Source organism: Monodelphis domestica, chromosome 5, assembly GCF_027887165.1.
Source record: "Monodelphis domestica isolate mMonDom1 chromosome 5, mMonDom1.pri, whole genome shotgun sequence".
Taxonomy (NCBI): Eukaryota; Metazoa; Chordata; class Mammalia; order Didelphimorphia; family Didelphidae; genus Monodelphis; species Monodelphis domestica.
The window spans coordinates 37,784,596-37,856,684 of NC_077231.1; the positions used below are offsets into that span (position 1 = coordinate 37,784,596).

The window sequence follows — 72,089 nt, forward strand, 5'->3', positions numbered from 1 at the left end:
AAACAAGCTAACGAGGTTCTTTAAATCTTTTATAAGTATAAAGAAAAGCATTTCAGTTTTTGAAACACTAAATGACAGAAAATCTTGTACACTGGACCAAAACGTAACTAAAATTGAAGCTTCAAGAAAATGAAATATTCACAAAAGGTTATCCTATGGAGCAATTGTATCCTTTGCTCTCTTCCACTGTCTTTAAATTTTCCTGTTTTCTTCTACATTACTTGATTATTAAACGATTACTATTGAGAGAAAAAAAAAGAAAGAACTTGTTCTTACACTGTGGTACAATAGAATGTAATGGACTGCTCCATTAGTAGCAAAGCATTGATCCTGAACAACTTGGAGGGATCTATGAGAAAGAACACTATCCACATTCAGAGGAAAAACTATGGGAGTCGAAACACAGAAGAAAAACAACTGCTTGATCACATGGGTTGAGGGGGATATGATTGGGGATGTAAACTCTAAATGAACATCCTAGCACAAATACCAACAATATGGAAATGGGTTCGGATCAAGGACACATGTAATAATCAGTGGAATTGCATGTTGGCTATGGGAACGGGGGGCAGGGAGTAATAGAATATGATTTTTGTAACCAAGGTATAATATTTGAAATTGACCAAATTTAAAAAAAAGAAATTTTTAGTTCCAAAATCTTTCCCATCCTCCAGCTCCTTCACATCCATTAAGAAGGCAAAACATCTTTTACCAATTTTATGCCAACAAATATGGCAATCTAAATAGATGAATATTTACAAAAATATTAATTGCTTAGATTAGCAGAACAGGAAATAGGATGCTTAAACAAATCCTATCATAGAAAAACAAGTTGAACAATGAACTCCCTAAGGAAAAGGGCCTAAGAAATACTTAAAGAATAATTAATCCCATACAATACAAACTATTTTTAAAAATAGCTGAAGAAGGCATTCTACCAAATTCCTTTTACAATACAAATGTGGTACTGATACCTAAACCAGGAAGAACTAAAGCAGAGAAAGAGAATATAGACCAATCTCATTAATGAATATTGATGTAAAAAAAAAAGAATTAGGCAATGAAAAAATAAAACTTTCACTCTTTGCCGACAATATGATGATAAAGTTTAAGAAAATCCTAAAGACTCAACTAAAAAGCTAGTTGAAAAAATTAGCAACTTTATTTATTTTAGCATTTGGAAAAGTAATTTCTCTTAATTTATTTCTCAAAAAAGTATTTCAAAAATTAGTTTATGGCTTAGTGAAAAGACTTTTTTAGCTTCCTTACTTAACCTAATTAACTACTTTAGCAAAGTTGCAGAATATAAAATAAATCCACAAAAATCACCACCATTTCTTTATATTACCAACAAAGTCCAGCAACAAGAGATAGAAAAAAATCGACTTCAATGAACTGTAGATAATATATAAAATACTTGAGTGTCTACATGCCAAGACAAACCCAGAAATTAAGTGAACACAATTACAAAACACTTTTCACAAAAGTAAAGTCAGATGTAAACAATTGAAAAAAATATTAATTGCTCACGGGTTGGTGGAGCTGATGTAATAAAAATGACAACCCTACCTAAATTAATCTACTTACTCAGTGCTGTATCAGTTGAATTGCCCAGTTCATCATGTTCTCTCTTGGATAGCATTTTTCATCATGAGTCCTTTGGAATTGTCTTGAATCATTGTATTGATAACAATAGCTAAGACTTAGAGTTGATTATTATTACAATATTGACATTACTATGTCGTGTTCTTGCTCTGCTCACTTCACTTTACATCAGTTCATATAAGTTTTCCAGGTTTTTCTGACCCCAGCCTCCTCATAATTTCACAGTAATATTTCATGAAAATCATATATTACAACTTGTTCAACCATTCCCCAAATGGCTACTTATGACTTGTGTATCTAATTTCTTCTTCTAATCTACTGCTCTATTTCTTAGTCAATACCAGATTGTTTTGATGATTACTATTTGTAATATAGTTTCAAATCTGGTACCAGCAAGCTATCTTCCTTCACATTCTTTTCACTTGATTCCCTTGATATTCTTGACCTTTTGTTCTCCCAGGAGATTTTTTTCCCTACCTTTATAATTATTTAGTAGTTTTATTGGTATGACATTGAATAGGTTAGTTTCTATAAAATTGTCAATATTATATTGGCTTGGCCTGCAACTTTATCTTAAAGAAACAGAGTTAAACTTTGGAGTGGATACACACTCTCCAGAGAAGGGAAAAAAGAATGTCCCCATTTGTAATTCGAGACAGATGAGGACAATTAAAGAAGCTTTAAAAAAATTTTTTTTATCTGCTCCAGGTGATCTCTTTCAACCCTGATTGTAGGAATGGCAGCAGAAGCCACAATAATAGTAACAATGCTGCTTTCTTTCATGTCTTTTTAGGTCTCAACTCATAAAAGTTGATGGCCACTTAGTCTTGAGTTGCTCCCATGGTTACTCAGTCAGCAGGCAATTATTGTTTATTTACTATGTGCCAATTACTATGCTACACATTGGAGATAAAAAGAAAAGGCAAAAACAAAACCTATCCTCACAAAGGAGACATTTAAGTAAGTGGGCATATAGAAAATATAGTAGGTAAAAGATAATCTGAGAGGGAAAGCTATTATTAGGTGGAGGGTTCCTGAAAGGCTTATGAAGAAGATAGGCTTCCAGCTAAGTCCTAAAGGATTGCTAGGGGAATTCCAGGCATGGAGGATAGCCAGCGTAAAGGCACATAGTGGGAGATGGAGTGTTCTGTTCCAGGAACTGCAAAAGTAAGCCAGTATTGTTGGATTTGGAATATAGAGAAGGGAATAAAGTGAAGAACAATGAAAAGGTAGGAAGGGTCAGATAGATTATGAAGAGATTAAATGCTAACTCTCTTCAGCCACAATAAGAAAGTGGTAGTGGTGGCAACATTCTCATTGAATAAATTCATTTTGGCAGTAGAATTTGTTCTCAGGTCTTTGACTACCTTCTTAGCATCCATAAAAACACTTCTTACTTTTCAAAAGATTTCAGCTCCCCTGCCTTTCACCTCCCCCCAGCTACTTTAACATGGAAGATTAAAAGGATGGAGGAAGAGTGGCTTTTTTTTTTTTTAAGCAGACCCACATCCCACAGGCTTTTGTAGAGAGGCAAAAGGGACTTTACATTTGCTAGCTGCCAGTGAGCTCTAAGGAAGGCCCAACTAGATTTCTCCCTAGGGTCAGATGTTTTGCAGTCCTTTATCACAACAGCAAAATGCATAGAATTATGGATTTAGAGACAGAAAAGACTTTCATTTACAAATGAAGAAACTGAGGTATAGAGAGGTTAAGGCTATGCAATTTTTAAGTGTCTGAGGTGGGATTAGAAGCCAGGTCTTCCTGAATTTAGTTCTAGGGCCTTATCTATTATATCCCACTGCATCTCCCCTTTTGGACATCTCAAATGGAATGTCCTGTGGGCATCTCAAACTCCACATGTCCACAACAGGGCTCCATTATCTTTCCCCAAGAAACTTCTCTTCTTCCCAACTTTTCTATTATTATCATCACAGGCACTATGATCTTCCTAATGACCCAGGCCAATGGCCTCAATATGATCCCTGACCCTTCAGACTTGTGCTCTATATTTAATCTGTTAGCAAATCTTGTCATTGCTGCTTTTATGACATCTCTTGTATAGGCTGCCTTCTATCCACTAATACAGCTACTACCTTGCTAGTACAGACTGTCATCACCTCTCACATGGACTATTGAAATAGTCTTCTTATTAGTCTCTATACCTCAAGTCGCTCTTCCCATTCCATTCTATTTTCTATTCAGTTGCCAAAGATATTTTCTAAAAGCATAGGTATGATCTCTGTCAATAAACACTAGTGGCTCTCTATTACCTCCGTTATCAAATAAAAATCCTCCGTTTGGTATTTAAAGCCCTTCAAAGCCTGGCCTCTTCCTAGCTTTTTACTATTTCTTTTTTCTTCTTGTGATTTATCATTTCTCTTATTTGTGTAAAATATGGATTGATGATTCCCTAGCTGAGAAAAGTTATTGTTTGGGGTCTGACCATGTCTTTCTGTCCTAATGCATCTATTTTAAAGGTTTGGGTCTAGCAGCCTTAGCCCTAAGGGCCTTTGCACAGTTTGGTTTCCTTTGGGACTGTAGGTTGGCTGACTTCAAGTCTTGGTGTGGAAGGTTTAGGGTCAGAGAACATAGAAGCCTTGGCTACCTCAGATTTGGATTTAGTGACCTTTGGATCTCAGAGCGTCAGTTGCACAAATAGACACGAACAATACATGTGATAGACATAATATGGTGCAAAACGTCACTTGAATAGCTGCTTCAGCATGCATGTGAAGACACACTCCTCTACCAGGAATGGGAAGATGAGAACATTTGTTCCAATGTTCATGAAAGCTGCTTTTAAAGCAGATGCTGTGGATGGGCTTAGACTTTGGTTAGACATTGAAGAAACCAAGGTCATCCACTACATCTCAGGTCATTATCTCTTGATTGTTGTCTTGCCACTGGATTTTGATGACTTTGGAAGAGGGAGTGAAGCTGATGACTTTGTGCATCACTGCCTCACCTAATTCCAACTCATGTAAGTTAAGACATCACTGTCATAATGCCATTGGTCCTCTTCTAAGTGTAAGATATGGCCTTCAGGACAGGGGATCTCTATCCACGTTAGTCTTCCCTGACTGGTCACTGCTGTTAGTCTCTAGTAAGCAACATCTAATTTGGCATCAGTTAACATATGATAGTGGATTATTGTCGGTTCATATTTTCACCTTTGTTCTATATACCTTGTCTTTGTACTTTCTAGGGACTGTCTATTTCCAATCCAAGAATGTAAGCTTGTTGTAAGATACCATGTTTTGTTGTTTTTTAAGGTGTGTTAATAAGCATTATTGGTTTTGGTGACTTGATTAGCTTACTGGTACTTCTCCAAACATTGGGCAAAAGGTTTATTTGGAATTATATAACTGATTCAGCACTTTCATCAGACTCTCCTTAAGTTTTTCTATGGTCTTCCCAAAGGAGGCTATCAGGCTGATATAGGCTTAAAAATTGCACATTTCACATGTAACATTTACTTAAAATATTCTGCTCCAAAGGGACAATATTTGACAATATGAAAATTAATTAATCGTAGAGTCATACTTCAAAAGATGGTACAGAGCAGAAGAACTCTAATTCTAAGGAGCATAGATTTATACCTTAGAAGTCTAACTCCCTCATTTTATAGATGACAAGCTGAGAAGTGAATTTCCTAGAGCAGTGATGGCAAACCTTTTAGAGATGGAGTGCTGGGTCCCAACCCCACCCTACCTCCCAGACCAAGTGTCCTGCCCTGCCCCCCACCTTGCTCCCTGATCCCCCTCCTTACTCCAGATAGGGGAGGGAGAAAGCACTCCCATTGGGCTGCTGGGCAGAAGGACAGGTGAAATGAGGAATGTCCTCAGGTGCATGGTGAGGGGGAGGGGAACAGCTCCATCCCAAGACTCTCTGGCTTTCTAGTAATGGCTCTGTGTGTTCTTTTTGGCATGTGTGCCACAGGTTTACCCTCACTGTCCTAGAGTTATCCAACTAGTAGATGTCTGAGGCAGGCTTCTCAATTGAGACACAGAATATATATGCAAATTAACAAGAAGGACATTAAGAGAATTTATTTGGAAGTGGACATGCAACTAAGTATCACTTAAGTTTTACAGTTAAGGACCATTAAATAGCAGACTTGCACTGCATATGCAACATATAGAATAACAGAGAAGGTACAAAGAGACTAAATAACTGCAAAATAAAAATAGTAGCAAAATGAAAGAAATAGTGTTCTCAATAACAAACTGAAAACTCATTGAGACAGAAAATGAGATATAAAAGAGAGAATACAAGAAGAGCAAATTAGATGTCAAAATTATAAAATTTGACCACTTTCCCCCAAAACAGCCAAATCAGTGAACTAAATGAACTATTTCAAATGATCAAAGGAAAAATGAAATAACATTAAAAATAATAAAAAAATAAAATTTTTACAGCACAAACATCTCTAATGCTTATAACAATAATGCCATAGGATTTTGTTTAAATGAAGTAATTGGAAAGAATAAAATATTTAAAAGCCTGAGTGGAGAAAAAATTCAAAAGTTGAAAATAGAAAAAATGATCCTCAGACAAGCCACTACTTGTGGATACGAGGAGATATAGGGAGCTGTAAGGAGAGAATTAGCTCTTCCTTCTATCTGACCCTCTTTGGCCCTTCTGGGAATAGTCATTCCACTTTGTCCCCACCCTTTTGCCATGACTTCTGCTGAGGTTTGAGGAGGCAGGGAGAGATTTCCTTGAGCCTGCTGGGTGACTGGAAACCCATAGGAGAGGAAAGTTAACTCAAAGTTCCTCCCAAACTTCTCTGAGGATAAATTGCAGTTTATGCATTCTCTCCCCTCTAATTCTGTTAACTCATTTGTGCCCAGGGGAATCCATGACAGTCTAAAAAGAGCCATATGGTGTAATCTTTCCCCCTGCTTTGGAGTTAAAATAATATTTATCTTTTTTACGTCTCATTGGTTTGTTCCAATACCCCATCAAGGGAACGACTCTAAAGATTAAGAATATAGCTGACCCTAACTTCAACCTTAACAAGCAAATGTAATCCATTCAGACCATTAGTGTGTTAGGCTAACCTTGGTTTTATATTAATGTTAGCCTTTAGAGACCATGTGAATAGCAATTTAAATTTAATAAACTCAAAGAAAAAGAGAGGTTTGGGGAACTAATATATATTCTTCCCAGGAGATGGAAGGGAGAGGGAGATTCCACAACTCATAATTCTTGTCAAATGAAGACAGCTGCAGTATTTTCTGCAGTGGTTCTGAATAGTTTCACATCTCAACCTTTCTTATGGCAGCAGAATCAACATCAGTGTTATTTTTAGCTGTAGGAACAACTCATTTCTTTTGCTCATTTTGTGAAAAAGCTAACCACTTAGTCTTGAGTTGTCAGGAGCATAGCTAGTTTAGAGGCGATGGTCTAAGAAAGAATTGAGGGGGTGCCACAGTGAGGATGATGAATAGGATTATGGATTGAAGTTATAGAGAAGTTAGAATGATGGACTGTGATCAGTTAAAGGAATTTCAGATCATAAACATGAAAAATGAACAATTGATAGCATGATCAAGGGTATGAACGTTTCTGCAGTTGAGGTGGGATGAAGGATTAGGCCAGTAGAAATGAATAAATAGAGGAATCCAGATATTAGGGTGTTTAAAAGAATATCAATGTAGTTATTGAAGTTCCTTAGTATGAGGGCAGGAGCTGAAAGAAAAGGCTGGGACTCAGGAAAAAAGGGGTATATCACAGAAGTCAGAAGATGGCAGTAGCTGTGTGACCCTAGGCAAGTCATTTAACCCCCATTGCCCAGCCCTTACCACTCTTCTGTCTTGGAACCAATATACAGTATTGATTCTAAGGCAGATGGTCAGGGTTTAAAAAAAAATGAAAAAGGCAGCAGTCACTAGTCTTGATTGGGTGATAATGATTGAATGAACCTCAAGAGAGATTACTAAATGATAGTGGTAGGAGAAGAGCCTGGAAATGGTGAATGGGAGAGAGTATTCCAATTCTCCTGGAAAGGGTAATCTCTAGGGTCCTGTCATCAGGCCATAACTTCTTTCCCCCACTGATGCTTAGAAAATGAAGATAATAATGGTGCCTCCTATCCGAGAGTTATTGGGAGGACCAAATTAGATAATACATTGTCAAATGTTTGCTCTTATTACTGCTAGTATTAACATGGATAGTTTGCGCTCTTTATGCATTTGGTTTTTTCCTGTGGGTTTTGCTAAGCCAATCTTTTTTTTTTGGTGCTCATGGATCTAATAAGATCTTTAATAAAAGAACCTGGTTTGTTCTGGGGCCCCCAGTACAGTTCAGTATAATCCATTCTCCCCTTCTCCTCCACCCCTCCAAAAAAGAAAAAGAAACAAAGAGCAGCAAGATGGATTGGGACCATTCCTGGATGGGAAAGTTCCTTTTTTGTTTTTTTCCAGCCTTAGACACCTAGAGGCGTGTGTGGAGTGGAAATTTCAAAGTTCACCCTTTTTTACCACTTATTAAAATATATGACTGGGGAAATAAATCATATAATGCTGTATTGAGGGGGTGAGGCAGTCTCAAGTCATGGACCCAAGACAGATGTCCTCAATGGATTACAGAGAAAATCTGGGGCACTGTCTCAAGTTATTGACCCAAGACAAAATGCCCAAAAATTCGTAGAAAAATCCGTTACTTATAGGAAAATCCTGATGCAATCACCCAGAAGGGATCATAACATTTTTATAATAGTTGGGAGACAGAATGTTGAAAAGATTTAAAATGGCTTTACAATGAACACATTCGAGCTAATTAACATCTTTAAGAAATTGGAGAATAGCTTCACAATGTATACATCCAAGCAAATCAATATTTTAAAGAAATAACCAGGAAGTTTGGAGACAAATACAGGGAGGGGAGTAGTTCAGGACTGGATTATCCAGGAGGAGCAGTCAAGCCATTGGATATGACCTCCTGGAAGAAGCTTCAATAATCCGAACAGAAAAATACAATAGGAGAGTTCTAAGATAAAAGGGTATTCAAGACTTGATGCAATTCTTAGACACTTAAAGCTGTAGAGCTTTTGTGAGGATATGGGGGGAGGGAGGGAAACACCACCAACTTTTAGATATGAATTAAGTTATATTAATAACTTGAGGATAACACACTAATTTCTCACTCCACACAGCAGGGAGTTTGGGTGACCGGGTCTCGGGAGTGGGACGCGAGACCAGGGCTCACTATTTGAAGATCATTACTCTACCCGAGGCTGTCTAAGCGGGAGTCACGGAGGGTGGTTGGTTATGGCTACAAAAGTCAATCGCCCAACTTTCAGGTTGCGGGGGTGGGGAAGGGAGATGCAATCTATCCCTTTTGGGAAACCCCAAACGAGTCTGGAGTCGCTGACCTAGTTAATCCCCTGCCCCGCCAAATCAGGGCTATTAAAACCCCACGATCCTCTACGTTCCTTTGCCGCCCAGCTCCTCTAAGGAGAGAGACCTTCCCTTCCAACCACTCCACCCCCACTTCACTTCCTCTCGGCACAACACCCTCCGGTATGATGGACGTGAGTATACAGCCAATGGCGTGGCCGCACCCCAGCTGGAATCCAATTGGTGGTCGGGGGCGGGGCGAACAGAAGATAGAGGTAGGTGGGGGAGTCACTGGAGAACTAGCTGCAAGGCCGTTGAGGTAAGATGGCGGCGCTAACCCGTTTCCTCTCCTGGTGGCTGGGCCGCACCTTTGTCTTTCCTTTTCGGTTCCATCGATTGCCGTGGCTCGACCTCAGATGGCGGCAGTCTTTGACTGGGCTTTAAAAAAATTTTTCCCCACCCTACCATTCCCGTTCCCCCTCGAAAAGGATTCTCCTGATGCCCCGAGCCCTTGGGTCAAAATGGCGCTCGCCGGAGGCACCGAGGGCCGGCTAAGCCTGGGAGGAGGAGGGATGGAGAAAAGGTCGAGACGGCGGTGGGGGCGGGACGAAGCCGCGGGGAGGGGATCCGAGGGCGCGGCGCTGGAGCAGGCCTCGTGACGTGGGGGAGGGGAAGATCCTCGAAGGCTTTTCTCGGTAAAAAGGACCGGAGTGAGGGAGGGCCGGGGAGCCGCGTAGACGCGCATGCGTGGCCCCGGGGGCCCCTAAAGGGTAGGCAGTGAGTGAGAGACCTAGTGGTGGGGTAGTTGGGGCGAGAACTTGGAGGTCGCTGGAGGAGCCATCCCTAGGGGCCTGGGTAGGTCGACCGAGGGTAGGTGAGGCTGTTTATCTACTCTTTGTCCTTTTCTTTTTTTAAAAGAGAAACTGTTCCTCCTGGGGCTGGAATGTGGGAGCCGAGTTTGGCGGTGATTGGGGGAAGGGCACCCCTGACCTTTTGATGTGTGTGCTCGTTGCTTCCCTCCTCAGGTGTTGGTATGAACAGAATTCGGATCCACGTCCTGCCATCGAATCGGGGCCGCGTCAACCCAGTGCCCAGGTCCCAGGAGCCCCTTTCTTGTTCCTTCACGCACCGCCCATGCTCCCAGCCCCGGCTCGAAGGGCAGGAGTTTTGCATTAAGCATATCCTCGAAGACAGGAATGCGCCCTTCAAGCAATGTAGCTACATATCTACCAAGAATGGAAAGAGATGTCCTAACGCTGCCCCTAAGCCCGAGAAGAAAGATGGGTATGTGGCTGGCTGCTTGTTTTGAGGTCGAGTTTCCTTTGGGGATGGTGTGGCGGTGCTTGTGTGCTGGGTTGCGGGGATTGGGTGTCGGCTGTTTCCCACTACTGTGAATCTGACATTTTCCCTATTCTAAAAGTGACGTTGGAGCTGCTGAATATTTATCAGGTAATGTCGAACGCTTTGCAAAGGCAGAATAGACTCTTTTTAAAAATTTAAAACCTTACCTTCAGTCTTAGAATTAATACTGTATATTGGCAGAAGAGTGGTACTTAGGAGTAGGCAATGGGGGTGAAGTGACTTGCCCAGGGTCACACAGCTAGGAAGTGTCTGAGGTCAGTTTTGAATCCATGATCTCCACTCTCTTAGCCTGGCTCTTTCAGTTTACAGAGAGCCACCCAGCTTCCTGTCCCCTTATGCATGTCTTAATTCCATTGTAACATTCACTTCTTAGTCTCATAAAAGTGATGTGAGGAAGTGCTTTGAACTCTTTCCCAGAAAGGCATTAAATGAATTTATGGTGGCATTTTCTGAGATCCTGGAACAACTTATGCTAAGCAACCTGTAATTGTATTTATCTTATGTCCAAGATATGTAGTTAATTTGTTAAATTTTTCTTTTGTCATACTTAGGGGATAGCAGGTAGGGGTGGCAAGCTGATTAAAGGAAATAATACCATATTCTTGAGAAAATTATAGGTATTTGTCTTCAAGATTGAGCCAAATAATTTAGGTTGATAGCAGGATAGGATGCCTTTTTTATGAATGAGATAAATGAGTGCAGTGAAATGAAATATTCTGCCCAAAATGTTAAATAGTGCCATATTAATGTATGTTGCTGATATATTAAGACTGTCTTTTTTTTCAGAAGTGTTGATTGAGTGGTAACTAATTCATGTATGTTGATGCTATTCATCTTTATCAATAGAAGTATGTTTTTTTTTTTCCAGAATTTGTGATTGGTTTGCATGGATTCAGCTAGTTCATCAAGTCTCCTTTTTGATTAGTTATTTGTATTTGCCATTGCAAAGGGCTTCACCATAGTTAGGTGAAGCTAATTGATCTCTATGAAATTTGATTTTGTTTTGTTTTGCCATTTTTAATTGTTTAGGGACTTGTCCTTATTTTAGCCCTTGAAAATTATTTTACCAACAATCTCTCACTCATAACATAATAATGTTGAGATAATACTATTTTTCTAACTCCAAGACTCTGCTTTCACCTGTCTCAATAGCTGCTACTTTTTTTCACTGGTTAGCATAGGAGAGCATTGTCTGAATTTTTATTTAATAATAATAAGCAAATATGGGTGTAATCAAAGCAGGAAATATCATTAAGGTGTTTTTTAATCAAGGAATAGAGAATGTGGGAAAGTGTTACAAAAATTATAAGCAGGCATTAATGAAATGTTTTGTGATAGAGAAAATAACATGGTGGAGTGGTTAGATCCATGGGAATGATGTTATAAATGAGTGACTGGATGACTCTTAGAAAAAGGGTTCATGAATTTCAGTGGCATTTCTTATTATCATTTATCTAACGTCACTTTGCAGTGATATTGTCAGGGCAATGTTGAGCAATCAATCAGGGCGGAAGCATTTATTAAGTATTTCTATGTGCCAGTGACTGTGCTGAGTTTTTGGATGCAAAGAGTCAAAATTAGTCTCTACACTCCAAAAGTGTACATTATAATGAGAAAGACAATATCTAAATAACTAGGCACCTAGAAGACATTAACTATATGGAGTAGATAGGTCATCCCAAAGGGAAGATATCAGAAAGAACACCTAAAGAAGATGGGACTTGAACTGAATCTTACAGAAAAGAAACTCAAGGCAACTAAAAGGCCAAGGTGAGGGGGCAGAGTATTCCAAGCATGGGGAACTCGGAGACAGATGCACAGATGGAACATCACCCTGGAAGAACAGCAAGGAGGCCAGATTAGTAAATGAAGCCTGGAAAGATAGGAAGGAATCTGGTTATGAAGATATACTTTATATGCCAAACAGAGAAGTATATATTTGATTCTGGAGGTAAACAGGGATCCATTGGAGTTCATTGAGCCAGAGATAGGGATGGTCAGACCAGATATGTGGGTAATTTAATGGAAGCTGGATTGGAATAGGGAGAGACTTAAGGCAGGGAGAAGCTAAACAAAAGGTGATAGAGGGCCTGAACTGGGGTTGTGGTTGTATAAGTGGATTGGTATAAGGCAGTCCTACAGACCTAAACACCTCTGAGGTATTTTTGTTGGTTTCATTTTTTTTTCTGTCTTAGAATCAATACTATGTATTGGTTCCAAGACACAAGAGTGGTAAGGGCTAGGCAATGGGAGTTAAGTGACTTGTCCATGGTCACATAGCTACGAAATGTTTGAGATCAGATTTGAACCCAGGACCTCCCATCTCGATCCACTGAGCTACCCAGCTGCTCCCTATTTTTGTCTGTTTCATGGATCACTGGCTAGTTGGGCATAGTCTGTTGGATATAAACTTAAAGCTTTTCTAATTTGAAAGGCATTTTCACCTATGAAAGGCATAATTTTGGAAAAATCAGAATTACTTCCACACCACAATGAAACATTGTTATTAAGAGTTATTATTATTAATAATATCCTTGTTTCTCATCTTTCGACCATTATAACATTTCTTGACATTTTCTTAACATCCCTTCCCTTCTCCACTCAGATGGCTACTACCCTAGATCAGACTGGCCACTTCTTACCTGACCATTGCAATTGCTTTCTTATTTTATTGTTCTTCCTGCTTCAGATCTCTTCCTTCAATTTATTCTCTGCACAATTGCTAAACAGTATTCCTAAAACAGAAGACAGACCGAGTTATTTCCTAGTTCAATAAACTTTAATGGCCACCCATTGCCGCTATATAAACTCTTGTTTACAGATATCTTCCCAGGTTTAGTGTATATTACTTCCCTTCACAGACTCTAGCTTAGGTCACAGTGGAGCCTCCCCAAGGGGTAGATAGGGATGAGGGCAAGATTTCAGTGTCCAACCAGTTAAGCCACACTTAACACGGAAAAAATTATTATTATTTCTTAATTTCTAAAATTTGTCACCATCCATCACACAACTGGTTTTGCTCTATGTTCTTGATTTGATTTTTCTTTGTTAATAGTAATATTCTTTTTATTATATATGTCTTTAAATTATTTTGTTTTATTTCCTTTTTATCCTTTAACCTCAAGGCTTAATTGTGCTTAACCTATGGTGATTACATTAAGATTGTGACTAATCAGTAAAATACTGTTCCTAGCATGCACATACATAGTGAGATGGACACAGACCAAAAGCTATTTTTTTTTTTAAACCCATACTTTCTGTCTTAGAATCAATACTATACTATATATTGGTTCCAACATAGAAGAGTGACCAGGGTTAGGCAGTTGGCATTAAGTGACTTGCTCAGGGTCACACAGCTAGGAAGTGTCTGAGACCTAGATCCTTCTTTCACTTTCACCAGGCCTGGCTCTCAATCCACAGAGCTACCCAGCTACCCCCAGACAGCTCTTGAGGTCAGCTCCAAGGCATTCTTAGGACATTTTTTGTTTAGCATGAAATTATTTTTTTTCCCGTCACTCCAACTCTTCCAAAAGATGTTTGGAAATAGGAGCTTTTTTTTTCCATATTGAATTATTTCAAATTTTTTGAGGTTTTGACCTTTTTTTCCTAGTAAGAATACTTAGATATCATAGGAAACTGGCATTGATGACTAAACTTCAAAGAAATTTATAAATATGTAAACATTCCAATGAAAGTTTTAGGTTCTTTTAGAAAAGTTCAAGATATAAGTGTTTCCATAAATAATGTTCTTCTGGAATGTGAAGAATTTTTTTCTTTTATCCTTACAGTTTCATGATGATATTACTGAATTGAGTTTTGAACTTCTCCTTACTGGATTCTATGAATTCTTTCTATTTGCAGTATATATAATTTCTTTTTTATACTTTAGTATACAGTGTACCATAATAGATAAGAGAGTTGTACTTGTCAGAAAAAAATTGATTTCAGATTCTGCCCTTGAGATTGAGCTGTGTAATAAGTCCCATAACCTCTGTGAACCTATTTTCTCATATGCAAATAGAGGTTATAATACTTGTGCATATGTGCTCTTTATAAGATAGAATGATACTCCCAGGTAAAAATACATATATAATATGGGAGAAAAAATTTCAGTGTCTGCCATAGCTTTTTATAAGTGTTTGCAACCATTATTGTGAGGAAGGAGATTCAATTCTTCACTCATGCAAGGTTTTCATACATTTTATCATAATACAGAGGTAACATTTAAGAAATAGATTTTGATTTCTCATAGAAGTAATAACTTAAAATGTTGGTTTACACTACTTAACTAAAACCATTCAGTACCTCTTCAGTTAATTCTCAGTTTTACTGAGTGATAGGATTTTAGTCAAAGACTTTTTACTTCTTAGTCTTATTATTGCCCTGATCACTTCACCAGGGATCTTGGGCTAAACCTTTAGGAACTGATTAGACCTTTGATAAAAAATACTATAGAAATATTTCAGTGTTAGTATTGGTTTCAAATTGCTAATTTTAAAAAGATTGATAAGGCATTCTCATTTAGATTAGATCAAGTTAGACAAGTATTATCTAGTATTTTTTTGTGATATTAGCTTGAATAAATAGTAGGGTCCTTACTATGCCTCCTTTTAAGAATATACAAATAAATATAAAGAGATTTACTACAAATGAATACCAGGTAGTTGGAGAGGGCACTAGCAGTTGGTGTGGGATCACATAAAACTTAAAGAAGGTAGAGTTTGAACTATCTCTTGAAGGAGTTGAGGTGGGGAGGAATTCATTCTCCCCTACATTCTAAGGAAGATGATCAGTGCAAAGGTATAGAGATGAGAAAGATGTCATGTCAGAGCAATAGAAGGAGAACTAGTTTGATTGGATTGGAGAGTAATGGAATTGGAGTAATGTACAAAGAGGTGGGAAAGAAGATCTACATTCTGACTACATTCTGAAAGCCTTTAAGTTTTATTTTTTTATCCTAATGGCTACAGGGAGGCAGTGGAGTTTGTTTAGTGTGTGTGACACCAATGTATAATTAGAGAAAAATATATTGGCAACATTGGGAAGGATGGAATAGAGTGGGGACAAGGTAGAGGTAGAGAAATTAGGAAGGTTTACAATAGTCCAGCTGAGAGATGATGAAAGTTTGTGTGAGTAGAGGGAAAGGCTAGATTTGAGAGCTTTTGTTGAGATGAAAATAGCAAGATTGGGTAACCAATTGGATATCACCAAAATTATGAACCTGAAAGACAGAAAGAATGGTGTTGCCATTGTTGGAAACAGGGATGCTTTGGAGGAGGAGTTGGTTTGGTGTTTCAGATAGTTCGAAGGAGAACCAAAAGAGAAGAGTAATGTCACTAAAATCCAGAGAGGAGAGAGTATCCAGGGAATATTGGATCTCAGGGTCTAATGTTACAGATGTCAAGAACAGTGAAATTTGAGAAAAGACTTGATTTGATGTCTTGTTGGTGGGGTAGTCTGATGGTTTTTTAGTTTTTTTCTCTTTGACCTGTTTTCTAGGTTAGTTTTAATAGGAAATACCATGCATTTCCCAATTTTTTTTTTAACTTTGTTCTAATATTGTGTCATTGAATCCATGATCTTTGTTTTAATCTAATTTTTAAGTAATGTTACTTTAGTAAGGTTTTGGACCTCTGGTATTAAGTTATTCTTTTCTTTGCATTTCATATATATACTCTTATGAAACTTGCTTCATTCCAGGAATTGCTGTTAAAACGTACAACAGATCTGATTTTCTTTGAAGCTTTGTTTGTAGGCTGTAGATAATTTTTTTCTGGACATGCCTTGAGCAAACTTGACAGTAATATTTGTCATTTGTCTAGAATTTTTTCTGAGAATTGCCTTCCTAGGCCAAGGTCCACAGGCTTCTGAGTGGGAGTAACTGCAGGCCTCCTTAGGGGCCATCCTTGTCCAGACCCTGGTTCCTTGGGGGCAGAAAGAGCAGAGGGGTTCTGAGGTTCCTGACAGTCTTGGGAACTCTATAGAGGACCTTTTATGATCCAGAACTCTTGAATGTCATACATCTGGGAGAAGCCTAACCCTGAGAAGTTGAAGTTGACACAGGAACCTAGGTGACATAGGTTGAGATCAAACAGGGTCAGCCATTCCACACAAAAGTTCAGCAGGGATCAAAACCTGGTTCTGGCACATAGCCTCAATTCAGGAGCTAGAGCTAGAGTGCTGAGAAAACCAGAAGGAACTGATTAGTATAAAAAATTGTACTATAAGATCTAGAGGTCTGAAGAAAGCAAATAATAATTCAGTAATTGCATGCAGAAACTCAAAGCAAAAAATAGATTTTCTACAAGCACTGCATGCATATATCTAGAAGAAATGAAGCAAGAGAGGAAAAAAACCCATCCTAAAATACAACCTGAAGAAAGGAATTAGAAGGAGAAATAAGTAGCTTAGAAGAGTAAACCTTACTCAAGTAATATACTTCTCTAAAATCAGAAATCAGTGACTCTTGAGTAAGCAGTATGTATATAAGATCAGAAGACTGGGGGGATCAAACAACTAACCTGAAGAACAGCTTAAGGAGAAAATCCTTAGACTCCTAGAAAATCATGATAAAAAAACCTTAGACTGTTTTAGGGGATAGTAAATGAAAACTATCTAGATCTAATAGAACTAAAAAGCAAAGTGAAGATAGAAATAATCTTCTGAAAGAAACCCCAAAATAAAAAGTCCTAACAGGGTCATAGCCAAAATCTAGAATTTCCCTGTTCAAGAAACTATAAACAGGAAGAAGTTCAGAAACCAAGAATCATAGTCAGGACCACAAAGCATGTGACAGCTTTTACCCTAAACAAAAGAAGATCTTGGAATTCTATATGCCAAAAGACAACAGAGAGACACTGAGAGCCAAGAATAATTATAAAACTGAGTAACCTGGGTGGGGGGGGGGAGTGACTATTTAATGGCATTTATTCCATTTAATGTAATAGAGGACTTTTATGGTTTCCTGATGAAAAGTTTCACTGGAGCTCTGTGTGTGTCCACATAAATGTGTGTGTGTGTATATATTCTTCTAGTGGTTTTGTAAAGAAAGTTCTAGAAGAAATCAGAAATAGACATTTGGTGAGGGAAAATTGGTGAATATTTTAGTGATTTGGCAAATTTTCTTCTGAAACATCTCATGTTTAAGGCCACTTATAATAATAAATGATCAGAATTTAAGATTTTGATAAATTGGTAGCAAGATAGTTTGGACTAGGGTATTTTTTTAAGGACTGATGTTCAAGGACTTCCTCTAGATGTTTTGGAAGATTGAGAGATAATTTTTTTCTTCCCTTCCTGTTTTCTCTTTCCAGTGTGTCCTTCTGTGCAGAGCATGCCCGTAGGAATGCCCTGGCACTTCATGCTCAGATGAAGAAAAACAACGCTGGACCCATGGGTGAAACACTTTTGTGCCAACTGAGTTCATATGCTAAGACAGAACTGGGTTCTCAGACCCCAGAGAGTAGTCGCAGTGAAGCCAGCCGGATCCTGGGTGAGACTCTCCTCTTAGGGTCAAAGAAGGTTCAAAATATAGAGCTGATTCCACTGGTCTTATACCTTGCACATAAGCTAACAACTATTTGTTAAGAATTCATAGGTTGATTTATTGGTTACCAACTTCTTTGAAAAGATACTATTGAATATAATTAAACTGATTTTCTTGTATTCCTGTTTCATTAAATTAATAGAGATGTGGCCTTTTTAATGTTTTACTCATTTTGTTAAAAGGTTCAAGAGATAGCATTAATTAGGGAAGTTGGCTTTTCTGTCCTTTTCAGAGTATGGCTAACTCATTTAATGTTATTCCATATTGAATAATCTTTCCCTGATTCTAAGATGAATTTTTTTGGTGGCTTCATATAATCAGTTCCAAAATATTTGCAATATCAAAATCCTAAATAAGATCTTTTAATTTTGTAAAGGTTGGATTGCTTAAGACATTTAGGCCTTTTGGTATCATATTTGGTGTAAGGGAGTTGCAGAGATGGGAAGTTTTTTTTTTTGAATTTTTTATTTTATTTTATTTTATTTTATTTTTTTAATTTTTATTTGGACATTTCCAAACATTATTCATTGGAAACAAAGATCATTTTCTTTTCTTCCCTCCCCACCTCCCACCATCTCTCCCATAGCTGATGCACAATTCCACTGGGTATCACATGTGTTCTTGATTCAAACCCATTTCCATGTTGTTGGTATTTGCATTAGAGTGTTCATTTAGAGTCTCTCCTCAGTCATATCCCCTCCACCCCTGTAGTCAAGCAGTTGCTTTTCATCGGTGTTTTTACTCCCACAGTTTATCTTCTGCTTGTGGATAGTGTTTTTTAGATCCCTGCAAATTGTTCAGGGACATTGCATTACTACTAATAGAGAAGTCCATTACCTTCGATTGTACCACAGTGTATCAGTCTCTGTGTACAATGTTTTCCTGGTCCTGGAGGTTGTTTCAGTCCCCATGGAATTCCTCCACCTTATTATTTATTCCTTTTAGCACAATAGTATTCCATCACCAACATATACCACAATTTGTTCAGCCATTCCCCAATTGAAGGGCATCCCCTCATTTTTCAATTTTTGGCCACCCCAAAGAGCGCAGCTATGAATATTCTTGTACAAGTCTTTTTCCTTATTATCTCTTTGGGGTACAAGCCCAGTAGTGCTATGGCTGGGTCAAAGGGCAGGCAGTCTTCTATCGCCCTTTGGGCATAGTTCCAAATTGCCCTCCAGAATGGTTGGATCAATTCACAACTCCACCAGCAATGCATTAGTGTCCCTACTTTGCCGCATCCCCTCCAGCATTTATTACTTTCCATAGCTGTCATGTTAGCCAATCTGCTAGGTGTGAGGTGATACCTCAGAGTTGTTTTGATTTGCATCTCTCTGATTATAATAGATGTAGAACACTTTTTCATGTGCTTATTAATAGTTTTGATTTCTTTGGCTGAGAACTGCCTGTTCATGTCCCTTGCCCATTTGTCAATTGGAGAATGGCTTGATTTTTTGTACAATTGATTTAGCTCTTTGTAAATTTGAGTAATTAGACCTTTGTCAGAGGTTTTTATGAAGATTGTTTCCCAATTTGTTGCTACCCTTCTGATTTTAGTTACATTGGTTTTGTTTGTACAAAACCTTTTTAATTTGATGTAGTCAAAATTATTTATTTTACATTTTGTGACTCTTTTTAAGTCTTGCTTGGTTTTAAAATCTTTCCCTCCCAAAGGTCTAACAGGTATACTATTCTGTGTTCACCTAATTTACTTATAGTTTCCTTCTTTATGTTCAAGTCATTCACCCATTCTGAATTTATCTTGGTGTAGGGTGTGAGGTGTTGATCCAAACCTAATCTCTCCCACACTGTCTTCCAATTTTCCCAGCAGTTTTTATCAAATAATGGATTTTTGTCCCAAAAGCTGGGGTCTTTGGGTTTGTCATAAACTGTCTTGCTGAGATCATTTACGCCAAATCTATTCCACTGATCCTCCTTTCTGTCTCTTAGCCAGTACCAAATTGTTTTGATAACCACTGCTTTATAGTAGAGTTTGAGATCTGGGACTGCAAGTCCTCCTTCCTTTGCATTTTTTTTTCATGATTTCCCTGGATATCCTTGATCTTTTGTAGAGATGGGAAGTTTTCATAGTTGTGTTTTCTTGTTTCAGATGAAGACAGTTGGAGTGATGGGGATCAGGAGCCTATTACTGTGGATCAGACATGGAGAGGTGATCCTGACAGTGAAGCTGATAGTATAGACAGTGATCAGGAAGACCCCTTAAAGTAAGTTCCACCTCTATGGTTTTTGACTATTTTATTTAGTTAATGACAGTTTTCCAAATCTTAAGTCAGGCCTCATCCTGGTGGGAGTGGTATAAAGCAGTTACTTTTGAAAACAACCTTTAGATAAATATCTTAATTTTTTCAATGAAAACAAAGAAAATTAAAGGTCACAAAAGTGAGTTTGACCAAGCCAATTTTACTCCATCTGGTAGAGAGAGGATAGATCAATAATAACAGCCACTCCACTGCTCCACCCCCCAATGAATCATTTTAGGAGCTTTCTGTTAGAACTCTTTTCCCCTTTGTTTGGGAATCAGCATGGTCTAGCAGAAAGAGTGATGGATTTGCAGGTAGAGAACCTGGGTTCAGATCCTTTTATCTGCCTTTTTATAATCTTGGATGAGTAAGTTCACCCCTCAGGGCTTTAGTTACTTCAGTTGCAAAATGAGCAACTGGTTTTGATGCCCCTTCTATCTCTAAATCTGCAATTCCATGCAGTGCAGCAGTTTTTAAGGATATTAACATGGTCAATAAATACATGAGAAATCTTGATTTGGGAACATGATAATATGATATTCCTACTACAACTCTAAATGATCATCCTAGTGCAAATATCAATAATATGGAAATAGGTCTTGATCAGTGACACATGTAAAATCCAATAGAATTGCATGTTGACTATGGGAGAGAGGGAAAGAACATGAATCATGTAACCATGGAAAATTTTTCTTAAGCAATAAAATAAAATTAATATGGAAATATATTCTTACTACAACTCAGGAGGTAGGTGCTATTATTGTTTCAGAGGTTAAATAATAACACAACAACAATAATAATAATGGAAGCTAACATTTAGATAGTGCTTATTACATTATGCCATGCATTGCTAAGTGCTTAACAGTTATATCATTTGATGCTTATAGCAACTTTGGGAGGTAGATGCTGTTATTAACTCCCCTTTTACAGATAAGGAAACTGAGGCAAACAGGTTAAGTGACATGGCCAGAGTCACATAGCTAGTATATTAAGACTGAATTTGAATTCTAGTCTTCCTGACTTCAGACCTAGCACTCAGTTCTCTATACTGCCTAGCTGCCATTGCTACCATTGATCAGTATAGGCTGGTGACAGATGGTTTGTGTTGTGTTCCTTCCTATGTTTGACCATGAAATGTGTAAACTAATTTAATCATTATGTGGAAATAAAAAGTACACTAAATTATGAACCTTTAAATTTTTTCTCAATCTGCAGTTTGTTTTATGAAATTTTTTTTTTATACTCGGGAAAGGCATGGCTACATAGTTTGAAAACCAAAAATATATAAAGAATGTTCTTCTGTAGCATTAGATTGTACATGTAACTTAGAGTGTAGGCATTTCTGAGCATTAGAAAGAAGTATACATTCCATTGAGAGGCTATTACATTCATATGTTACAGACAGTATATGATTTTTTAAAATAAATTTTTATTGATACCATGTCTTTATCATTAACAGAATATTTTTAAAAGGAAGGAGAGAAAACACCAACAAAGTTGATTAATATTGTAAAAAAAATATCTGGAAATTTATTCAGTATTCTGCACCCATGGACATTTAGCTTTACAAATGAGTAGGAAATGTCTTCTCATATTTCTTCTTTGGTACTATACTTGTTCTTTGTAATTTTAACAACATTCACTTTTAAGTTGATAAGAAAAACAAAACAGAGAAGAGTCATTTAACATTTTTAGACTTTATTTTAATGTATTATTGAGTTAGCAAAAAAATCATTCAATGCTTTTTGTTTTACATTTTGCCCTTTACAAGAACAGATGGTATAATTCAAAATTGTAAATCTAAGCTTCAGTAATTATTTAACAGATGAAAAATTAGAAAATAACAATTAAAGAGGAGAAATCCTTTTAAAATCTAGACTGCTATTATGTTGTGGTTGAAATGTCTAGGCAGAACTAGTAATTTGCAGCAATAGAAAAATATCGAGACTAAGAAGAATTCCATCAGTGGGATAATCAACCTTCTGAAAAAGGAGGATGGGTCAAGTGAGCATATTCCAGACAGTGGGAAGCTCTGAGACAGAGATTGGCTTACATCATCGTTTGCTTGGTTTTGGGATCATCTGGAGGGGATTTATTCTTTTAGCCATACTGTTTATAACCTTGGTATGTCCCTTGCATTATGGGGTGTGGATATTCTTCAGGCCCAGGAGAGAGGCCTGAGGGCTAGTTGGGTACTGTGTATATGGTGGATATAGGACAGTTGCCCTCAGTCTGAATGGAGTAGAGGTTTTCCATGTTTTGTTGGAGTTGAGCTTTTTTTCTGTAGATCTGTAGTTAACTTGGGGCCTGAAGAATTCTGTGGCCCCTTCCTCTCAGATGCTTAATTATTGGCTATTAAAGCATTTTAGAAAATGTATAAAAGGGAACAAAAGAAAGGCCAGAAGGAAACAAAAACAGTAGACCAGCTTTGAAAGTTACATGTTGAATTTATCATAAACTTCAGGGCACCTACATGGCACAGTATAGCATGACTTATGTGATCCTGCTTCAGAAACTGACTTTGGGCAGATGTTTTGAATCTTCTTTATCTGTAAAATGGTCATAATAGTATCTCATAGGGTTGTTGTGAGAAACAAATTAACAGAAGTTAAGCACTTTAATGTTAAGCTTATTATTAGCTATATTATACTTATACAATAATAGAGAATTCAGTTCCATGTAGGATATTCTTTGTATATGAAAGTGCTCATTTTAACTTCAATTTAAAAAATTTTCCAAAAAGAAAAAGTTGCACAAATATGTTACAATGTTCTACCTTTATAATTCTTCAACTTCTCAAAGGAGAGGGAGGGATAGCAGTATAATGGACTTTTGCCTACTCACTTTTTTGAGGGCATATGCTCATGCATTATAATTTCATAGGATTCACTTTTTATTATTATGTTACAAATTTTTCTATTTAGGTTGTCATTATATATATTACTTTGCTGGTTTTGCTTTTTGAATCTTTTATTTTGCTTTTTTCCATTAATAAGCATTAAATTTCTCTTCCCAGCCCTAGAAAAGAAAAGGATAAAAAAAAATCCTTTGTAATAGCTATGTATAATAGTCAAGCAATATAAATTCCTTCATTGACCATGTCCCACAATGTATATCTCATTCTTTATCTTGAGCCCATCACCTCTGTCAGGAGGGTGGGTAGCATGTATTCAGTTATTGAAGTGGTCAATTCTTTAGGTCTTTTAAAATTATTTGTCTTGATGCAGTTGTATTGTGCTTACTTTGCATTAATCCATTTAGTCTTCCCATGGTTTTCTATATTTATCATGTATTATTACATTATATTCATTTCTCTCATTAAATTTGCATAGTTTGTTTAGTCATTCCTCAAATGAAGCACATTTAATTTCAAATTCTTTGCTACTACAAAAAATGGCACTATAAATAATGAGTTCCTCTTTTTTTTTACATAAATGGAGAAACAATGCCAAAGACTTATAAAGATTTTGAAGGTGTTAGTGGATATCTCCTGATCTTATTTGATTTCATAATGAAAATTATGCAAGTGTAAATGATATCAGTTTCTATGAGGTTGTAATCCATAGTACACACTTGTAAATTATTTTTGTTGTGGGTTTTTGTGTTTTTTTGTTAATGTTTTATTTAAAAAACTAGCATAGCTTCATTATCTAATTCAGAGTACTTAGTATGTATGTAAAATACCTGACAATACAGTGGATTCTCAGAAGAGGTACTAAAAAGCATAATAAAAATAACAGTTCCATCTCTAGAAATGTATCACATAAACAACAAAATTAAAAGTGAAAAAAGGAGACATTTTCCTCTGTGATACTGGAAAATTACAGAGGTGTTACTTGAGCCAAAGTAGCTGTTAATTAATTGCTTAAATTAATTCATTAATTTTTTTTAAGATTTATATTTACATGGCATATACCAGTGATGGCTAACCTATGGCACAGATGCCTATGGGCACATGGCTGCCCACCCCCCAGAGATCCTTACTAGAAAGGCAGAGGGACTTGGGTGGAGCTGCTCCCCTTCCCCTCCCCACAGTGCCTGATGACATTTTTTCACTTCACCTGCCCCTCTGCCCAGCAGCCCAATGGGAACACACGGTGGGTAAGGTGGGCAGCTCACAGGTGGCAGAACTGGACTGGAGCAGAGCCCTCAAGCCACTCCCTCCTCTACACTAGCTGAGGACATTCCTCAATTCCCACCCCTCCACCCAGCAGCCCAGTGGGAGCACTTTCTCCCACCCCTGGGGTGAGTGAGGGCATGTGAGGGGGAGGGGCTAGCATTCTGTCTAAAAGGTTTGCCTTCACTGTCATACACTAAGACAACTAGAGATCTGCAGATATTCAACATGAAAGACATTTTTCAAGGGATAATTTTAAATAAGATGCAATTGGCCATATAAAGTTTGCAATTAACTTTGGTACATAATTTTAATGTCTACTAAGATAAAGTGTTTGCATTCTTAACCTAGTGCTGCATACCACATAGGTCTGTCTCAGTGTGGTTTATTATTATTCTGATGACCACAACTAGGTCTTAAAATCTTTTCATAATTTGTATTGCTCTGATTACTACTTCCTAGTCCATAGCCACAAAACCATAGGAAGAGTAAGAGTAGTTGTATTTTTTGCTGTAATCCCTTGCCCAGGCTATATCCCTGGTTGCCATATCCCTTATTTAAACAATTGTCATATTTTTTATTTTAATTTTGACTTGAGTTCCCCTTTTACTGACTGCTGCTGCTCCTTCTGTCTTCTCAGTTGCCTTTGCTTGGGCCTCCTTGGCTTCCCTCAGAGCTCTTCTGCTGCCACTGGTATACTTATTTTAATTGGGCTGCCTCCTATTGATATGATGGAATTTCTTTTCTAAAATTCCAAGATTTTCTTTGAAGATGATGAATACAAATCTTCTTTTGTGTGGTGTTGGATCCATTGGAAGTTTGATAAATTCAGTCCTTCCAAAATCTCTTGAGGTACTTCTGGATTGTCTTCCAACAATTGTCTTTCTCTTCAGAGAATCTTTTTTCCAAGGCCAGAAACATTTTGGGTTCAATTACTTGTTTGTCTAAGTTGAGTTCTTTGTCAACATTGTCAAATTCTTTAAAAAGCATAAATGCCAAATTTCTAGATGTTCCTGTGTTAGGGTCTGTCTTTATTGTACAATCAACATGTCACCAAACTTGGTAAAATAGTCTTTCAAGTCCTTTTTGCTTGTTTCCCAATCAAGGCTACTTACAGATGTTATCCTTGCATACTCTTCATTCTTAGTGTTAATATCTGATCTCCTTTGGTTCTTATTCTGGCTCCTATCAGGAGCTCTAAGCTTCATGGCCATTCTCATTAGTGGCTGTTTTCATCAGCAATTGTTCCTCTATTTCTTTAGATGTAGAACCTGACAGCTGATGTAGGAGTCTTGGGAGATTTTATTTGTCCTTCCTCCCTCCCTCCCCTCACCCTTTCACCCCTTCCCCTCTTCTCCCCTTCCTTATCTAGGCTCTTTTACTCTGCTTTAGAATCTTCTGGAATTCATACCTTGGAAGAATTCTCCCCATCCCTGTGGGCCCCTCCTTCTGCTTAAATAGTTCTTTCAGAGTGTGCCCTTGCCAGCTATCTCTTGTTTCTCACCAGGTACAATCTGGCTTCTCCATCATATTCCTGCCCTCTCCTTTTCAGAGCAATGACTATTATTCTTTTTGCTTTCGTTTATATTTCCATTGCTTTGTACAGTCCCATAGCTTACTATTTTAAAAATAATTGCTTGTTGGCTAGCTGCCTGAATAACTGATTAAAGTGATAACAGAGATAACAAAGACTGTCTGTCCTTGCCTCTCCCCTCTTCCCCCAATAAAAAGTCTACAGTCTTGCTGCTTTGCCATTCTACCCATTCTATGCTTGGTTGCTGTTTTGTTCCAGACATGCTGGTGTCTACACGGCTGAGGAGGTGGCACTGATCATGCGTGAGAAACTGATTCGTTTACAGTCTTTATACATTGACCAATTCAAACGACTTCAGCATCTGTTGAAAGAGAAGAAACGCCATTACTTACATAATCGCAAGGCAGAACATGAAGCTTTAGGCAAGTAGTATGCCAACCTCTATAAGCTGACCCTCTTTTCCTGAAACGTAAAGTGATCATGACCAGACTCATTGTTATTTGGGCCACATGTGACAGGGAGAATTTTGTTTAAATTCTCTGGTTCCTCTTTGTCAGAGAGATTTTTCTGTTCACTCCTGCTAGTTCAGGCTCATATCTTCAAAGATACACTAGGGTGGCATTGTCAAGGTGAAACATGTCATTTGACTATTGTATCTTTCCAGGGAGTAGCCTTTTGACAGGCCCAGAGGGCCTTTTAGTGAAAGAGCGTGAAAGCTTGAAGCAGCTGAAATGTCTTCGGCGCTACCGCCAACGCTATGGTGTCGAGGCCCTGCTACACCGACAGTTAAAGGAACGCAGAATGCTGGCCACAGACGGGGCTGCCCAGCAGGTACTTGCTAAGGAGTTACCTTTGGTCAGCCTTATTGCTTTTTTACCCTCCCCCCCCCCCCCCAATTTTAGATATCCCATTTAGCAGTGCTTGTATTATACTCTCTGAAACTATTCCTGGCAAAGTAGAGAATCTATCGCACCTTGATATTTTTGTTTCTAAATATGAGAATTCAGTAATTAAACTCGGCTATAAAAATGAATTAATTGGGAACCTGATTGAAATGTAATATTGGTGGGCACTGTTAGGCCAAGTGGGCACTGTTAGGCCAAGATAGATAGGAAGATGTGGAAAAATTCTACACTGGACATTGCTTAATAACATTATAACCCATTCTTTGTTTCTTATTAATGAATGAATGAAAAAGCATTTATTAAGTGCTTACTAAGGAAATAGAAAATGCAACAGTCCCTGTTCTCACGGAGCCGATATTGTAAAAGAACGAGACAATACACAGAACTCTTCTGTGCAGCACTTTTTCATTTGTACCCCCATTCTTTAAAGATTTCTTCCCTACTCTGGAGGTAGGGCTCTGCAACAAACTTACTCTTTACATGTAGATTCTTCCCATCCAGGCCACTATGAGATGAGAAGTGATGTAGTATGACAGAGGATAGCTCTAAAACCATCAGTTTCAATCTTGAAATATTAAGCTATTTGACTAGAGCCTTTTGGTATGAATGGTTTGAGTTGAGGCTTTGTGTTTGTGTTTTTGTTTAAATAAATCATGAGGAACTTTGACCAAGAGTTTGTTTTGACTTTGGAGAGTTGATTCAGATAATGAACTTGTTTTATAATTATAAAAGTTTATTAAGGGAAAATGATAGGTAACATTTTTACTATTGCATTATTGAACTGGTTCAGTCAAGAGCGTAGAATTTTGGACAGTTAGAATTCAATGTCTCATTTCTCTCTGGTTATTGGAGAAAAGATATTCCTATTTTAGGATTCTTAAGACTTTTTATTTCACCTTCTCCAGGACCTTGTTTCATCAGTCACCTTGTCATCATTACATACCTGGAGTTTTTCAAAGTACCTTCTTACTTTATTCAGCTATATTTCTATTTCTTTCCTCTCTCTCCTGCTAAACTTTTGGGGAAAAGGGCTATATATAGCAGTAGATAGATTTATGATATGTTGAGAGCTAGATTTGAATTCTTCAGATGTTTACTGGTTGTATGACCTTGAGTGAATAACAACCCTTTAGGTTTTTTTTCTGTAGAGATAATATGTTACAAATATCTACTTTACAGGATTGTTGAGATGAAAACATTTTGTAAACTTCAAAAAACTATAAAGTTGAAGTGGTTTCTTAAATTTTCTCACTATTTTGTTAATTCCGTGAACTCTTTAACTTCTGCCCCTACCACTGTACTGAAACTGCTACCTCAAAGGTTACAGCTTACTTTTAAGCTAGTCAGTTTCCTTCTCTGGGAATGTTTCCTCATCTGTAAAATGATTAGATGACCTCTTGGTTCTTTTATAACTCTGTGACCTGTGACCATCTGGTCACCAAACTCATTGATCTTTAGAAACATCTCACTGTTCTGTTTCTCTTTTACCTCTCTAACCACTTCTTTATCTTCATTGTCTCCTGTATGCTAGTGTTCTCCAGAAGTTTGCTCTTAGCCCTCTGTCTTTACCTCCTTGGCAATCTCTTTGATTTCAACTATATCTTCTTTGTTTCCAAAGGATTCTAAATCTGTTTCTAATTCTGACTTCTGAGCTTGAGATTTGTATTTTTAACTACTTTTGGTTCACTTAACTAGTTTTTGGTTCATTTCTGTCTAGAGCTTCCACCAGCATCTCAGACTCATTATGTCCAGAATCTAACTACATATCTTTTTCTCTAAATTTAATCTTTTCGTTATTTCAGATTGTGAAACAATGATTTGCTATCCCCTAATTTGTAATCTATTCTTTATTATAAAATTGATTACTTTTCTCCTTCCCTAATGTGGTCCTGCCAATTCTATTTCCATAAACTTTTTCACATCTGTTTTCTGTTTCCACAAACACTATTTCCCACTGTTTCCACCTTGTAACAGGTCCTCTTTATATCCTTTTTAAAGTACTGTATGTAATAATATCTTGACAGTTTGTTATGCCTTCATTCTTTTACCCTTTCAGTTCATGCTTTGTAGGACTCCTCAAATAATCTTTTTACATGTGTGGATCTTAATGGTGTCCTTCCTACTCAAAAATCTATTGGTATCTTCTTTAGGTAGTAACTGAGTCAAACTCCCTTGTCCTACAACTGTTTACAACTGAGTGCCATCTAATTTTTCTGGCCTTACCTCATTCCCTCCATGTACTTTGGACTAACTAAATTGTCCTCCTAAGACCTTGGCTTATGCTGTTCCCATGCTTAGAATTGCTTATTTTCCCATTATAGTCTGTTGAATTTTTGCCTATACTTTTCAGAACTGTTTGGTTATTACCTTCTTTATCAAGTCTTACCTTGGTTTCCCTCTGTCCATTTCCTGTTTTTATGCCCAATAAACAAATCAATAGTATAATTATTTCTGGAAAGTAGATGCTAATTAACTGTCCTATATATCTGTTTACCATATAATTATGTTTTCCTTAGACAAAAATTTCCTTACCCTGACCACCAAATTCCTATAATAGTGTGTTATATTTCCTAGTCAGAAGGGTAGCTCTTTATGTATCATTCATCTTCAGGACTCTACTTTCCATGAGAATGAGGACCTTGTTTTCATAAAATGTTTTGGCATAATAGATCCTTAATGTTTTTTGAATAAGCACCTTTATTGATTTGCACCTTGGATTTATGAAGAACAGAGTTTGTAAGGAGTGCACTTTTAAATGTTGTCTGTTTAGCATTAGCTAAAAAATAAAATCTGAAAAAGCTTTTTCACAGATCTAAGATAAATAATACTTAAACCATTTTAAGGCTTAAAGGCAGCACCTGAATTACATTTGAAATGATTGAACAGGTAGTAGAGTTCTTTTCTGTATCAACTGAAGCTTGTAATTGGTCTCCCCATTTTTTTTTTAAACCCTTACCTTCAGTCTTGGAATCAATATTGTTTATTGGCTCCAAGGCAAAGAGTGGTAAGGGCTAGGCAATGGGGGTTAAGTGACTTGCCCCGGGGCCACATAGCCAGGAAGTGTCTGAGGTCAGATTTGAACCCAGGACCTCCTGTCTCTAGGCCTGACTCTCAATCTACTGAACTACCCAGCTGCCCCCTCTAATTGGTCTTTTAATGGAAACTCTTAAGGGTAGACTGTTAACTTGAGAAGCACAAGTATGAGTCTTTTTTAATACTTTAATTGGAATGAAAATAATGTTATCTAATTTCATCTGTTCTTTGGATAAATTTGAGTCACTTTGCCTGCAGTTTTAAAACCTAGAAAAGTTTGAGTTTATATATACATATATATATGAAAATAGCTTATGAGTCATATCACATGTAACATTTTCTGGTTTTGAGAGATTGAAAATCTTCAAAGTATTGTCTTTTTGGCCTTGATGAAATATGACTTAATGGACAGGCCTTTTGGACCAAAAGCTTGGGAGTACCTATTTGAGGGGACAAATATCCTATAGTAATTTAGTAGCAGAATAAATTGGATTTTGTGTGCGGTCATGGACAAATAACTTGCTTAATTTTCTTAGTTTAATTTGGGCTAGATCTTATAGGTCTTTTTTTTTTCTTTACATTTTGTTATTGGACTTCAGGGAAAAACCAAACATCTTAAATAATCTATTTCTAAAGGTAACATGAAAAGAGTATAGGTTAAATACTATAGAAAATTGGAACCAATTTGGACTTTAGTCACTTCTCTATCTCTGTAAAGAGTGCTCTGTTTTCATTGGCTCCTTAATGTGGATGGTTTCCCAAAGGTTGTCTTTCCTTTCTTCTCTGTCTACTTTATTTCCTTGGTAATGTCATTTATTCCTAGAGTTTCAACTACTTCTCTTTCCTAAAAAGGCTTTCAAATCCACATTTCTAATGCTTGATTTATTTGTTGAAGTAAAACTTGCATTCTTTCATCAAAAGAAGTCATTTTTTCCTGGATAGCTAATGGGAAATAATTCATTTCTTCATTTGCCAGCTTGTTTTCTTTCTAGTAGGGTATGCTGCAACTGTTAATTCCATTTCCAAATTGTTAATCTTATGAGCCAAGTACTCAGAGTCTAATTCCAAATGCTATTCTTCAAGGAAACTGGAAATATGCCTAAAATTTCCCCCAATTATGGTGCTGAGACTAAACCAAAGCAATTTTTAATAACAAATTTATGTCATTAGAAATTTTTCCAGGCTTTGTTTCAATGATTAATAAACTAATACTTAAAAAAAAAAAGGCATTTTTACTTGTACTGAGCATAAATAGAACCAACACAATTCTTAGTCATATTCAGAATTTTCAAGTCTTTGGGTGGAACATTTCATTAGTTCATAAAGGAGAACTTGCATTTTATATAATTTTAAACTCTCTTTTATTATGACATTGTATTGCTTGAATAATTTATATATATATTTTTAAAATCCATTTCAGGCACACACTACTCGTTCCAGTCAGAGGTGTTTGGCTTTTGTTGATGATATTCGTTGTTCCAACCAGTCTCTCCCGATGACCAGGCACTGTCTGAATCGTATGTTTTCACTTTCATTTTATGATTTGTCAGATGGAGTATTGCCAATTACTAGTGGTTATCAATTTTCTCATTTCCAAGATTTCAGTTTTCCATTGGCCCTGAATCAAGGCCTACAGTTTGTTGGAACTGTTGGTTTCAAACAGGAGCCTAAAAAATGTCATCCTATGGTTTTCTGGCCATTTCAGAATGTTATGGGAAATGGTCAATCCATTAGGAAGAAACACTTGAATTTTTGGAAGTGAAGTACTGTTAATCTTTTTTTAATGGAATGCTAAACCATTACAGTATTAAAAAGTTACAGTATAAAACCATTTTGAATAGGCTTAATTTGTTAGGTCACATTGAGTTTTGTTACAGCCTACTTAAAGAAGCCATTTTGTCTTTATGCAGCATTGAGTAGAGAACTGTTTTTGTATTAGGTGTTTAAAACTTTCTTGAATCTTTTGTTACAAAAATTAGGAGATAGATTTTTTTTCTTTTTGAGTTTTACTTTACTTCTCAAAGAAATAAATGAAAAGTGGACCAACAAAATGATAATTTCTGTGCGGGCCTCCATTTTAACTCTTCACCCCAAATTTTTAGCTAAATTGAAAAAATTTTTCTTTGAGAATACACCACCAATTTTATTATGCAAATACATAGGAATGGAAAATTTTACTCTACAGTTTTTTAAATGTGTAAGGCACAAATTCTGTTAGAAATTGCCTTACCTATTTGGTAAAGTAAAGGCTACCAAAATTTATTTAAAAAAACAAAATAGACTGTAGAGCCTATAGCCAATAATTTTTCTTTTTGTAGCCTCTTTTTTCTACTCTGTCATAGTCTTCTTTGACAAGAACAAAATTTATTGTTCATGTAATTAGTTGGTTTTGCTAAATACAGTCCCGTGAAATTGTTGTCCTTTGAATATACTTGCAAGTCTAATTGATTTTATTAAATTATAGCTTGCATTTTGAACATGACCATGTAAGCTTAACTTTCTTCAGGCAACTAGGAAGTTGATTTGATTTGTTCTGTGGAAAGGGTTTTTATTGAAAACAAGCAGAATAAATATGTATACATACATATAAGTATACATTTGTGTGTATATATACATTTTTTTGAGAAAAGAATACTCGGAGTAAGTCAAGAATAATGCAGGACTCTTAATTTAAACTTAAATATTACTTTTGGCAGTTAAATTTGGTTTCAATTTTTGTTTTCTCAGAGTTTCATTGCCAGTTTGAAAATGTACTCTCATGAGACTTTTTACCTTCAGCTTTTAACTTGATTTTTTTCAGTTACCAAGCAGTGTTTTTTTTCTCCTTCTCACCTCCAAATTGAAAGAAGAAAAGAAAAAGAAATCCCTAATTACAAAATAGTCAGGCAAAACAAATCCATATAGAAGTCAAATCCAAAAAAAATGTTTCTTTTTACTTGAGTCTATCATTTCTGTCTTTTTTTTTAAAACCTTTACCTTCCATCTTAGAGTCAATACTGTATATTGGATCTAAGGCAGAAGAGCTGTAAGGGCTAGGCAAAGTGAGACTTGCCCAGGATCACACAGCTAGGAGGTATCTGAGACCAGATTTGAATCTAGGACCTCCCATCTCTAGGCCTGACTCTCAATCCACTGAGCCATCAAGCTGCCTTCCATCACCTTTGTTAAGAGATATTATATTAACATGCTTCAGTTAGTCACTGCATTGTTCACAGTTCTTAAAGTCTTTGAAAGTTGGTTTTATTTAAGATACTATTTATATGATGTTATTTGTTTAGCTATACATCATTTGATGGTCGTTTCTTAAGTTTCTAGTTTTTTTTGCCATTACAAAAAGAACTGCTATTAATATTTTTGCAGATATAGATCCTTTTCTTCTTTTGATCTATTTAGGGATATTATTGATGAAATGATGTAGTCAGTGGATCCTGGAATAGGAAGACCTGAGATCAAATATGGTCTTACCTACTTAGTAGTTGTGTCACCCTGGACAAGTCACTTAACCTCTGTCCCAGTTTCCCTACTTGTAAAATGGGACTGTAAAATGGAATCTACCTCCTAAGGTTGTTGTGAGGATCATATGAGATACTATTTGTAAAGTGCTTTGCCACCCTTCAAGGACCATTAAAAAAAAAGCTAATTGTTTCTACTTAGTAGTGGTTTTGCTGAATTAAAAAAAATGTAGTTAGATGCAATTTCTCAATTTTTTTCCCAAGACCAAAGCTTGTTCATTATAATTTCACAGCTATTTTCCTTTCTATTTACATTATTTTAGTTGTACATAAATTTTTTGATGCTACAAACGAAGACATTGAAGGATTGGTTTTAAATTCTATTACTTAATTTGACAGTAATTTTTATTTCTCACTAATTATGCTACTTGATATCTTGTATTAGATATAGCTGTAGTTCTATGTATCCCAATTTCTATCATTTCCCTATACCTGGATAACTTATTCAACTCTTTAAGGAATATATTTCAGTACATTGAATATTCATTGCTCTCTGTTTCCCTTTGCTATTTCTTCACAGATATCTGTCAAGATACCAATCAGGTTCTCTTCAAGTGGTGTCAGGGCTCTGAGGAGGTACCTTGTAACAAACCAGTTCCTGTCAGCCTCTCTGAGGACCCCTGTTGCCCATTGCATTTTCAACTGCCACCTCAAATGTATAAGCCTGAACAGATACTCTCTGTGCCAGATGAACTGGAAGCTGTCCCCATGGATATGTACTTGAGTGCTGCTGAACTTCAGCCCACAGAGAGTTTACCTCTGGAGTTCAGTGATGTAAGTTGGAGAAACTATTTGCTTTGCTTGACCTATTTCTTCATAAGGCCATCTGAATGTGGAGAAAATTTCAATCTTTATGGTTTAAAAAAAGCGGTTTTAAAGTAAAATTAAAAAACAAAGTAGCCATATTAACCTGGGTTTACATCTTGATGGTTGGTTATTGAGTTATTTACTCATAGATACCAAAGAATTAATAGTTACTAAAGGAAACTTTGGGACTTTGGGTTTTCTGAATGTTTTCTCTACTTGCCTTTAAGCTTTTCCAGTAGTTAGGCTTTTACAGACTAAGAATTTGTACTTATTAGCTATACCTATTTGTCTATCTACCTATTTATCTCTCTCTTAAAAAAACAAACAAACTTGAACTTCTTTCTTAAAAGCTCTATATTGTTTCCAAGGCATAAGGAGTGGTAAGGGCTAGGCATTGGGGATTAAATGACTTGTCCAGCGTTAAACAGCTACGAAGTGTCTTAAGTACTTCCTGTTTCCTGGCTTGTCTTTAACCTCTGAGCCACCTAGCTGTTCCCTTAAAATATTAAAAGGGTTTAAAAAAAAAAAACAAACCATGATATTTATAACCTGGAATCTGTTCAGGCAACAGATTATGCAAATGCCTACTATTGGAAGGGCATAAAAATTTGAAAGCACATAGAAACTTAATGTTACTAGCTACTTTTAATATATTGATTGTATCTTTTTTTGGTTGGGAATGAGGCACCATACCTAGTTTTGGGGGAGTTTGGAAAAACAAGTTGATGATTTTAAAGGATTGTTGTAAAGAATAATAGAGGGAGCCAGGAAAGTTAAGAGAATCATTAGAATTTTACCAGTACAAACTTTGCTTATAAAAATAAAGGTTATAATAGCTGATTTCACATAGCATTTAAGGTTTACAAGGTGCTTTATATATATTCTTTTAGGGACCAACTTTTCAGAGTATAAATACATATACCTTCAAATGACTGAATTTTATTGTGTACCTTGTTCACCTACAAATTTGTTTCTCTGGGAGATAGTTTAATTTGTTCTTTATCTTAATTTATTGCTATAGTTTTATAGCACTCTGGTTCTGAACATGTGATATCTTTGTCATGAACTTCAGTCTCCATATATTTGCTCATATAACTTTCCTACTGACTAATACCCCACCTCTTATACTTTACAGCTGCTTTTAGGATTATTACCTGTCGAAGTAAGCCAATCTTTCTACTATATAGTTGAGTGTAAAGATCAGTATTCCTGTTTAAACTTGCTTTCTTCTTAACCAATCTCTTTTTCCATCAGTAAATTTAGTCTTAGGGGGAATCAATCTAATTCATTCACTTTCCTAATCACATTTTCTCCCCTATACTTTAGGTATGTTGCTTTTTAAAAGTTCATAATAAAAGTTTTTCATGATAAAGGTTTTTGCTGTTTCCTGTGATGAAGAGCTTTTGTACCTTTTAGTGGTTGTGTGTGTAGGATGAGGTATGGAGATAGTTTATATAGATAGGTCATTATTAGAAACTTGAGAATGAACTTGTCTCTGCCAAACTGACTCACTTTCAAAACTCTCTTGAAGCTTCCTTAAAAACCCCATTTACTTAAACATTTTTAATTTAAAATTTTCTTTAAAAACTACAAACACTGCTTTTATTTTAGCAATTTAAGTGGTTGATTATGTATACTGAAACTAATATTTATTTAGTTTTGCTTTTGGTTCCATGATGGTCAAGAATGATCACTTTTGTATGTGGTCATGCAATTCATATTTGGGATTTTATTGATTTTATTTGGTTCAGAAAAATGATTCATACAAACCAATTTCTATTGGGGAAATCAGTGCTGGTTGGATAAATATATTTTTTCTGCAAATCCTATTGTAAGGTCTCATCTACTAGCATTTGAATAAGAAAATCTAGTATTTTTTCCAATTTTTTATCTTCTTATATAATGAGCTATTGTCGAGTCTTTTGAGGAGACAAATCTAAATTCAATCTGGATCAGAAAGGTCATTTTCTTTTTTAATTAAAAACAAAACAAACAAACCCTTACCTTCTATCTTAGAATTGATACTAAGTATTGGTTCCAAGGCAGAAATGCAGTATGGCCAGGCAATGGGGGTTAAGTGACTTTCCCTGGGTCACACAGCTAGGAAGGATCTGATGATACATTTGAACCCAGGACCTCCTATCTCCAGGTTTTCTCTTTACTGGGCAACCTAGCTGCTCCATCCTCCTGTTTAAAAAAAGGTTTTTGATATATTTTGTTTTCATAACACAATTTTCTCTGTATTTTCTCCTTTCTTTTGAGGAACATATAACAATTTTTTTTAAGGGGAAAAAAGAGAAAAAACATTTAAGAAACTTGATCACATCAAAAATATATATGCCCCGTTTCTCATCGTGAACCTCAGTTAAATATTTCTTAATTTCCTATCATATGCCAGGCACTATACTAAGTGCTGGGGATAAAAAATGCAAAAGATGGGGCAACTGGGTCACTCAGTGGATTGAGAGCCAGGCCTAGAGCTGAGAGGTCCTGGGTTAAAATCTGGATTCAGACACTTCCTAGCTGTGTGACCCTGAGCAAGTCACATAACTTCCATTGCCTAGCCCTTAACATTCTTATGCTTTGGAACCAATACACAGTATTGATTCCAAGATAGAAGGTATAGGTTTTTATTTTTGTAAAAATGCAAAAGGCAGTCCTACTTTTGAGTATTTCACAGTCTTATGGAGACAATGTACAAATACATACAAAAAATAAGCTAAATGCAGGATAAATTGAAAATAATAAACAGAGAAGGTACTAGAATTAAGGGGGATTGGAAAAGATTGAATTTTAGCAGGGGTTTGAAGAAAGGCAGGGAAGCCAGGAGGTGGTGATGAGGGAGAACCATTCCAAATAAAGGGAACATAGTGAAAATGCTTGGAGAAAATGCAGATGGGTCTACTCCTCTCTTTCAGCACTCATTTTTGTTGTTTTGTGGTTCTTTCCATTTCCATTGTTCTAGTTATTATATGTATTGTTTTCTTGGCTCTGCATACTTCATTCTTTATCAGTTTGTCTTTCCGTGCTTCTCTATTGTTATCCTATTTGTCATTTCTTGTAGCACATTCCACCTTTTTTATAGTACATAGCACAATTTAAACCATTCCGTGTGTGTGTGTGTGTGTGTGCGCGCGCGCGCGAGCGCGCGTGCGTGTGTGCGAACACACACACACTAAGTAGTGAAATATCTAGGTCAAAGGATATTTGGTTTGCATAAACTTCATTTTATATTAGATTAAATCACAGATTAGATTAAATGCATGTGTGCTTTTCTTTCAACAATCCTTAAAACATCATGTATTTTCACCTTTTTATTTCTTCCCTTCTTAGTCTAGGTGAATTAATTTTGTTTATGCAATGGCTTTTCAATTTTTTATAAAAAATTTTCATCTTTTATCTCTTTATTTTGTCTTGTAATTGCTTCTATCCTTTGTCTGGATAAGAATATATCCCCTACTTATTGCTGTGAAACTAGTGGGATGATCTTTAATATTAAAGTCATGTATGCATAGTTTTGTAGAACATTGTAAGAGGTTGGTCTAAGCTCAGTTTCTGCCAAACTTTTCCAGTTTTCCCAGAAATTCTTTATAAATAGGCAGTTTTTTTCCTAATTATTGACTTCAGACTTATCAGACATTGGACTATCAAATTTCATTATTTTTGATTCTCCCTTTAGTATGTTCCATTGATCTACTTAATTTTTTAAACCAACATTGAGGTTTTGAAGATTCCTGCTTTATAATCAAATCAGTCAAATAAACATTTAACAAGTGCCTACTCTTTGTCAGGCACTGTGCTAAGATCTGGTGATTCAAAAAGAGAAAAAAGATAGTCTGTGTCCTTAGGAGCTTACATTTTAATGGGGGGAAACAATAAGGAACCAAATATTTACAAACAAGCTACATACAGGTAAAATGGAACATAATTAAAAGAGGGAAGACACTTTAAGAGAGGTTGAGAAAAGCTTCCTATAGAAGATGGATTTGGGAAAAGAGGAGAGAGCATTTTAGTCATGAGGGACTGCCAGAGAAAATGTCTGGAAGAGATAGATGGAGTGTCCATGGAATAGCAAGGTGGCCAGTATGGATGTATATGTAATGGGAAAGGTGGGGGAGGAGAGAATGTTATGAATAGCTTTGATCATCCTGGAGGAAGCCACTGAAATTTTTAAGTAGGGAAGGTTAGACTGTTCTTTTAAGAAATCACTTTGGTGGCTAAATGGAGGAAGGCCTAGAGTGGAGAAAGACTGAGGCAGGCTAGCCCACCAATAGACTACTGAAATAGGCTAGGAGAATTGATGAGGGCCTGTATTAGAGTGGCTCCAGCATAAAAGGAGAGAAGGGGACGTTTCAGAGATGTTGCAGAGGTGAAATTGATAGGATGTGGGTAATGTCTTGGGTGTGGGAATTATAGGGAGAGGTGTGGGAATTATAGGGAGAGAGTGAAGAGGCAAAGGTGACAGCTATAATGTGAGCCTGAGTTTGAGGTCTAAAAGGTGCTATCCTTTCTACATATCTGTCTTGAAATTCCTTGACTTAAAAACATTTTTTTATTGATAGCTATCTTTCCAATTTAGCCCCCTCTCTGACTCCTCAGATAGGCATCTTTTTATAATAAAAAATAAAAGTCTGAAATTGTCTATAGTATTGAATAAACTTAAGAGCCCTTGCCTCCTATATCTCATCTTTGAATCCAAGAAATAATTCCACAGCATTCATTTTCAGTTATTTACAATCAGAATGTTTTGTTCATGTTGAACATGGGTAAATTGTTTTCTTATTCCTATTGATTAAGATTAAAATCCAGATAAAGAATTGGACAATATTGGAAACACTTGTACAGTTTCTTCATTCCACTTTGTTTCTGGCTATAATTTATTTTTTCAGTTTCTTTCATATAGTATTTAGTGTAGAAAGGCATTTGAGAACTCCATATCCATTATTTTGTATGAGGAAATGGAGGATTTTTTTTTTTAAACCCTTACCTTCTGTCTTGGAATCAATGTGTATTGGTTCCAAGGCAGAAGAGTGGTAAGGGCCAGGCAATGGGGGGGTTAAGTGACTTGCCCAGGGTCATACAGCTAAGAAATGTTTGAGCCCAGATTTGAACCTAGGACTACTGTCTCTAGGCCTGGCTCTCAATCTGCTGAGCTACCCAGCTGCCCCCAAAGTGGAGGATTTTTAAAAAAGAAAAGTTTTTTTTTTTTAGGAACATTAAAATATTATTAGAAGATTAAACTCTTGAACAATATTTCATCTGATCTTCAGTGTATAAATCTGTTTTGCTGGAAGGATAGTGGTGCCCTTGACCAGTAATAAGGAGTTTTAAAGGAGGGTGGATTTGGGGGAGGAAAGATGTAAATGATGAGAGATCTGTGATCTACTACTATGTAAGTTTTAGGAAAGAAATGAAAAAAAAAATGCTCCTTCCCACAAATTTCCTAATAGTATGGATATTGTATGTAAAATGTTGGTAAAAACAGCCATTTCTGAGTTCAGAGAATTCTAACAAAAGGGCATTTTGTTTGCATATTTTTCTATTCACATTGATAAAATTGATTCTGTATAGGGTTTTAAATACTTTGAGGTAACTTTCCTTACCAAATTAAGTTCAGTTATAAAGTTCCTATTTGGTGATTCATTTTGGGAAAATTTGAATTCCTGATTGTTGTCAGGAGCAAAGGATGGTTGGCAAGTAGCTATAACCAGTTTTATTGTACTGTTCAGATAAAATAGAACCAGAAAGTATTTGTTTTAGTTTACATATTTTTCTCCTTTATGTAGAAATAATGAATTTCATATTTGAAAGGTACATCAGAGATCTTTTGACTAGTATTTAGCCCATAACTTAATAAGATCTGCTTCAACACAACCTCTAGAGATGATCAAGCCTTTGTCTAAAGATTCAACTACTACTTGAAGCTGTCTATTTACATTTTGGATGACTTTCATTGTTAGGAATTTAAGTTAATGGACATTAAGATTAACTTTCAATTTTGTAGCATCTTTCATTATTTTCTTGACCTGTCTGGCATCTAGTCTTAATATCCAGTGCCTTTGTTGTTTAGTCATTTCAGTCATGTCTGACTTGGTGATCCCATTTTGGGTTGTTCTTGGCAAAGATTATTGGAGTGATTTGCCATTCTCATTTTACATGTGAGGAAACTGAGGCAAACAGAATTAAGTGACTTGTCCAAGGTCATATAGCTAGTAAGGGTCTGAGGCTGGATTTGAAGCAGGTCTTTCTGATTCCAGTCCCTGCTCTCAATCCACTGCACCCACATAGCTACCCCAACTAGTACATACTAGTTGCATAATACATTCTTGCTGATTGCTTGATTGGAATAAAATAAAATAAGTTTTAAGTCTAAATTCTTAGAGATACCTATCTTTATTCCCCTTGATTTCTTTAACCATGTCCACTTCTTCAGCTGGTATTATGATTTCATCTTAAAGACTTTTTCCATCTTTATTTCCTTCTTCTGGATGCTCTGAAGCTTATTGGTATTCTTTCTAAACCTATAGTACTCTGAATTGCACATAACCAGGCAGATAATGATCTGGCCAGAATAAGATTACAAAGTATTAAATAGTAAAAGGCCACATTCAAATCCCTGTTCTTGACAAAACCATATGGGTCCTCCCTAATTAATCTTGATTGAGATCTCTTGTTTTTACCTCATTTTTATTTCCAGCTATATTCTTCCCCTCTCCATTGAACTATCATTGTAACAGAGTAAAAAAAGAAGAAAAACAATTAGCAAAACAAATCAAACATTTTCTGTATTTGAGAGGATTACATACAGTATTCTACACTTAGAGTCTCTTATCCCTTCTATAAGGAAAATGAAGTGAATTTTCTTTTCTGGGGCTGATACTCAGTTTGTTTGTTTTTTCCACTTATACTGTGGTCATTGTGTTCAGGATATTTCCTGTTGTCTTTTTTTTTTAACATCTCTATTTGTCTCTATTTGTAGTTTTTTATGGTAAACTAATATTCTGCTTACATTCATACATACATACACACAATTAGCTATTCCCTGACTTATGGGCACCTACTTTGTTTCCAGTTTTTTTGCTATCACAAAACTTGCTGCTATGAATATTTTGATTTATATGGTACTTTTCCTTAGGAAAAGAAGTCTTTCACCTTCTGTGGGTTGGGAAACCATAGTTTAGTGATCTGGAGCAATCTTCTGTATAAATGTTGATAGTTTGCACTTCTTAAAAAAATTGTTCATATCCTTTGATCTATGGGAGAATGGCTCTTTGTCTTATATTTGTGTAAATTCCATATATATCTTGAGTGTTTAACTCTTAGCAGAGGTATTTGATGCAAAAATTTTCCCCCCAATCAGTGGTTTGCTTTCTTATCATACTTGCATTAATTTTGTTCCTACAAAAATCTTTTAATTTCACATAATTGAAATTATCTATTTTAGTGACTTAATCCACTCAGCTTTGGAACCACGGCCCTGGGGCAGTGCTGTCCTGATTGGTGAGTCAGTCAACGACAACGTACATGGCCCTTATTACCTAGTGGCCCCAGACTCTAGACCATGCTTCACATCCCATCTGACCGTCTGCCCTGGCCATCTCCTTGCCATCTGTCCTGCTGCTGCTCCCTCTGGACCACTGGACCTCCTGAGACCATGCCCTGGGTGACTTAATCCACACAGCTTTGGAACCACCGCCCTGGGGCCATGCTGTTCTGATTGGTGAGTCAGCCAGAACCAATGCACATGGCCTATTATATCTAGCTTATCTAGACCCTGAGATCCAGACCTTGGTTTACATTCCATCCAACCTGTACCCTGGCCATCTTGCCATCAGAAATGTGTCTTCTTCTTTTCCTTTCTACCTCTTGCTCTGGGAATAGTAATCAAATCAATACTACCCTTATTTTTAGAAAAGGTCATGTCATTTGACTGCCCTAAGACTCCATTCACTAACTACACGGTTATTTTTCAAACCAAAACACCTTTCTGTGGTACATATATTATTTTCCCTCTACCAGAATATATACTTCTTGAGGATTGGGGCTATAGTGCTTTTTTATTTATATCCCCAGTAAATACTTTTCATTTGTTCATTCTTTCATTCTGTTTTGTGATCTCTATCCATACCTTTGAAAACTATCCATGTGGAGTCTTTAAAATCATTCCTTCCTTTTCTTAATGTTCACTAATAATAATATATTCTACAGTAATTTTGTCAGGAACTAAAGTCAAGTTTACTGGCCTGTTGTAGTCCATTGGCAATGGTCTCTATCTTTTTTTTTTTGAAATTTGGCCATTTGCTCTTTTCCGATCCAATTCTTAGTTTTATCAAAGATCACTAGTGGTTCACCAGCCACATGAATGGGTTTGGTACTTTAAGGGTGTCAGTTCCTATGGACATTGATTGAGTTTGAAGGTGGCTAAAGATTGTTACTATATATTTTGGGTACAAATTTCCTACCAGCTTATTTTTATTCTGTCCTCTCCTGACCAACGCTTATTTTTCTGGTCGAGAAAACAGAAGTAAAATAAGAGTTGAGCAAGTTTGCATTCACTCTGTAGTCTTGTTTTTATCTTTATTTAACCTTAAGTACCAATTTTGTCCCTTTGAGCCATATCTTTTCTCCAGAATGGTTTAAAAAAGCCTTTTTTGCTTGTTATTTATCTAACGTAATGACATTTTGAATTTTATGCACTATTCTTTCAGAACTGTGTCATTTCTTTATATTCAATCTATACTACATATTCTTGCTTTCCATCTTTTTGAACTGTTTTTTAAAAATCTTAAGCTTCTAAGTGCCTTGTTCTGTCACATAGAACTTTTTAGACACTCATTTTCCCTCCCATTAGAACTATTTCTTTGTGTCTTAAAATTTAAGATTTTAGAAATCTCACTTGACTTCCCTTGTGATATTTTAGTCTGTATTCTTTCTCAGCCTTTTGAGATAATGCAGTCCAAAAATCTAGGGTATGTGGTAGACTCTTCTCAATTTTCTTCCCTATCACAAATTCTTGGATAGAATGGAAAACCTTCACCTCAAGGTTCATCTCTACTGTTTCCTCTTATTCCACCATTGCAACCAGGTTCCTTTTTGTTGGTGAGAATCAGATCTACTTAGGATCTGTTTCCAGAATGCTTTCTTTTTAATATCTCTCAGTCCACATGATTGTTAACATACTCTAATGACAATTGTTTCTATTGCTGTCTTAAGTGACTTTCCCTCAAATATTATCCGTCACAGTTTTCTAACCCTCCACTGATTCCTGGTTTTCCTCATATATCTGTCCCACACCGAACTTGTTTTTTTTTTCTTCTGAATAATGTATATATTTCAGGGCAGTGAGGTGACACAGTGGACAGAGTGCCAGGCTTGGAGTCAGGAGGACCTGGGTTCAAATGTGGCCTCAGATACGTCCTAGATGTGTGACCCCATGGCAAGCCAATTAACCCTGTTTGCGTAATCCTTGCCCTTTGTCTTAGAGTTTTTTCTAAGGTAGAAAGTAAGGGTTTAAAAAACAAAAACATATATACTTAACTATCTTTTGGCTATAGTACTCATTACATCAAGAATCTGTGTTATCTATGAGATCAAATTTGTGTTAGGCCATCTAATTATATTTTTCTTATTACTCACTTTTTTTCCTATTTGTGTATAGGCATCCTCAGGTTTGCTGGCTTAGATCTTTGGGAGTGTCTCTTACGCACTGTTTATTCTTTATGGTATCTAGTTAAAGGATACCATAGTAAACCAGTTTTCTCTGTTCTATTTTGTATAAAACATCGTGCAAAATGCAGTGTATCAGATCTGTAAGACTCCAGGCAACTATATTTTTAATAGTACAGTTTGACCTTTACCTTTTTTGGATATATTATATTCCTGACTGTTCTGATTCTTATTTTCAAAAGTTATATGCTTGAGCACACTGGGAAAAAGCAGAAGAAAGCTCTGTGAATTTATGTAAATTATAAAGCCAACAACTGATTATATATCATTCACTTGTTGAAATGTTAGGGATTCTTCTGATCCATTAAAAAATTTATCTTTAGCAACGTGACTCTTGTAGCAAAAGGGTAATTACAGACCAGAAGAAAATGGTTCTTTTAAAACCATATAGGACATGAAATTAGAAATTGCATCCCCCCTTCTTTGCAGAGGTGGATGATGGTGTAGCACATTGTACGTACTGTCATTCTTGATATGGTGATAAGTTTTGCTGAACTGTTTTTTTCCTCTTTATTTGTTACAAGGGATTGACTTACTAGGTATTGGAGTGTAGAGTGATGTGTTCAGAATTGAAGGTAAAGTCAAGTCAAGGACCAAAATGAAAACAAGAACAATGACAAAATAAAGCTATCTGAGAGAGAACACAGCAATACAGGACAAAAATGAAACATTATATTTTGGAAGGACAAGGGATACCGAAGATTATAAAATAAAGCCCCTGATTTGTTTCTGGCTCCCACTATGATGGGGTAGAATTTAGTTTGTAGGAATTGGAGAACAGTGGCAAATACATTTTCTTCTTAATATCTGAGCTTTTGCAATGTTTATGACAGGCCCTGAATCAAGACCAATGGTTTGCTGTAACTGTTGGTTTCAAACAGGAGCCCAGAAGAATGTCTCCCCATGGTCTGTTGGTCATTCTAAATCTTTTTGTGGGGAATGACCAGTTCAGTTGGAAGAAACAAAATTGTGGAAAATGTTAGTTGATTAAGAAGAAATGTGGGACTTGACTCCTAGCTTGAAATTTTAATCTAGCAAACATTTATTCTTACGCAAAGTGACATCTAGCAGGCATTTAGGGAAAATTCTTTTTCATTATTGCTGTTACTATCATTAAGGCAATTTGGTGTAACTATTTCAACATTTCTTTTTTCTATTTTCCCCTAAACCTGCTTCTCTTTCTCACTGCACCATTTTTACCTTAATACCACACTACACAGTTACCTGTATTCAAAACCTGAATTTTGAATTAAGAATCTTTTGATTCTTGTTCACATATCTAATCAATTGCTTAGTCCTTTCATTTCAATCTAATAACTATTGTATCTAACCTTGTCTTTCTGCAGCCACCACACATATTTCATTATGGACTTCATTACATTTCCACCTTGTCTTATTTCAGTAGCCTCTTCACTTTCCATTCTCTTCTCCCCAGATATCTTCTTTGGTCATTGTTCTTTCTATTCAATGAATAACCTTACCCTCCCTCTGTAACCTCTCTTCTGTACTTTTATAGTTTTATAACCTACTTTTTTTTTTCTATCTTCTATAGTGAAAAAACCACGCTATTTACATACTCCTCCACCTCCTACATCTTTTGCTTATGCTGTTTTCAGTGTCAGTAATTTTCTCATCCCCGTGCTCCTCATGGCTATTGATTTCCTACCCATTGAAGCTCAGATGGCACTTCCTTTAGGAAGCCTTTTCTTCTTCCTTTCACCCAAAGTTATCAGTGTCCTTGATCTCACTTTACACTTTATTTTTATCTCTTCAATATACTTATGCATTCTTTTGTATTATAATGTTTGAATCTCAGCTAGTACCAAGGATAGTATACAAGTGGGACTTGTAATACACATTTCTTGAACTTGAATTGAGTAATTGTAAAATGTATATAATTTGAATAATATATTAGAAAAGGCAATTTATTATCTACAGTATTATCTACTTTTAGTTTTTTGGTCATATGGAGTCAGCTGGAATTAGATTTTTGATAATTCTATTTCTTATTGAGAAATAGTGAGTATAATTAGGAATTGAACCCTGCATTTGGTTAAAATGAAATTATTGTATCTTCTTTAGAATGATATCAGTTCCCCTGATATTACTGATAGATTTGTCTCTGATATTTTTTTCCTCCCCTCTCCTAGGACTTGGATGTAGTGGGTGATGGAATGCAGTGCCCTCCTTCTCCCTTGCTCTTTGACCCTTCACTAACTCTGGAGGATCATTCAATCAAAGACATTGCTGAAGCTCCTGTGGATATTCTGGCAAGTGAAGAGCACCCTTAGCTAGGTGTCTCAAATGCAGTAACACAGGGGTTTTCTGCTGGCCAACCTGTACCTTGGGGAGTGGGAATATCATCACAGGTAGAGTACAAAGCTACCTAAAATGAATTTTATCTTATTAAATAATTCTTACCTTTCTAATCAGTCATTTGATCCAGAAGCCTTTATTAAGTTCCTGATACACACACACACACACACACACACACACACACACACACACACACACACACACACACACACACACACACACACACACACACACACACACACACACACACACACACACACACACACACACACACACACACACACACACACACACACACACACACACACACACACACCAAGCACTGGGCTAGATAGACATTGGGAGTTCAAAGAAAAAAATGAAGTAATTCCTATCCTTAGAGAATTAATTTTCTTTGAATTAGTCAACAAGACATGTAAGTACTTGTACTTCATTTTAAATACATATATGAGTTCTTTTGTATCATGCTAATCTTTTCAAAGAACTTATCATAAATATATAATTCTTATAATACTAAAATCTTTCCATTTTCTGTCTCTTTAGCTTTCTTTAGTCATCTAGAAAAAGATTGTGGAGAAGCTCCTGGGTTTTATGGATCCTGGAGTTTTTCTAGCCTTTACTTTTTGAAGGTAGATAGGCAGGTGGCACAGTGGATAGTGGGTTGTGTTTGGAGTAAAGATGAACTGAATGCCTTAACTTCTCTTACCCTCAATTTCCTCACCTATAAAATTGGGCTGAGAGTCATTGTGAAGATCAAATGAGCAAGCCACAAGATCCTTATAAATGTAGTAGTAGTGGTAGTAATATATACTTAATATAGAAATAAATAAAATGATAACAGTGGGAAACATTCAGTACTAAGTCATTAATCAGGAAGCATTTATTAAACCCTGGGCACTGGTGAAGGGTAGCAGTGATGTGTAATGTCTTTTAATTTTTCAGCATTTGATAGGATGTAGACAATTGCCAGAACTTTGTTGTTGAGGGGGGAAGCAGTTATCAGCAAGGAAGCATTTATTAACACTTAGATATACTGGAATTTAAGAATACCTTGAAGAACCAAACTGCATCAATTGGCAGTGCATTTTTTATTTATAACGCTAAGAAAATAGAGGATTAAATTTTTTATTAAAAAAAAGATAACATTTTTGTATCATGTGATGCACCTGTCTACTATCTATCCAGCAGTGTGCTGAGCACTTTGGGGTACAAAGACACTAAACTAAAAAAAGTCAGTCTTTTCTCTCAAGGAGTTTATATTTATAGTCTTATCAAAGAAGACAACATGTACAGATAAAGATATGTATATATAAAATATGTCAGTATATATAGGTAGAAGATAATTTTTTTGGTTGGGAATGCATTTAAGCAGTTTGAGGATCATGTAGAAACTGGTATTTGAGTTGAGCTTTCAAAAGATCTAAGGGTTCTATGAATAAAGACTTTGATGGTGAAGCAAAAAATGAAGAAATTGTGAATTACCTATTATATGCAAGGTACTGTTCTAAATGCTGGGGATATAAGTTCAAAAGTAAAAAGTATTGCCTTTTAGGAGCTTACAAGTGAATAGAAACAGCACATAGGAAAGTTGTGACCTGTGAAGAGTAGAATTATAGATGGCATAGCGGGTCAGCAAGGTGGCTCAGTAGATAGAGAGCCTGGTCTGGACACAAGGGTCCTGGGTCAAATTTGGGCTCAGATACACCCTGAGCAAGTCACTTGACCCTCATTGCCTAGCTCTTACTGCTCTTCTGCCTTAGAACCAATACACAGTATTGTGTCTAAGATGCAAGGTAAAGGTTTTTAAAAAATAGGTAGCATAAGGGTAGTGAGTGGGACAGTAGAGAAGTTGACTGACTTTATAGAAGCAATGGCAATATTTAATTGATTACTCTTATCCATACTAAGAGAGGTAGAAAGTAAGAAGGAAGTAAAGGAATGTATATAATGGCATGGTAGGAGATGACTGAGGTGAAGCATTGTCTAGGTTCAGGGGCTGGCAGTGTATAATATAGTGGACTTTTGCAAGTTGGGACCACATAATTCCATTGTAGGAATTTCACAGTTCAGCGACTTAGCACCTCTAGATCGTTGTTTCTGAAAGTTAGCTCTGGACAGTGTAGCAGCAAAGGGCTGGTGTGACAGGAAAATGGCCAAGATGGTAGCAAGGAGGTATAAGGGGTGGGGAACAGATTTTGAGAATATTGGCAATGATATGATGCTGTTCTTTTTGCTATTTATTTGCTTCAGTAAATCAATTCTGTACCTCGTTTTTAGGAACCAAATTCTTAACCAAGATGTCCGTTTCTTTTAACAGAATCAAGTACAGATTGCAGTAGGTGTGCCCAGGTCACAAGGATCCCAAAAGCCTGAAGAAACCACAGTTTCTGCATCATTGCCTAGAAGTGGTGTGGTTGCCACCAATGGGAAGCCAGAACATATTTCTATCAGCTGATTGTTGCTACTGAGAACAACTTGACTTTGGGGGTGGTTGAAGTCTTCATTTCCATAAGAAAAATGTGACTATTCTTCACCAAAAGAGAGAACCCAGGCTGACTTATTTTTCCCCCCTTTGGGCAGCTAAGCTGTATAGTCAGTCATAAAGCCAAATTGTTCCGAGAATAGAGCAATAACTGTCTCAACTGTGGGCTACTCTTTAAATTGGGCAAGATGTATGTAATGCTGCCTGTTGTGGATGAGTTTATGTCCAAGGGGAAGAAAATATCTTGATAATGGAATCCCAAAATCTTGACCAGGAAACTGGTTGGGTAACCAATATGACTTCTGAATCTGGAAACTGGTTATCCAGTATGCTCTATTCTCCTAGCTTCTTGTTGACCTTTCACCAAAGTGGAGTGCAAAACTGGGCATGTCTTACTCTCTCCAACCCAAAAGGAGTTCAGGCGTGGACAGTCTGCAAGCTCGATACCTTAACCCTCCAGCTTCCTGCTTCTAACCTGTCTAGAGTTCTGTAGTGGTCACCTTATGTAACATACAATATAAATTCTCTGTACAGAATTTCTATCAAATGCTCTAAAAAAGGAAAGAAAGAAAATGTGTATTGAAAATGAAAAATAGTCTTATTACTTGGAATGAGAGTTGTGGGTCTAGTTGAATAATTCTGTGTTTGAGAGGACCACCTCTATGATGGGAAAGGGAAGGGGTACTGGCATATGACCTTTGTGAGAATCTTGTACTTTATAGAGAAGAACTCTAAATACTCATCTTCTAAACCTATTAATATCTAGACAGGGTCATGCTTGTGTGTAAATAAAATATTGAAACTGCTTTGGGTTGGGGGGAAGGCTATGGGGACATTGGCCTGGGGGATTGAGAATGACAGTTTTGGAAAAAAATCACCCACCAAAGCAAAACACCATATATTGCCAGGGAAGGAGACAACATAACATCCTTTTTGGTGTCTGCCTGCTGGGGTCCTCGCATAATCCTAAATCTCCACAGCCTACAGATGTTAATGGTAGTTGCAAAAAGGAATTGTTTGAAGAGATGTAGTTCTAGAATAAATGAGATTTTCCTTCTCTATACATGTAGTGCATAAGAGAAACTTAATGGTTCTTCATCGTAATGCTGTATATGCACATCAAGGTGTATTCCCCCCTAAAATCTAGTCAAGCCTTGATTCTAATTCTGAACTTACTTGACCCCATCTGTGACCATTGCTACCAAAATTCATTATCTACATAGTCTAAAAACTTTTGTTCTCCCTGTTAGGGTTCCAAATTTTTATTTTAGTCTTTCTTACAGATCAGCCTTTTTTAAAAAATTAAGACTGAGCTAGACTAATACTTCCTTGGCATTTGGATATACTCGGTGTTTCTGTTTCTGTATGTCTGTCATTCTTTGCTCTAGGTAGTTTTGCTTGTCTTCATATAGCCATACAAAACTTTTTTTTTTTAATAAAAACCCTTACCTTCTATCTTGGAGTCAATACTGTGTATTGGTTCCTAGGCAGAAGAGTAGTATGGGCTAGGCAACGGGGGTCAAGTGACTTGCCCAGGGTCACACAGCTGGGAAGTGTCAGGCCAGATTTGAACCTAGGACCTCCCGTCTCTAGGCCTGGCTCTCAATCCACTGAGCTACCCAGCTGCCCCCTACAAAACTTCTTGAGGTGACATTTACTGTATTCCTGATAACCATCCTATCCCTTACCAACACAATGACCTTTCACTGTTGGCATCTTCTGCTTTTAAACCTATCTCACATTTGAATCTTGAAATCCTCTTCATCCTTTCTAAAATCTCACTTTACTCCTTCCTAGGAACTGTTCACATCCTTTTCATTAATTCCTATCCATTTGCTATCAAGTCAACAAGCACAATGCCTGGCATATAGAAAATGTTTAATAAATGCTTGTGGGGCAGTTAGGTGGCTTGGTGGAACCAGGTCTAAAGATATGGAGATCCTGGGTTCAAATGGGGCATCAGACACTTCCTCAGCTATGCTATGTTACCCCTTATCCTCCATTGTCAAGTAACTTATCCTCCATTGCCTAGCCCTTCTGCCTTGGAACTGATACTTAGTATTGATTCTAAGACGAGGAATAAGGGTTAAAAAAAATGCTTGTTGACTTGACAGTATCCCAACTATTCCACTGAACTGGAGTGCAATACCCCACCTAGTTAGTCCCCACTATGTGCTACGTTCTCTTCCACCTCAATTTGGCTCTACCTAAGTGTTTTTCTGTTTCTGGTTACACAGCCAGATCTTTATCTTCATCCTGAGGCATCTGTGATGTGGGAAGAGCTCTGGACATGGGAGTCAGACCTAGATTGAAAGCCTGGAAGCTAGGGAATCCTAGGCAAATCGGTTAACATTTCTGAGCTTTAGGTTATACATCTATTTCATGAGGATACTGTTCAACTTTGCTAACAAAACTTGTGAGGAAAGCCTTTTGTAAATATTAAAACACTATACATTCGTATTTGTTTTCTAACTTTGGCACATTATTCTACTGATTAATGTTCTACATGGATTCAATTTATGTATCCCAAATTATCTAAGTTTCAGATTCCAGCTCAACAACTATGGAATCATCTTAAGGTCTGCCGGCATTTATTTCCTACATCAAGTCTGTGGATTCCGTCATTAGAGTTATATGCTGTTTGAGCACCTGTTGTGGAGTCAAGAAGACTAGTTTCATTTCCAGTTCTGCTATTTGCTTATAATTAGCTGAGTGAACTTGGGAAAATTAATTCACCTTTTTGGGCCTTAGTTTCTTCATCTATAAAATGAGTTGCTTTAGATTCCAGGGGATCCTTTGGGTCCTATGACAAATATTTTCAGGCCAGCTCTTCCTATTTGTTTTCATTCACTAACTTTAAATTTGGGTTTCAAAGATGAATTCACATTTTGAAAGCAAATTTTAATCTTCCCATTCCTGGATGTTTTTGTACTTTGGAGTCTTTCTGGATGACATTGCTTCTCTCTAATTCCTTGCTACCTTCTGTATGCCAGATGCTATTTGGCCCTTCCCTTTGTTTACCAAACTTGCACTGCTGTGCTTGTGGAAAAGGTGGAGCATGTGGCCCAAATATTAATAGCTGACTTTTATGTGATATTGTAAGGTGTGCAAAGTGCTTTGCACGTATTTCATTTTAGAGAAAAAGTGAAGGTAGATGGGTTAAAGGTTTTCCCCAGCATCACAGAAGTTAAAAAAAACCCATCTCCCCTTGTTCCACAGATATATACAGAAATACCTTAAGGGTATAAATACCAAGTGTGAAGTACCCAGATAAGTTAGGTGCATTTGGAGCGGATTGAATGTTAGGTTCTAAAAGGACAATCATTAAGGATTTGATGTCAACTTGGAGGGATTTCCCTAGTGTGTACTAGCGGTCTGTTCCTCGACCTCCACTGTTTTAACCATTTTTAGCCATTCAGATGTTGATACGATCCATGTAATGATCATATTTGATTTTCCTGTGATTATATGAAATTTAGCTTGGAGGAATATCCAGTGTGAATGATACCTGTGTTTGAAAAGATCTCAACAGATTTAAGATCATGTGCCAAATAGGACATGAAATTATATAAGTCTAAAGTTGTACATTTTACAGTTTGAGGAGTCATGGCTAGATAATAGTTTCCATAAAAAAAGTTGAAGGGACTTTAATGGACTGGCTGTAAGCTCACTCATATTTTGATAGGGGACTCCAAAGACTAATATAGTTATCTGAGGCTCCATTGAGAGATTGTCCAGGAAAGGGAGATTCTTGGTGTGTTACCTTACCACTCTTCTGCCTTGGAACTGATGGCAATTTTAAGACAAAGTAAGGGTTTAAAGAGTTAAGGGATAATAGGGTTAAATGCCTAGGCCTTACCACTCTTCTGCCTTAGAACCAGAACGTAAAGGACACCTTGAGTAGCCTGTCTTTTGGTTGCCGTATTTTAGGAAAAGCATAGAACAAGCATTTCTAGAACAGAATGGTCAGGTTGGAGAGAGGATTGTTCAAGAATTAAAAAGGAACGTATGATTAGCCTGGGGAAGAGAAGGCTTGGAATGAGCATGATTGCTATCTTTATGTATTTCAAGGTTGGTGTGGGAGACAAGATTTGTTCTTCCGAGGACAGATTAGGAATAACGGGTGAAAAGTACATAAAGGCAGATAAAGGGTTGGTATAAGGAAAAAAAGTTTCCCAAACATTTATGGCTACTCAAAAATGGAATCGTAAGCTTTTGTAAGGTAATGTGTTCCTAAGGAAGATCATTGGAGCACTAGAAGTAGAAGCTGGCTGATGACTTGTGAGTGATGCCAAAGGAATTCTTCAATCATGAGGAGGATAATAGTTTCCGATGGCCACTATGACTGAATTCCTTCCAATTCATATGATGTAATTTTTGCAAGTTATACCACTAGGAATAAAACAAGAACACTTTCCTAACCATTCCTTTTAAAAAGTCTTCCTGGGGTAGCCAACGTAGCTCAGTAGATTGAGAGCCAGGCCTGCCGATAGGAGGTCCTGGGTTCACATGTTAGACACGTGCTATCGGTGTGACCCTGGGCAAGTCACAAACTCAATTGTGTAGCCTTTACTGCTCTGCCTTGGTATATACTTAGTATTGATTCCAAGATGGAAGGTAAGGGTGCTAAAAACACGTACCCATAAAAGTTTGATCACCTTTAGAATACATGTTATGCTACTTTAATAAAACTTGAATTTGGATAATTTAAAGTAGTATTGAGGAATTTCACTAGAGAGCTCCATAATTCTTGAGTTTGCTTTTAAAAATTACAGCATTAGTATATCAAATAGGCAGAAGTTGACGGATGTTTATGCTTTGCTGGACTAAGCAAAAAAAAAGTTAAAATAACTTGACAATCTATGACCTTTTCTATTCCCTATTGACTTCCTTAGGATTGCTATCTACAGCTATGACATATAGGACTGTGCCTTTTGCTGTGTCAGTGATCCTTACTGGATTTCCTGAATTTGTTCTCAGAGGTTGGGAGTTGACAGCTTCATCTAGCCTAGATTTTCCCCACAGTGTATTCCTAGATACCATCATGTAAAATGATCTTAAAGAACAGGTTACATTTTTCCTTGAACTGTTACAACGGAAAGTTGCATTTCTGATGAGGGCTCCAAATCAAATATGGATATGATCAACATGTGTTAAAATGACAGAATGCAACAAACCTTAAGTACTTATATGTAAACCCTTCTGCGAAAGAGTTAGATATGCTGTGTTGTTTGGCATTTATGCTTGTCCTGTGTGCAGAGATGACTAATAGACTACCACTAGCCATGCCTACTGCTAGGCAGATGCTGAGTTCTCTAAGGCCATTTCAGTCTTCCATGCATGGAACAGTGCTAGCAGCACTATCCTGACCAAGAGGAGAGACTTAACACTGACTAGTAGGCTGATCACTTTGCAACTCAAAACAGAAAAAGACAAAAAAGCTTGAGTCTTGTGTGACGACATCTGGTTCTGCAGTGGTGGTAGATGAGGCAGAAAAGAGGAGGGGCAGAGCAGCCCCAAATTATTTTTTTATTCTACATTTTCAAGGTACTTTATTGGGAACTGATTTTTATCACGTTTGATGTATTTCTCCCTTGAAAAGAAACCAAAAGATAGAAATGGAAAGCTGATTCATGGCTTCTCTTTGGAGAAGTAAATAGAGAAGTCAGCAGTTGGTTTTTGACCTGGGTTCAAATATATTTCATGGACCATTTCATCATCTAGTATTGGTTTCAGTGTTCATGATAAAACTAGAAAAGGGATCATGAAAATAAATACAGAATATCTTGCAAAGGAAAGGAGGCAGAGAATTCTACAAAGAACATAAGACTAAAAGTTAAATCACGTATAATTTGATACTTGGACTTTTTCAATGTAATTTGGATAAGGTGAGGACTGTTGACATTACTTTATATTGTATTTTGAACTCATCCTATTTATGGAACTGCAATGAGAACTCATGTTATCCAATCCCCCAATCTGAGAAATAGACAAGATCACATTCTTGAGATTAATTGAGGTGGATTGCTTTAGACAAACACCAGTGTACAGAATGTTACAGACCAAGACTGAAACTTCAGTTCCTCTCTGTTAACTCTAGGATCAAATATTCACTCCTTGTTTGCTTGTTTGACATTTAAAACTCTCTTCCTACCCCCTAGTCTTAAATACTGTGAGCTCTGCAGTCCAGCCATACTAACTGCTATTCTACATGATGCTTCATTCTCTATTTCTGGGCTTTGCACTGGCTATTTCCCGTGCCTGAAATGCTTTTTCTCTCAACTTCCACTCTTAAAACTCTGGCTTCCTACAAATCTCATTTAAAATGCTACCTTTTGCAGGCATATGTTTGCATCCTCCAAGCTGCTAGTATTTTCTCTTCAAATACTACCTTTTTCAAATGTGTGTGGTATATATTTACATGTAGGATTTAAGTTAATATAGAATACTCCAAGTATTATGTTTTATAAAGTTTATTAATAATCACTAGAAGTAAAGGAATAAAAGGGTAATTATCTAGCAAAATAGAACCATGTGACTAAACTCTCTTGCCTGTTTAAAAAGACCACCAGCCACCACTGCCATTACAGGAAGAAGAGCAAGAGAGGCAGAAATACACAGAATGTATATCCTGCCTATGTCAGTACGTAACCACAGGAGGAGAATGGGGTGCTGGGAATTGTAGTTTTAGGGTCCAGAAATTAATTACACAATCATCCCTTGTGATCCTTTGGGAGACTAGTCTCTCCAATGGATCATTTAAACATAACTAAGGATCTTCAACTAGAGGTACATACAATATTGCACTTGCTAAGGGGAAATTACAATAATTTGGGGATAAAATTAGAACTTAATTATACAATCCCCACTGAGGAGGGTGTTGACAAACACATGACAAACAGACATCAGCCAAGGATACATGGCTGAGTTGAGGTATGTGAATCAATTGTTCAAAGGAAATTACATTAAAATAAAACCAAATAGAGGAAAAAAATAAAATTAAATAGTATATAAAAATTCTGAGTAAACAATAATAAGCCCATAACAGGTCCTAAAATTTGGGCCCAATAAATTGATTATGCCCCACAAGCCTGTAGGACCATTGCAGCAGTAGGTACTTACTCAATCAGCAGCCAGGACTATAGAAAATTGCCATACTTATGAAAGACAGAAAGGACTAGATTTTTAGCAGCAAATGAGAAATATCATTCCCTGGTCTGATTTTACCTTTGTTCTCAGGGATAGGGGATCCAACATTATAGCTAGACTGAAATACCTTGTCTGGATCTGGTATGAGGAAGTCCTGCATCTGATGTATCTCAAACAGCCGCAACCTTGACAAAACAAGTCCTCCGTCTTGGCGCAGATTCTCATCAATCCCATCAGGATTGGTTGGTCTCCTTGACCTTGTGCTTCTTGGCACTGTATAATGGCTCTTTTGTGATCCCTTCTCCTGCAATCAGACAATCATTAATCAAAGTCCCATTATATTTAACAATTAGTGGCAGATTTCCATAGTCAAAAGCTTCTGGGTATGCAGTAATATTAGGGCTAATGGATATTATAAACTTATATTAGTGCAAAATTGAAAAGAACTATTAATACTGGTAACATGCTTCAAGTGTAAAAAATGAGAAAAAAATTCACATATTGCACATTCAAGGAAAAACAATAATACAATTTTAAACATTAAAAATATGTAGTTCACAATCAGTGACACGTCACGCTTTCCCAAGGGGAAGCAGAATACAAAGGCTTATTACCCAAAAATGAGATCCATTTCCTTCTTGGCCATGATCCAAAGTGTGAGTGCAAATGATTTTTTACTAAGTAACATGGATACTTTGCATGGAAGCTTTGCAAAACAGTAGTAGTATAGCAGCTAATGAACATTCAAAGAAGTATCAAAATCCCTGAAATAAAAAAAGCTCAAAGTCTACAGAGGTTACTGATACAGGTTGTAACCAGTTTGATGGAGTACATTCAAAGCATAGGCAAAAAAGACACAAAAGGTTATATAAGCAGTATGTGACCTTGATGGAGTGGTAAGGGCTAGGCAATGGGGGTCAAGTGACTTGCCCAGGGTCACACAGCTGGGAAGTGTCTGAGGTCAGATTTGAACCTAGGACCTCCTGTCTCTAGGCCTGGATCTCAATCCACTGAGCTACCCAGCTGCCCCCTTAAGGTCATTTTAAATGAGTCTCTGTGCACAATTTGCCAATTATAGTTTTGAGGTCTTTATGAATTCTCTCAACTTAGCCTAAGCTCTGGGGATGATACAACACATGGAATTTGGGAGTTATCCTCAAATAAGAATATACCTGAGAAATATAAACTGGAAGAATTCCATGTGAACTGGAATGACCTCCAGGAATTGATGCAGAGTGAAAGGAGCAGAACCAGGAGAACATTATGCACAGAGACAGATACACTGTGGCACAATTGACTTCTCTACTAACAGCAAGGCAATGAATGATCCAGGACAATTTTTAGGGACTTATGAGAAAGAACACTATCTACATCCAGAGGAAGAACTATGGGAGTAAAAATACAGAAGAAAAACAAGTGCTCAATCACATGGTTTGATGGGGATATGATTGGGTATAGAGACTTTAAATGATCACCCTAGTGCAAATACTAACAATAAAGAAACAGGTCTTGATCAGTGACATGGATTTGCTCATTGGCTATGAGAGGGGGTGGGAGAAGAGGAGGAAAAGAACATGATTCATGAAACTGTGGAACAATATTCAAAATTAATTAAATAAGGAAATAAACAACAAAAAAAGAATATACCTGAGATAAAACTGAATCAGTAAAATGACTTCCTCTGTCCGAATCAATATATGCAGGCAGGTCAAAGTGAGGAATAATCTCTTTTAAAAGCACTAGGGGGAGGGACAGCTGGGCAACTCAGTGGATTGAGAGCCAGGCCTAGAGATTGGAGGTCCTAGGTTCAAATCTGGCCTCAGATACTTTCCAGATGTGTGACCCTGGGCAAGTCACTTAATCCCCATTGCCTAACCCTTACCACTCTTCTGCCTTGGAACCGACACAGTATTGATTCCAAGATGGAAGGTAAGGGTTTAAAAATAAATAAATAAATAAATAAAATAAAAGCACCTTGGCAACAAAATCTGCTGTGGCTTGGGCAGTAGGATAGGCTGCTGGCCATCTGGTCAGTTGATCCACTATGACTAGACAAAATTTATACTGTCCAGTCTTTGGGATAGTGATAAAATCAATTCAAAAGGTGTGTAAGCCAGAGGACAGCCACCAAAAGCTTTGCCACAAAAGGAGTGCCGATTTAATGCTTGGCATGTAGGGCAGGCTGTACACATTTTAGAGGCTATGGTAATTATGCCAGGGGCTATCCATACCCTTTTAACAGAGCCCATAATTCCTTGGGTGCCGAAAGTGACCATTTTTATGTATGGATTGCAAATTTGGTGATAAAAACTTCTAGGGAGCAGAGGTTTTCCTTCAGATGACACCCATACTCCATTTATCTGTTTAGCCTTAAATTTTTTTCTTCCATTTTTCTACTTCCTTTTCATTATAAGAAAGGCATACATTTAAGTCTTAGTGGTTGCTAATGTTCATATTAACTCAAGCCCTTCTAAGACTGATAGCTTTGCAGTGGTATCTGCCCGGTCATTCCCTCTAGAGACAAGGTCAGTGCCACCTGTGTGGGCAGAGCAATGAACTACAGCTAGGGCTTCAGGGAGCTGAAGGGCAGAAAGAACTTCATTAATAATTTCTGTATTAGCTATACATTTTCCAGCTGTTGTTAAAAATCCCCTTACCCACTGTATGACATATTCCAAAGGCAAATTGTAAATTGTTGCCTTCCTACCTTTGGCAATTATACAGGAATGCTTCCAGGCTATCAGTTTTGCACCTTGAGCACTCATATTTGAGGGCAGTGAAGCTGACCACAGACTAGCAAATCCTGTGACTACAGCAGCACCCGTGTCATGTATGCCATCCCTAATGAAAGAAGAACCATCATTGAATAAGACCAAGTCTGGATTATTTAAAGGAGTGTCCAGGAGATTATCTTGAGGCTTTTCAGACATGGACACTAAAGATGTGTCACAACTGTGCAATGGTTTTCCTGAAACTGGTAAATCAGGAAGCAAGATTGTAGGATTTAGAATTGTAGAGTGATTTAAGGTAATATTCTCATTGCTTAATAAAGTTATCTTGTACCTTGCAAGTCTCAGATCAGAAAATGTCCATGTTCGTTGTCTTAGCAACAATACTTCAACTTCATGTGGGCACATTATGGTTAATAGGCATCCCAAGACTAAATCAGCAGATTTAGTTACCAATAAGGTTGTGGCAGCTAGGCCTCTAAGACATAGTGAGACTCCTGAAGCTATTGGGTCCAGCTGGGCTGAATAATAAGCAATAGAATGCTGAGCAGGTCCCAAAGATTGAGTTAAAACACCTGAAGTTACCCCTCTCTGTTCATGTACATACAAAGTAAATAGCTTGTTATAATCTGGGATGCCTAGAGCAGGGGCAGACAGGATATCCTGTTTTAAATTAGAAAGATCTGAGAGGTGTTCTGCCTCTAGTTTAAGGGGTTCAGGGGCCAAATATTTTGTCAGAGCAATAAGGGGCCTGGTGATTTCCCCATAGCAAGGGATCCACTGCCTACAAAACCCAGTTGCTCCAAGGATTGTTCTCAACTTAGTGGAGGGTGCTCACAATTTTTGAATATCTTCAATGTGCTTAGGTGAAATGGAGCAGGGACCAGCAGTTAAAATGAACTCTAAATATTCTAGGAAGACACCACTGAGCCTTTGCCTTAGAGATCTACTAGTTACCCCCCTGCTATGCTGTATTTTAGGGTCTATAGGGTGGCATGGGAGACCCCTGTGTGAGCTAAACCTTCAGTCTCCCACAGCCAGAAGGCTGGAAGTCCCCCCAAACTCCCCTTCCCATTAGTTGTTAGTTTAAAATCAACCTGGGAGGTAAACAGGGTAGGAAGCATTTACACTGTGCTGTGAGGCTGTTGCTGGGCAAAAAGCCCTTAAGGTTCCATGCTAGAAATTTAAGTGGAAATCGCAGGCTTAAGCAGCTGGCAGGGAAGTAAAGAGGATGGAGGCATCTCCTCAGGCTGATTGTTGCCTAAAAGATGCACCCACACTTCCAAGTCTCAATAAGCAAACACTCAGGTGTAAGCAATGCTAGGAAAAGAGGAGTTTATACTTCACCACTTTCTCAAGGACTCCCAGCTTGTGTGTTGAAAAGACACTGTGGAGTTGGTAAAGGCTGCAGTCTGAGCAGGGACCACCTAGGCTGAATTGACAGGGGAAAATTCAGAAGAGAGTTGGGGTAGTGATGGCAAAAAGCCCTGAGGCAGGAGAAAAATATGGTTACTCTACTCACTTAAAGAGGATAAAGGTTCTGAATTCCAGACTTCTTATCACCAAAAATGTAGTATTTAAATTAATATCCAATACTCCAAGTATTATATTTTATAAAATTTACTAATAATCAATAGAAGTAAATGAATAAAAGGGTAATTATCTAGCCAAATAGAACTATGTGACTAAACTATATTGCTTGTTATAAAAAGACCATCAGCAACCGCTGCCATTACAGGAAGAAGAGCAAGAGAGGCAGACATACACAGAATTTATATTCTGCCTACTTCAGCACATAATGACAGGAGAGTGGCATGGTGGGAATTGTAGTTTTAGGGTCCAGAAATTAATTACACAATGTTGATATGTAAGTTCCTTGAGGGGAGGGACTATTTTTCTGTTCTGAGTATACACAGCTCTTAGTGCTTGGCATAAGTCCTTAAATGATTGCTTAGTTGAAAGATTCAAGGAACCTTTTTAGTATTATGTTATCCTTTGTGAATCTTTAGCTATTACAAATTCTAATCACATAGCTGTAGTTCTTTAACTTTCCAAGTTAAATGCAGCATCCTTTCCCTCTCATTATCTATTATTATTATCTATATGCATTGAAATTTAAAAAAAGTCTCCATACTACTTTCCCTTATTCTCAGCAAAGATTTACTGACATATAATAACCCCAAAAGTATCTTATAATTGTTATTAGCATGTAGGTGTACTTTGGAATAATTATTAATAATCCATGTTTGATGGTAGAATCAAGGAATCCCAAAATAGAACCTAACAAAGATCCTAAATTGCATTAATTGAACTCAAGGAATTTGGTCATTTAATTTTTAATATGTTTTGCTAAAACATGAGATTCTCAGGTCCATAGAGGCTAAGGATGTACAATGCTTCTATGATAAGGGCACGCACCCCTCACCACATTACTATCTAAATGCTAATAGGGTCCAGTGTCATGATAAGTGGAGGCAGCCCTCAGATTGGGGATAGATTCTGCCCAGCTATCACCCTGCAAAAGGTACAAAGTCCTTTTAGTCTTCCTGGACATCCTTACTGGGTGAATAGAACAGGCAATAATCCTTCTTTTGTAAGTAAAGAATTGATTGGGTCCAGGCCCTCCTGATTGCACTGACCCTAATTAAAATAACCTCCTGAGCAAATCTAGGGCTGAGCCCTATTGACCAAACCCTTAGGAAATACTCCTATTAGATCCTCCCTAATCCTTCAAAGGAAGATGGAGAGGAAATCACACACCATGCCCAAATAGGAGACTTGGTCTATCTGAAAACCTGGAGAACAGAGGAATTGAACTAGCTAACACATCGATAGGAGGGTCCCCACAGAGACATCCTATTCATACCAACTGCTGTAAAACTGGAAGGGCAGAATACATGTATTCGAGTCCCTTGCATTAAACCCTTTGTCCCCCCCAGAAACAGGTGGCAAAAGTGGAGGTGGGGACACCTATTTCAGTGAGTGGGTGAAAGACCTCAAATATCTCTTTCCCAGAGTAAAAAACTGCTACTGGACACTTTGGAATAAGTAGTTCCCTCTTCTTATCTTTTTGCTCTCTTAATCCCTCCTGTTGATACTTGTTGCTTTAACTCTTAACTCCCTGACCCATGACTATTCCTCACCTTATATTCTGCGTCTTTTCCTGGGGTTTGAACTATGCACATCCAGATACTTGGGCAGATAATTCCCTAATTCAATTGGGGGAAGCAGTAGCTAAAGATTTTAGCTTTTGGGTATTCAAGAAACATTCACAGAGGGAAGGAAATCCCAAGTCCCTAGCCCATGTCCTCAGTCCCTCAAAACACCTGAGGCTTCCAGGAAATTCACCTCCACTCTGTTTCTAGTGGCAGTCTTTCCCTTTTATTGACTATCCCCAGGACCAACACATACTCATTCAGGATGGATGGGTTCATCAAGACCCCTTCTGGTATGAGTGCTTTGATAAAGGTTGGGTCACTACCCTTTTCCTTTTAATATGATTCATACCACTGGGTAGAAATTGCACTGGGAACCCTGTCACCTCCAGGAAGGGAATGACGATTTATTCCCTTAATTGTACATACTAGTATCTTAATGTAACATTGGTGGCCATGCCTGTGCACGAAGTCAGGGGATAAGGGCATGGCATGAAATGGGGGTAGGCATTGGCAGTCAGTGTAGGGGAGGTTGGATCATGACATGGGGTCCCTACAAAGTCCAAAAGGTTCCCCATCACTGGTCTTCCAGTTCTGAGAGATCCTCTTCCTGATAGCAACTGTTTTAACTTTGAGCTTTTTTAGGAAATTGATTGTGTCTTTGCTTTGTGCTAGGATTCTAGCCAAGAACCTTTTATTTCACGCAACTTTATTCTTTTTATTAAAAATTTATTAAATTCATTGTGGTAGTACCAATGTTGCCCTCCTTTTCTGTGACCCCTTCTGAACTTCCTTCTGCTCTATATATCTTAAATCTTTCACTGACATTTTATCTCTGCCTATGCTCTACTACATTCTCTCTAGGAATCATTTCTTTAATGCCAGCTCCATAGTTTGGAAGCATTATGCCCTTGAAGTGGTCTACCTCAGTGATTGCTCTCTTTGTGAATGGATATGAACTTGGTCATACACTTTGTATAGCAGGATCCCATTCATTTTGTGGGTAACAGTGACTACAAATATAGGTACCCTTAAGGATCAGAAAAACTTGTTTCCTTGTGAATTCAGAGGTTAGAGCAGGGGATCGTAACTTTTGGTGTGTGTTATGGACCCGATTCACATTTTGGTAAAGCCTATGGACTCCTCAGAATAATGCTTTTTAAATGCATAAAATAAAATAGTTTTACAAAAGAAACTAGTTCTATTGCAGTGGAGTTCTCAAAATATTTGGAAAAACTTCATGGGCCCCTGTTTAACAACCTCTGGGTTACACTGTGATTGTAGTTACTGTGATCCAGTGGGACTGCTGCGTTTTGAGCAAAATATGAAACATCAATGACCTGCTTAGATAAGTGAGATAGATTGACAGTTTTCTGTTTTTTTTTTTCAATCTGTATGATACAACTCAATGAAGTTTCTGTCCTTTTCAGAGATATTTGCATGTACTTTCAGTTAAGTTTTAGGTCCTGTATTTTGCCAAGGCATAAAAATCCAACTATGCCCAAGGTAGCATTGGAATATTGCTTTTGGAATAATAAAGGGTAGGAGAGCACTCTGCATTTACATGTTAAAGGAAAGAATACTGATGCAATAATTGGAAGAAGGTCTTCTCATAGTCAGAACATACAATGTGGTTGAGATAATGGGAGTCATTCTAAAACATGAATATTCTGTGATCCACAGTCCATGTTAATCCTGATAGGGAAGATCAAAAAGTGGATCATTTCTGGAACTAAGCTAGGTGAAGAATTTACTTTTCCAGATGGCATATTCTCTTTGCTGTGTGGTGACAAATCCTCTTCCCAGGTGGGTGTTTGATTCCCCAATAGCATATTAGGATTGCCAGCCACTGACACAGGGATCTTTCAGGTGAAATCAAAAATAGTTCTTTGGAGTATAAAAATTAAACTTATATCTCTAATAATAAAATTATTATATTTTATAAGGTTTCTTAAGGATCATTAGAAATGAAGGAATAAAAAGGATGCAAAATAAAAACCACATGCCCATAGCTCGTTAGCCATTTTCAAATTTTCCCCACCTTACCACCATCACTGCTCATGCTAGATCATGCAAGAAGAAAAAGAGAGGGGGGGGGGAGGCATTACTGCCAGTTAAATACCAATAACAAAATCTCACCAACATGGAGATGCAGGAGAAATTATAGGGACTTCTGGGAAATACCAAGGACTTCTGGGGAATGAAGTGTAGGTTTCAAAATCTCCATTTATACATTCCCCCCTGAGACCCGTGGAAGACTAGTCTCTCCAGTGGATCTTATAAACATACCAGCTATGAAATTACAATAATTTGAGGATAAGAGGAAAAGAGAACAAAACCAAGAATTGCTAGGTGCATTGAGAAAAAGCCAGTTAGGGGGCAGTCCCCTTTGGCATAAGAGTATACATACAAAACAAATGCATTAAATCTCCGGTAGTTCAAATTACCTCATCCCAACATTCACTCTGAATCTTCTGGTGCAGCATGTGGCCTGCTGAGGCATCTTCATGGTGTCTTCTCCAAATAGTTCACTTTCTGGATTCGGAGAGGTAGCATGTTTCTTAACCTAAAATTACTCTCAAAAGGAACTTAAATGTTGCAATTTAAAATAATAATATTTATACATTCCCTCCTGAAGAGGGTGACTGAAAAATGCAGGGATCACTTAGGAATGCATGGCTGAGTTATGAGGTGTATAAATCAATTGGCAAGAGAAATAAAAAACATTTTAAAAATCCATATAAAAAAGATAATTTCTATCAAAGTCTTATGTGTAAAAATTCCAAGGAAAGGAAAAATAAATACATAATAGGTCTTTGAATCAGGGTCCAATTAAACTTATTTAAGTAATTATGCATTTACCAAATCAGTAGCTAGGAGTATAGAAAGTTTGCCACACAGAAAAGGGACTAGATTATAGGAGCCAGGTAGGAGCCAAATTTGAGACATTTGGTAGAATGTGGGACAAAGAAGACCTGCCTTTAACACATGTTAAACAGCCACTACCTCAAACCACAAACAAATTCAAGTCCTCTTGTTTTGGCTTAAATTTTTCCATGAATCCCATTGGGATTGGCCGGTCTCTTTGACCTTGTGCTTGATTGGTACTATGCAATTTAGATTTGTGCTTCTTTGGCACTGTGCAATGACTCTTTTGTATTTTTTTGTCCTGGAGTCAGCCAGAATCATTAAGCAAACCCCCCCCCCCCTTTTTTAACAATCAATGACATCATTTTTATAGTCTAAAGCTTTTTGGGTATTCATTGACACTTTGGCAAATATATTTTAAACATATTACTGCAAAATCAAAAAAGTTAAAGAAAATCTCAATACTGGTAATGTGCTTCAAATATAAAAAGGAAAAAACCCTGAAATAGTATATTGTACATGCAAGAAAAAATAAAAATAAAAGGGTTTTAAAAATAAAAAATATAGCTTATAATCATTGACACACTGCTAAGTGTCAGCTAAGGAAATGTAGAATACAAAGGTTTCTCACAAAAATGAGATCCATTTCCTCCTCAAACCTGGCCATGATGCACTGTGAGTACAAGCAAATGATTTACACAAAGTAACAGTTTTTTAAAATAAAGAACAATAGTATAACATGTAATGCACATTCAAAAGTATCAGAATCCCCAAAGTTACAATAGCCCATTTAATGACAATAGCAAACAAACCCACTATTATATTTTACATGAACCTGCTGTGTAAAATTTAAAGAAAATGGATACTTGTCACAAGTTTTTCAGGTATAGAAATGTTTCAACCTTGGCTGAGATATTTTTAAAAAATTCTATTACTGCCATTATTACAAAAATGTGGCAGAGAAAAATCAAAACCTCTATACTGTTGATGTTGGGTCTAAGAATGTCACCAAGAATCTAGAGATCATTCTGGTGAAAAGGTAGAGTGAGCTGAGGAGTTACAAATGAGAGATGCCCCTCTTTTGGGAGTCATCCAGTGGTACCATGCCTTGGGATCAACTTCCCACCTCCTTTGCTATGAGACTGTAATGTCCCATTGGGAGGTGAGGATTATAATTGTACTTCACTTCAGCTACTAAAATGGACCTTACCTCCTGTTAGAGGCAGGCAAAATGATCAGAGTTGTTGAAAAAAATCTAAAATCCATGTTTGAAGACTCCTTAAAATCAATTTGAGATATTTAGCTCATCAAATTTTCCAAAGGTTGTTATACAATTGTAACCAGTTTTGATGAAGTCCATCCATCCACTATGTGACAATTTACAAAGCCAAAATAGAAAAAAAAATTTTTTATATGGGCTTATTCAGTAATATTTGTTCAGTATAGTTATAGGGGGAAAAGCAACAGAATATAACAGTAGTTAAAACCCAGTACATTAAAATGATTCAGTGTAACAGAATGGTATTGAATACATTAATCTATGAACTTAAAACCGCAAAATTAAATCTTAAACAAAACAATCAGCAAAATACAATAAAATACAGAGACTTTTATAAAACATTGGAGTCAGAAAAGTCTTAAAATATAACCTCCAGTCTCTTTAAAGTTCATTTTTTTTTTAATCTATTGAGATTCCTTTTGTCAGGACTGTGGTATCTTCCATAGCGAGGGAGAACATGGGTTTTAGGAATCTCAAACTGGGCAGACCTAAATGGCAAAGAGTTGCAGGGAGATGAATTTCTCCCCTGAATCTCAGGCAAGTTAAGTAAGAGGATCAGAGCACTCATGAAAAAAACACCCTAAAGCTGGAAGCTGTTTGAAATAGGCAATTCACTGCTCTCTCATAGAATACTCCATGCTTGTAATCAACTTCCTGTTTGGAAAAGTCTCTTTCTTCTCCTTGTTCCTCCCCCACCCCCAAGGTCCTCCACCATGTGGAGGCCAATTTTTGGTTAAGGAAAGAACACCCCAGTTTTTACCTGTTGGTTTGTGATTCTGAAGGCACAGTGGCAGGTACCAGCAGCCTGGGTCCTGGGGCTGGGCCTGGGGTTGGATGAATGATCTGGGTTGGAAGCTGGAGATCAGGAGTAGAGTTGCTGGGGCCTGAGGCTGGGCCCGGGCCCGGTGAGTGATCTGGGTTAAGAAGGTCAAGAATGGATGGCTGGAGGCAGGAGTGGGTAACAGGAGTATGCTGAATCAGGAGAAGCGTCTTTGAGAGGTTGGGTGCGTAGGGTGGGCGAAAAGCCTTTGCAGGAGAAACATGACTTAAAATAATTATCTAGGCTATCTTAAAAAATTGAGAGTAATTCTTGTCTGTTCTGGTTGCCAAAACTGTAAAAATTAAATTTATATCTCTAATAATAAAATTATTATATTTTATGAGGTTTATTAAGGATCATAATAAAGAGGATACAAAATAAAAAATCACGTGCCCATGGCTGGTTAGACATTTTCAAATTTTCCCCACCTTATTACCATCACTGCTCATGCTACATCATGCAAGAAGAGAGGGGGGGGAGCATTATTGCTAATTAAATATCAACAATGTGATCTCACCAACATGGAGACAGTTTTGCACTGGGAAGCATTTTTAAGTTAGAAGGACTTAGCATATTTTCAGTGTCAGGAAAATTTTGTATAGGCTTTTCCAGAGAGAATTTTTATTGATGTACATTCACATCGACTCACTGAGTGTGATGGAATGACCAAGTTCCTTTCTTTTTTATTTTATTTTCATTTAAAAATTATTTTTAATTAATTTAGAATATTTTTCCATAGTTACATAAATCATGTTCTTTATCTCCGTCCCCTCCCCCCTCCATAGCAAATGAGCAATTCGACTGGGTTTTACATGTGTCATTGATCAAGACCTATTTCTATATTGTTAGTATGTGCACTAGGATGATCTTTTAGAGTCTATATCCCCAATCATATCCTCATCAAACCATGTGATCGAGCAGTTGTTTTTCTTCTATATTTCTATTCCCATAGTTCTTCCTCTGGATGTGGATAACATTCTTTCTCATAAATCCCTCAGAATTGTCCTGGATCATTGCATTGCTGCTAGTGTTTGTTCAGATATTCCTCAATTGAAGGGCATCCCCTCATTTTCCAATTTTTTTGCCACCACATAGAGGATAGCTATGAATATTCTTGGTCAAGTCTTTTTCTTTATTATCTCCTTGGGGTACAAGCCCAGCAGTGCCATGGCTAGATCAAAGGGCAGACAGTCCTTTAGTGCCTTTTGGGCATAGTTCTAAATTGCCTTCCAGAATGGTTGGATCAATTCACAACTCCACCAGCAGTACATCAATGTACCAATTTTGCCTCATCCCCTCCAAAATTTATTACTTTCCTTTGCTGTCATATTAGCTAATCTGTTAGGTGTGAGGTGATACCTCAGAGCTGATTTGATTTGATTATAAGATATTTAGAATACTTTTTCATGTGTTTATTGATAGTTTTGATTTCTTTATCTGAAAATTGCCTATTCATCTCCCTTTTCCATTTATCAATTGGGGAGTGGCTTGATTTTTTTGTACAATTCATTTAGCAACTGTAATATTTGAAATTACTTTTAAAGACTGATTATATTAATTATTGATCGCCAAGGATTTCACTTATGAAAATCCTAATGAAACATTCAAGTCAGAATGGAGTTTTATGGTAATTTAATTACAACAGGAGTAAGAAATTATTAGAGGGAGAGAAAGAGGGAGAGAAGGGAAGACGGAGAGAAGGGAAGAGGGAGAGAAGGAAAAGGTTAACTTAACTTCCTGGCAGAGCCAGAGGTAGTTTTAGACCTTGGAGGGCCAAGGAAAGGAAGGGAGTCAGTCCTTTCACTCACATGACCTATTTGAAGGAAAGCTGTCTGCGGGCCTCCTCTCAGCTGGAGCTCCAGGATGGAACTGGCACCTAACCCTGAGCACAGGAAGTGAGCGAACTCCAGAGGCTATTCTCTACCCCACTTCCTGTGCCTCCCACATGCCACTGGTGGCTCAAGCTTGGCTTAGGACAGCCCAAGGGGGCAGTTAGTTGTTTCTGATTTGTCATTAGCTAGCACATGCCTGTGTTGTGTGGGTGTGCACATTCTTGGGTGCTAGACCAAACAAGATGGAGGAAATTTAAAAATCACACTCCTTATAAATTTGAGTAATTAGACCTTTGTCAGAGGTTTTTGCTATCAAGATTTTTTCCAAGTTCCTTTCATTCTTTGGGTAAGGCATCTTGTGCCTATGTATGAAAGCTTTGGCATAGTTCATCAGTCTGTAACAACAATTCAAAGAACTTTCAGAAAGTGTGATTGACATAAATAATATGGAAAGTTGCAGAAATCTCAGTAGACAATAGTCAGTAATAAACAGTAAGTGCCTATTATGTGCTGGGCATTGTGCTTTGTGGTAAGACTACAAATAGAAGCAAAAGACAAGTTTCTATGTTCAAGGAGCTTCCAGTCTAATGGAGGAGACAACAAGCAAACAAATATATAAATAAGCTCTATAAATAATAAATGAGAAGAGTGGGAAGGCATTAAAATTAAAGAGAGGATGAGAAAGACTTTGGGTAGAAAATGAGATTTTAGTTGAGACTAGAAACTTCTCTGGGAATAGGTCCAGTTTTCCTTTAATGATAGATTTCACACCATGAAAATTATGGGCAAAAACATCTAAGTCCAGTTTCAACACAAATGTTAGGAAGAATTCACTTTTACCATTCAGCTCCTGTAGACTTGGCGATCAAGGCATTGAAAATGCCTTAGCTTTGCAGATTTATTTTACAATTTGTTCTGGAGAGTGGATACCTCAGTTGGTTCAGGTATAAAAGACACCCTACCAGATTTTGAATATCTTTCTCAGACCTATTCTTGGAAAATAACAACATCCTCAAGGATTGCTACAAGAAATTGGCCTTTAGTAAGGGAAACAAAAAGTAAGGGTGCCTTGAGGTGGAGAAAAAGCCTCTGGAACAGTCAAGACATTCTTACAGGTAACCTGCAGGGTTTCTGGTAAGCGCTCCATCCAATAATAACAATATCAAAAGTTTGTAGGGAATTAAAGAAAGCCTTTACAGAAACATAGTTACTAATTTTTGCAACTCTTATCATAAAGAAATCTCTTTGCGGTTGATGATAACTATGTTTGTTGCCTAAGGTATACTGATAATCAGCATAAGTATTTACAAGATTTACCAGAGAAGGGCAAAGCAACAATTAACCTATATTAGAATACGCAGAAGGTTGGGAATAGCTTTCACCAACCTTGTTTTGAGATCACATAGCATCCTATGGTGGCGTGCTTAGGATCACAGCTCAAGGCATTGAGATGAGCTACAAATTTGCTCAGTTGTGTTTCAGCATCTGAGGAATAATGAGTAGAAGTAAGATTGAAAACTAGATGATGTCAGCTGAGGGTGATATGGCCAGCAGAGAGCAGTAAAATTCCACACCTCAGTCTAGCGTTGGCTGAATGTGTCTTTGTTTTAAAAAATAAAGAATACAGTAACTGGAGCTCTCAGAAACATACTGGTGGAGGCTTATGCCAAAAAAAAGAAGCAGCTGTTCTGCAACAACTGCAGCATTGAGAGGTGAACTAGAAGAGGAACTAAGATGTTTATTGCCATGAGTTTGTGTAAAAACACTTTTTGCAATGTCTTATTTCTCACGATGAGAAAGATCTATTATTTAGACTTAAGAGGAAGACTGGGAATTGAATTAAAGGCCATTTAATTGAGGAAGAGCTATATTTTCCTGTTTCTTGTTACTGTGAGAGTGTCAGGGACATTGGGAATACAGCCTTGTGACCATTGGTGATCACGTGCTATTAGTGACCTATCTGTAAATGGACCCGGGCAGTAATCAAAGTTTCTTTACAAGAAGCGAAATTATATTTTCTTCCAGATTTATCATGTTCTAAATAATATTCTTTGAGAAGGAAAACTCAGCTTCAGTTTCCCCCAGAGGCCTTTTGGAAGATATGGAAGAAAAGATTATGGCAAGGTCAAGAGTACATACATGAATGATCCTAACAGAAGAGAGTGTCCTCACCGCCCTAAATGTCAGAACCCCACACTGAATCCACTTTTTGGTCAATTCAAGTCACCTCTCTTAACTCCAATGCATAAGGATTTATAATGTCACTTTATCTTTGCTTCATTTTACTTTTAGAGCAATTGGTGTCTATGATTTTTATAGATTAAATATAAAAGAGGATGCTATTGATACTGGAGCTAGCTGCTTGATTTTCAGATTTTTCCTAATACTTCTCTATCCTCTAAAGGCTCTAAATGCTGTTGGTATTTCTAACCAAGTTGTCCTTTGTCTTCTTTCAGAAACTGACTATTTCATGGATGCCATTTCAGAGAATGTGCTTTTTTGAGTTCACCTGTATAATATTCAACGTTGAGTTCTGTTAGGTTGTACTATTTACTATATACTAGTCAGAGTGCCTGATTTTGCTGTGAAAAATGAGTCCTCTGAATCAACAGTCTTTGTAGAAATCTCCTTCTCCAATTCTTGGTCTTCTCAGTTAAAAGAGAAAATTCTTAAGGGTGCTGCTACTGTCTCCCTGATCTTAACATGTCATGAGAGAGGGGAGCTAAGCACCTCATGAGATAGAGAGCCAGGCCTGGAGATGAGTGGTCTTGGGTTCAAATTTGGCATCAATACTTCCTCGCTATGTGACCCTGGGCAAATCGCTTAACCCAATTGCCTAGTCCTTACCACTCTTTGCCTTGAAACCAATACTTAGTATTGATTCTAAGACAGAAGGTAAGTGTTTAAAAAAAACAAACAAAACATGCCATGAAGACAATCTAATTTGGCATGCCTAGCCTATCAGGATTAGACTTAAATTCTCTGAATCCATGACCCTGAGTTCCAAAGTATCCTCAAGCCAGAAGCTAAAAAAAGGTATCTATTTCTCCAGTGATAACGAACCAGAAACAAGATATCATCATTCCTATTAAGAGTTCCTTTTATACTACTACCTGATGAAAAACCTAGAAAAGAATACATTAGAAAATATAGGACAGGAAACACGGAGGAAAAGCAATTGCCTGAATACAGCGGTTGAGGGGACATGACAGAGGAGAGACTCTAAATGAACACTCTAATGCAAATATTATCAACATAGCAATGGGTTCAAATCAAGAAAACATGTAATGCACAGTGGATTTACGCATCGGCTATGGGGGGTGGGGGGGAGGAAAAGAAAATGATCTATGTCTTTAACGAATAATGCTTGGAAATGATCAAATAAAATATATTTTAAAAAAGCCAAACAAAAAACAACAACAGAAAAAAAGAAAATATAGATCAGGAATAAAGAGTCAGGGATTTGTAAGACACACTGGATTTTCATGTCTATCCTATCCAGAAAGAGTATTTTTTTAAAAAAAGATGATTAGAAGGCCTTCACTCAGTTACCTACCCCTGGGCAAATGGCACCCTAGTTTGAGAATACAGGCAGTCAGTCCTGAGAGTTATCATCAGTGCTGAAGTCAGAATTCTATTAGAAAGGGGAAGTGGGGCTTCCACCAAAATGATTTATTATTACAGACTATCTGTCATATAGTGGACACA

The 72,089-nt window shown here is 37.1% G+C and overlaps 1 protein-coding gene and 2 non-coding genes across 8 annotated transcripts; all 3 read left to right on the forward strand.

Annotated features, from left to right (window-relative positions):
• Positions 1-9,118: 9,118 nt before the first annotated feature.
• Positions 9,119-51,009, forward strand: KANSL2 (KAT8 regulatory NSL complex subunit 2). Of its 6 annotated transcripts, none has more exons than XM_056798356.1 (10): positions 9,119-9,267; positions 9,974-10,232; positions 17,624-17,802; positions 19,967-20,081; positions 26,027-26,194; positions 26,437-26,599; positions 31,127-31,223; positions 33,739-33,992; positions 45,902-46,021; positions 48,385-51,009. In XM_056798356.1, the coding sequence occupies exons 2-10, from the start codon at positions 9,982-9,984 to the stop codon at positions 48,520-48,522; spliced, it is 1,485 nt and encodes a 494-aa protein (XP_056654334.1). In that variant the 5' UTR covers positions 9,119-9,267; positions 9,974-9,981; the 3' UTR covers positions 48,523-51,009. The 6 variants fall into 6 exon arrangements, 5 of the variants coding, with proteins under 5 accessions (XP_056654334.1, XP_056654338.1, XP_056654337.1 ...); XM_056798360.1 differs by having other exon boundaries at positions 9,250-9,643; XM_056798359.1 differs by lacking the exon at positions 9,119-9,267 and adding an exon at positions 9,672-9,822.
• Positions 31,319-31,452, forward strand: LOC130454824 (small nucleolar RNA SNORA2/SNORA34 family). The gene has a single exon (XR_008912620.1). It is a non-coding gene; the product is annotated as a small nucleolar RNA SNORA2/SNORA34 family (small nucleolar RNA).
• LOC130454823 (small nucleolar RNA SNORA2/SNORA34 family) lies at positions 44,582-44,718 on the forward strand. The gene has a single exon (XR_008912619.1). It is a non-coding gene; the product is annotated as a small nucleolar RNA SNORA2/SNORA34 family (small nucleolar RNA).
• Positions 51,010-72,089: the final 21,080 nt, after the last annotated feature.

What these genes read in the sequence shown, in the direction of transcription:
- KANSL2 (XM_056798356.1), top strand. Translation starts at nt 9,982, where the DNA reads ATGAACAGAATTCGGATCCACGTCCTGCCATCGAATCGGGGCCGCGTC. An exon ending in AAGCCCGAGAAGAAAGATGG is followed by an intron (nt 10,233 to 17,623) that starts GTATGTGGCTGG and finishes TTCTCTTTCCAG; the next exon opens with TGTGTCCTTCTGTGCAGAGC. An exon ending in GACCAGGCACTGTCTGAATC is followed by an intron (nt 31,224 to 33,738) that starts GTATGTTTTCAC and finishes ATTTCTTCACAG; the next exon opens with ATATCTGTCAAGATACCAAT.